Below are 72,089 nucleotides of genomic sequence, written 5' to 3'. Positions count from 1 at the left end.
CAGGATTCCCTCCAACAACTTGCCCACCACCGATATCAGGCTCACCAGTCTATTGTTCCCAGGCTTTTGCTCACCACCTTTCTTAAATAGTGGCACCACGTTAGCCAACCTCCAGTCTTCCAGCACCTCACCTGTGGCTATCAATGATACAAATGTCTCAGCAATCACTTCCCTAGCTTCCCACAGAGTTCGAGGGTACACCTGATCAGGTCATGGGGATTTATCCACCTTTATGCATTTTAAGACATTCAGATCTCCTCCTCTATAATTTGGACATTTTTCAAGATGTTGCTCTTTATTTCCCCACATTCTCTACCTTCAGTATCCTTCTCCACAGTAAAAAGACAGCATTTATTACCCGTATATAATAGCACTTGAGATGGTGATGGTCTTGAACTGCTGCAGTCCATGCATTATACACACACCTACAGTGCTGAGGAGAGGAGATTTTAGGCTTTTTGCCCAGTGATGGTGAAGGAAGTCATGATATGTGTGACTTGGAAAATAAGTCACAGTGGGTGGTTTTTCCATATTTCTGCTGCCCTTATTTTTGTAGGTGCTTGAAGTCAAAGGTTTGGAAGATGCTGTTGAAAGAAATTTTGGTGAATTTTTTGCATTGCTTCTTGTAGATTGTACACACTGCTACCACCATGTGTCAGTGCTTAAGGTTTTCAATATAGGAGATGATTAATGGGCTGCTTTGACCAGTCATTGGAACTGTACACACCCAGACAAATGGGAAATATTCTTTGAATTGTCCCTTTCTTGATGGTGGAAAGGCTTTGAATGGTTAATCATTGAGCTACACATCACAGAATTCCCAGATTCCGAACTACTCTTGTAACAATTATATACTATTGTTGGGCCAGTTACTTTTCTGATCAACATTGATCCTTGAATGTTAACAGTGGGGTGATTCAATGGTGGTTAGACCAAATTAGCCCGACATTCATGTGAATCAGTCTTAAGTGCCTTATTTCTGTAAAAGAGGAACCTGAAGCCCTCTTTAGGCCCTCTTGCACAAATGTTATTCAATCAGACAGAAACATTGCATTCTGGGTTGTTTAGCAGTTGGTTTATATTTTAATTCAATAAACATTTTTTTTCCAAAAGCACTGCTGTAGACTCAGGAGGAGCTGGAGTGTAATCCTACATGTCTAAGCAGTAAAAGTTTATAGTTCCTCCAGGTTTCTCGCCTTGTGTAGCAGGCCTCATCTGCTGGTGGAGCTGTTTAGATTAATGGTATCGGCTGTGGGAGCAAAGATTGTGCTTTGTTGTCTCATCTGATTCAGTTCCCTGTAGAAACTTGGGCAGAGTTAATGGTAAAAAGATAAGGGAGTTTCAGCAATTCAAACTATGGCACAGAATTCTCTGACGGAAGTCCCAAATGTTTATATAGTTTTCTCAAAGTCCTTAAGGTGCCCACAGTGGAACGCAGGACCTTGGAGAAGCTAGCAAGCCATTAAAACGGAGTCACTATCTCTGAGCTGACTTTCTGTAGTTCCAAAGAATAAAAAGGGCTACTGTACTGTCAAGCGAGTCATTCACTTAGCCAAAGGCTGCATTGTTTCTTGGTTGATATTGCAGTCCCAGACCACAGATGGCTATCTGAAAGTAGCAATCATCAAAGTCATTGTGCAGGAAAGTTAAACTGAAATGGTCGAATTGTTTTAGATAGATTAGATTAGATTACAGTGTGGAAACAGGCCCTTCGGCCCAACAAGTCCACACCGACCCGCCGAAGCGCAACCCACCCATACCCCTACATTTACCCTTTACCTAACACTATGGGCAATTTAATATGGCCAATTCACCTGACTGCACATCTTTGGACTGTGGGAGGAAACCGGAGCACCCGGAGGAAACCCACGCAGACACGGGGAGAACGTGCAAACTCCACACAGTGAGGCGGGAATTGAACCCGGGTCTCTGGCGCTGTAAGGCAGCAGTGCTAACCACTGTGCCACCGTGCCGCCCCTTCTAGAGACAGCGTTGCCCAATCTCACACCAACTGTGCGGATAGTGATACGTAACTCTCACGATCACCCCTCAGCGATGGCTCTCAAAAAGAACAAAAAAGCAAGCACCAATTTCATTTCTTATTAAATGTACATGTCGATGGAGTCCCATTCCGCTACATTTCTATCTAGAGATCTCCATATTCCTCTGTAGACGTCTGCAAATGTGGGGCTGTTACGTGCACACTGGATTTTTTTTTAAAAAAACAAGCTACCTGATTTGTAAAGAAATATGTTTGAGGATGGCAACGTTTGAGCCAGACAGAACAAGTTGTAACTGACAGGCAGCTCAAAGATTCTCTACCATCTCAGTTTGAAATTGATCACAGATATTGTCAGCCGAGGACAATTTTGAAGATTCACCCGATTGTTTCCCTTTTGCCTGGCCTGCTGGGTTTGTTTCCAATTCGGTACATCTCAGTTTAAGAGCAACAAGAGCTTTCTTCAAAGAATCTTTGAAGGTTGAGCTCGAAAAGTAATAAATCACTGGATCGAACACACTGTTCAGGTAGGTTATGCACAGAGTGTCGTAAAATATCTGAACGGCTGTTTCATTCAAGTTGCAGTTTGCTGGGCTGATGTTTTTCGTGATTAACACAGCAATAACAGCAATGTTTGTGGGTAAGAAACAAAGCACAAACACTGCAGCCACAGCGATCACCAGCTTCATCGCTCGTTTATATTTGCGCCTTATTTCAGTTTTCATCTGTGTTAATTTACGGATGATGCGAGACGTGGAGAAGAGGATAATCGAAGACGGGATAGCAAACTTAAAAACGATGAAAACAATATCGGTCCAAATGGCGTTAATCGAATGGCGATCGTGGATGTGAACGGGTTCACAGAATGTCCGATTGTTGTGCCTGAACTTGTGGCATTCAGTTAAAAAATGCAACGAAATTGCCACGGCCAGAACCCACAAGCTGCCGGCTACCTTCACTGCACACCTTGTCGGCATCTTGTTCATCCTGTGGTGAGGGTGGACCACTTTAAAATACCGGTCGATCGCCATAACAGTGAGGAGAATGACACTGGCCGTGCGATTTAAAAATATCATGAAGATCTTCAGACGACAAGCTACATCCCCAAAAATCCAGTTCTTCCCCCGGATGAAGTAATCTGCTCGAAACGGTAAACAGCAGATTAATAGAGTGTCTGCAATCGCCAGGTTCAGTGAATAAACTGTGTTTGGTTTCCAGCATCTGACATGAAAACTGAAGATCCACAAAGCAACCACATTCCCAATAAATCCGAGGATAAAGGTTATAATAAGTATTGGTGGATTGTAGGAGGAATTAACATCTTCAACAAAATTGCAAGCCTCGGTCCCGTTGCCCATTGTAGGTCAGCGACACCGTACAGTTACACGGGAATGTGAACTAACTCAACTGTGCAAACACAAGTTCTTTGCATTACGTTGTAGGTGGGGCTTTAATGTAACCAGAATAATAGAGGTCTGTTACATACTGTACCTTGGAAGTGCTATATAATTTAAATAGGCAAAAGTGAGGACTGCAGATGCTGGAAACCAGAGTTTAGATCAGAGCGGTGCCGGAAAAGCACAGCAGGTCAGGCAGCTTCCGGAGCAGGAAAATCGACGTTTCGGGCAAAAGCCCTTCATCAGGAATAGAGGCAGGAAGCCTCCAGGGTGGAGAGATAATGGGGTGGGGTGGGGGGAGGGGCTGGAGAAGGTAGCAAAGAGTATAATAGGTGAATAGGGGTGGGGATGAAGGTGATTGGTCAGAGAGGAGGGTGGAGTGGATAGGTGGGAAGGGAGATTGTCAGGTAGGACAGGTCATGGGGACAGTGCTGAGTTGTAAGGTTGGAACTGGGGTAAGGTGGGGGGAGGGGAAATGAGGAAACTGGTGAAGTCCACATTGATGCCCTGGGGTTGAAGTGTTTCCAGGTAGAAGATGAGGTGCTCTTCCTCCAGGCATCAGGTGGTGAGGGAATGGCGGTGGAGGAGGCCCAGGACCTGCATGTCCTCGGCAGAGTTGGAGGGGGAGTTGAAATGTTGGACCACAGGGCAGTGTGGTTGATTGGTGCAGGTGTCCCAGAGTTGTTCCCTGAAGCGCTCTGCTAGGAGGCGTCCACTCTCCCCAATGTAGAGGAGACTGCATCGGGAGCAACGGATACAATAAATGACATTTGTGGAAGTGTAGGTGAAACTTTGATGGATGTGGAAGGCTCCTTTGGGGCCTTGGATAGTGGTGAGGGAGGAGGTGTGGGCACAGGTTTTGCAATTCCTGCGGTGGCAGGGGAAGGTGCCAGGATGGGAGGGTGGGTTGTTAGGGGGCGTGGACCTGACCAGATAGTCACGGAGGGAACGGTCTTTGCGGAAAGCGGAAATGGGTGAGGAGGGAAATATATCCCTGGTGGTGGGGTCCGTTTGGAGGTGGCAGAAATGTCAGTGGTTAATCCCAAATGTTGGTAGGGTGGAAAGTGAGGACCAGGGGAGTTCTGTCCTTGTTACGGTTGGAGGGGTGGGGTTTGAGGGTAGAGGTGCAGGATGTGGATGAGATGCGTTGGAGGGCATCTTCAACCACGTGGGAAGGGAAATTGCGGTCTTTAAAGAAGGAGATCATCTGGTGTGTTCTGTGGTAGAACTGGTCCTCCTGGGAGCAGATACGGTGGAGGTGGAGGAATTGGGAATACGGGATGGCATTTTTGCAGGAGGTAGGATGGGAAGAGGAGTAATCCAGGTAGCTGTGGGAGTCGTTGAGTTTGTAAAAAATGTCAGTGTCAAATCGGTCGTCATTAACGGCAGAGGCAGAGGAATTGGGACTGACTTGACACCACATTCTGCACCTCCACCTTCAAACCCTACCCCTCCAACCATAACAAGGACAGAACCCTCCTTATCCTCACTTTCCACCCTACCAAACTTCGGATTAATTGCCAACATTTCCGCCACCTCCAAACAGTCCTCACCACTGGAGATTTATTTCCCTCCCCATCCCTTTCTGCTTTCCGCAAAGACCGTTCCCTCCGTGACTACCTGGTCAGGTCCACGTCCCCCAACAACTCACCCTCCCGTCCTGGCATCCTCCCCTGCCACAGCAGGAATTGCAAAACTTGCACCCACACTTCCTCCCTCCCCACCATCCAAGGCCCCAAAGGAGCCTTCCACATCCATCAAAGTTTCATCTGCACTTCCACACGTGTCATTTATTGTATCCATTGCTCCCAATGCGGTCTCCTCTACATTGGGGAGACTGGACGCCTCCTCACAGAGCGCTTCAGGGGACAATTCTGGGACACCCGCACCAATCAACCCCACTGCCTGTGGCCCAACATTTCAACTCCCTCTCCCACTCTGCCGAGGACATGCAGGTCTTGGGCCTCCTCCACCACCGCCACTTTTTCACCACCCGATGCCTGGAGGAAGAACACCTCATCTTCCACCTCGGAACACTTCAACTCCAGTGCATCAATGTGGACTTCACTAGTTTCCTCATTTCCCCTCACCCCCCACCTCACCCCAGTTCCAACCTTCCAGCTCAGCACTGTCCCCATGACCTGTCCTACCTGACAATCTCCCTTCCCACCTATCCGCTCCACCCTCCCCTCTGACCTATCACCTCCATCCGCACCCCCCATTCACCTATTGTACTCTTTGCTACCTTCCCCCACCTTCCCCTCGGACCTATCACCTCCATCCCCATCCCCATTCACCTATTGTACTCTTTGCTACCTTCTCCCCATCTCCCCATTTATCTATCCACCCTGGAGGCTTCCTGCCTCTATTTCTGATTAAGGACTTTTGCCCGAAACATCGATTTTCCTGCTCCTCGGATGCTGCCTGACCTGCTGTGCTTTTCCAGCACCACTCTATAATTTAAACACCCATTCGCCACTAAATCTCTCAACTGTATATAGTGAGGTTGGTAAAGTATATTTGGCTAGACATAGTTTCAGAACAATATAATTCTAGGCATTAGACATTCCTGGGTTAATTCACTTTCTCACTAGTGCATTTTCATTTCCCATGTGAAAAGGAAACATTTGGGTAAAGTTGACGTATATAAACTGCTGATCAAGCTGACTTTTATTTTTGTTTCAGGCAATGCATTTCTTGATCTTTAATTTGCGACCGTTCTGAAACTTTCCAAGAAAACACGTTGGGAACCTTCTGCCGCATACATATTAACCCCTAGCGCGAGAACCTCCATTCATTTCTCCCAGCACTACATTTGTTTAAAGACAACAAAATAACTTCAAGTGGCATAATTCTTCTGAAACAAGTGTAAAATGAAAGATCGCCTTGATTGTACAATGTTTGTGATTGTTGAATGGTGTATGTTTTGCCCACTTCAGCAGTGGTTTTATCATGGGGGCTAATGGAGAGGAACCTTGTAAAGGCACTGAGCCTCTCAGCCATCAGCTGGAGAGCTGGCAAGAGCACTGCATCACCTGTTTTAGGAAAGAACTGCCACATCTTATTCCATTCTGGAACCCAAGGGCAGACGACCCTATTCCCAACCCCTCTGAAAAAAACACCAAGAGCAAATGTGGGATCTTTATTGAACAGCAGCACCACCGCGGAGGTTTCGACAGCTGTCAATACTACACCCGCCCAAGTCCCAGCATTGTCATTGAAACTCAAGTCACAGAGTCATAGAGATGTACAGCATGGAAACAGACCCTTCGGTTCAATTCTCCCATGCCGATCAGATATCCTAATTACACCTATCCCATTTGCCAGAACATGGCCCATTTCCTTCTAAACTCTTCCTATTCATATACCCATCCATGCTGTAATTGTCCCAGCCTCCATCACTTCCTCTGGCAGCTCATTCCATACACGTACCACCCTCTGCATGAAAAAGTTGCCCTTAGGTCTCTTTTACATTTTTCCCCTCTCACCCTAAACCTATGCCCTCTAGTTCTGGACTCCCCTATCCCAGGGAAAAAACATATCTATTTACCCTATCCATGCCCCTCATGATTTCATAAACCTCTGTAACGTCACCCCTCAGGCTCTGCCATTCCACAGAAAACAGCCCCAGCCTATTCGGCCTCTCCCTATAGCTCAAAACCTCCAACCCTGGCAACATCCTTGTAAATCTTTTCTGAACCCTATTAAGTTTCACAACTTGGAGGTGCCAGTGCTGGACTGCAGGTTACAAAGTTAAAAATCACACAACACCAGGTTATAGTCCAGCAGGTTTATTTGGAAGCACTAGCTTTCAGTGTGCTACTCCTTCATCAGGTGGTTCTTCATAATCCTTTTGGGATCTTTCCTGCTTTCCTGCATTTCTGCAGAAACTTGATGTCTGTGTCGATATGTGCGAACATCTTGGAGATCCTCTCGAGCCAGCAATTATGGCGTCAGTGGTAATCAGGATTTCGAGTTGGATTGGGGTGTACAAAGTTAAAAATCAGATGAATAATGACATCCACCTGATGAAGGAACAGCACTCTGAAAGCCAATGCTTCCAAACAAACCCGTTGGACTATAACCTGGTGTTGTGTGATTGTTAAGTTTCACAACATCCTTCCTCCAGCAGGGAGACCAGACTTGCACAGAGTTTTCCAAACGTGGCCTAACCAATGTCCTGTACAGCCGTAACATGACCTCCCAACTCCAATACTCAATGGTCTAACCAATAAAGGAAAGCATACCAAATGACTTCACTATCCTATCTACCTGTGACTTCACTTTCAGGGAACGATGAACATTTTACAGGGTACAATCATGGGATGGAGGATTGTGGGTTTGGCAAGGAGGTAGATCCTGTGTTTGCAATGCCCAGGTCCTCAAGCAGACAATGAATGCTTTTGAATGAAGGACTCACCTGGGAGTTGGCAAGCATCCCCAACAGTATTTGTCATATGTGGCCTGTATGAGTTAGTAGCAGTGATGGCAGGATGAGATCCTAAATTGGGCATCAATTCCCCACTTAAAGGCTTCAGTAAGCCACATAAGCCTACGTAAAATATCCATTGGCCTTCCCACCATGACTTAGTTGGGTAGATAACAGGTTTGCCACCCACTGTCTTTCCACCTGACAAATACAGTACACCCATCATCAAACATACAATGGGAGTGGCACAAAATTCCTCCCTAGAAGTGTGTGCATGCCATGCCTCTTTCAGCAGAAGCATCCTGATTGGAGTTTTACATAGCCTTCTGCTGCCTTGATATAGGTAGCATGTTAATCATCATCTGTGTTTAGCAAATATAGAGAATCTGGTCAAATATCTGATCTGTAGTGTGACAGATACGAGATTTGGTGAAATGAGGTTTGGAATAGTGGTGAGGTCATGAACATGAAATTTTAAGAAATGAGAGCAAGAGTAGGTGATTCAACATCTCATACCTGTTCAGCCGACCAATAAGATCATAGCTGATCTGATGATGACCGTAACTCCACTTTCTACCTGTACCTTGTAAACCATGAAAGATCATCAATCAAAAATCTGTCCAACTCAGCTTCAATAACCCAACCTTTAACTGCTTGCTGGGGGAAAGAATTCCAAACACTAACAACCCTCTGAGAGAAGACTTTCTTCTCCTTTCCATTTTAAATATGATTTAATGTAAAACTGTGGATCTTATTCTAGTTTCCCCATTTGGGAAAACATGCCACAACATCCACATTTTCAAGCCACTTCAGAATTTTATATTTTTCAATATGATTGACTCTCGTTCTTCTTAATCCAATGTGCATATATGGAAGGAGAGGCTGGATAGGTTGGGACATTTTCTCCTGGAGCATTGAAGACTAAGGGGTGACCTTATTAAGGTTTATAATTATGAGGGTCGTAGATACTGTGAATAGCAAAGGTCTTTACCCCAGGGTAGGGGAGTCCAAAATTAGAGGGCAAAGATTTAATGTGAGAGAGGAAAGATTTAAAAGAAACCTAAGGGGCAACGTTTTCATGCAGGGAGAGGTGCTTGATGGAATGAGCTGCCAGAGGTAGTGGTAGATACTGGTACAATTGCAACACTTGAAAGTTGCCACTCAGGTGGATAGAGCTTGTAAGAAGGCCTATGGTGTATTAGCGTTCATTAGCAGAGGGATTGAATTCAAGAGTCGTGAAGTGATGTTGCAGCTGTACAGGACTTTGGTTAGGCCACATTTGGAGTACTGTGTGCAGTTCTGGTCACCTCACTTTAGGAAAGATGTGGAAGCTTTGGAGAGGGTGCAGAGAAGATTTACCAGGATGTTGCCTGGAATGGAGAATAGGTTGTACGAGGATAGGTTGAGAGTGCTAGGCCTTTTCTCGTTGGAACGGCGAAGGATGAGGGGTGACTTGATAGAGGTTTATAAGATGATCAGAGGAATAGATAGAGTAGACAGTCAGAAACTTTTTCCCCGGTACAACAGAGTGTTACAAGGGGACATAAATTTAAGGTGAAGGGTGGAAGGTATAGGGGAGATGTCAGGGGTGGGTTCTTTACCCAGAGAGTGGTGGGGGCATGGAATGCACTGCCTGTGGGAGTGGCAGAGTCAGAATCATTGGTGACCTTTAAGCGGCAATTGGATAGGTACATGGATGGGTGCTTAAGCTAGGACAAATCTTCGGCACAACATTGTGGGCCAAAGGGCCTGTTCTGTGCTGTATTGTTCTATGTTCTATTACTTAGTTAGATCACTTACAGTGTGGAAACAGGCCCTTCGGGTTGTTATATGGCTTAATGTTGACCATATGGTCATAGAGTCATAGAGCATGGAAAAAGACCCTCTGGCCTAACTCATCCATGACAAGCAGATATCCAAAACTGAATTGGTCCCATTTGCCTGAATTTAGAGGATATCCCTCTAAACCTTTCCTATCCATGTGCCTGTCCAAATGTCTTTCAACAAATTTTCTTGTGCATGAATCACAAAATGTCAATGAGAGAGAATAGCAAATAATTATAAAGGAATGTTGAATGTTGGTCTTTATTGGAGTGGAATATAAAAGTAGGGAAGACTTGCTACGCCTGTATTGTTGCAGGTAAGCATAGATTACTGTATCCATTTTTGGTCACTTTATGGAGGGGCATGCTTGCATTGGAAGCTGTTCAAAGAGGTTATGTCGGGTTAGATTTAGTTAGATTATTAATAAGAAATTAGATAGCCCATTTGCCAGCATTTGGCCTGTATACCTTTAAACCCTTTCTATTCATATACCCATCTAGATGCCTTTTATATGTTATAATTGTACCAGCCTCCACCACTTCCTCTGGCAGCTCATTCCATATACGCATCACCCTCTGCATGAAAATATTGCCCATTAGGTCCTTTTTAAATCTGTCACCTTATACCTATGCCCTCTAGGTTTGGGCTTCACCAGCCCACAGAAAACACTTGGCTATTCACACTATCCAAGCCCCTCATGATTTTATAAACCTCCATAAGGCCATTCCTCAGTCTCCGACGCTCCAGAGAAAATAGCCCCAGCCTATTCAGCCTCTCTCTATAGCTCAAACCCTCCAACTCTGGCAACATCCTTGTAAATCATTTCTGAACCCTGTCAAGTTTCACAAAAACCTTCCTACAGTAGGGAGACAAAAATTGCACATGGTTTTCCAAAAGTGGCCTAACCAATGTCCTGTACAGCTGCAACATGACTTCTCAATTCCTATTCTTAATGCTCTGGCCCAAGGCAAACATACAAAACAACTTCTTCACTATCCTATCTACCTTCAACTCCACTTTCAAGAAACTATGAACTTACACTCCAAGGTCTCTGTTCTATGATACTACCCAGGACCTTACCATTAAGTGTATAAGTGTTGCCCTGATTTGGCTTTCCAAAATGCAGCACCTCTCATTTATTGAGATTAAACTCCATCCACCATTCCTCCGTCCACTGGCCCATTTGATCAAGATCCTGTTATATTCTGAGGAAAATGTCTGTGCTTTCCACGACAGCTCCAATTTTAATGTCACCTGCTAACTATTCCTCTATGTTCACATCCAAACCATTTATACAAATGACAAAATGCAGTAGATCCAGCACTGAAACTAATGGCACACTGCTTGTCACAAGCCTTCAGTCTGAAAAGCATTCCTTCACCACCACCCTCTGTCTTATGCCTTTGAGCCAGTTCTGTAACCAAATGGCTAGTTTATCCTGTATTACATGTGATCTAATCTTGCTAACCAGTCTATCAGGAGGAACTTCATCAAACGCATTACTGAAGTCCATATAGATCATGTCCACTGCTCTACCCTTATCAATCCTCTTCATTGCTTCTTCAAAAAACTCAATCAAGTCTGTGAGACACCATTTCCCACGCACAAAGCCATGTTGATTATCCCTAATCAGTCATTGACTTTCCAAATATAAATAAATCCTGTCACTCAGGATTACCTCCAACAACCTACCCACTACAATGTCAGTCTATTGTTCCCTGGCTTTTCCTTACCACCTTTCTTGAAGAATGACACCACATCAGCCAACCTTCAGTCTTCCAGCACCTTACCTGTAGCTATCGATGAAAAGTATATCTCAGCAAGGGACCAAGCAATCACTTCCTTAGCTTCCCATAGAGTTCCACGATATACCAGATCAGGTCCTGGGGATTTATTCACCTTTATGTGTTTTAAGACATCCAGCACCTCCTCCTCAATAATAAGGACATTTCCCCATGTTCTCTATCTTCTATATCCTTCTCCATAGTAAACACCGTTACAAAATGTTCATTTAGTATCTCCCCCATCTCCTGGAGTTCCATACATAGGCGACCTGCTGATCTTTAAGGGCCCTATTCCTTCCCTAGTTACCTTTTTGTCCTTAATGTATTTGTAGAATCCGTTTGGAGTCTCCTTAATCCTATTTGCCAAGGCTTTCTCATGTAGCCCTTTAGCCCTCCAGATTTCCCTACTGCCTTCATACTCTTCTAGGAATTCACTTGATCTCTGCTATCTACATCTGATATATACTTCCTTCTTTTTCTTGACCTAAACCTAAATTTCTCCAGTCATCCAGCATTCCCTATACCTACCAGCCTTCACCTAGGCCTCCTCCATCACCAAACCATTACCACTCGACGCCTGGAGGAAGAAAGCCTCATATTCCGCCTTGGGACCCTGCAACCACACAGGAGAAATGTGATTTTCAACCGTTTCTTCATTTCCCTTCGCCCAACATTATCCCAGTTCCAAGCCTCCAACTCAGACCACCCTCCTCTGACCTATCACCTTCTCCCTCACCTTCAACCACCTATCACTTTCTCAACTACCTTTCCCCCAACCCCACTCCCTCTCATTTATCTCTCAGTCCCGGTCCACAAGCCTTGTTCCTAATGAAGGGCATATGCCTGAAACGTCGATTCTCCTGCTCCTCGGTTGCTGCCAGACCTGCCGTGCTTTCACAGCAACACAGTCTCGCCACCTTCACCCTAACAGTCTCTGGACTCTCATTATCTCATTTTTGAAGGCTTCCCATTTTCCAGCCCTCCCTTTACCTGCGAACATCCACTCCCAATCAACTTTCGAAAGTTCTTGCTTAATATCATCAAAATTGGCCTTCCTCCAAGTTAGAATTTTAATTTTTAGATCCGGTCTATCCTTTTCCATCACTATTTTGGTCACTTGCACCAAATTACTCCCCATTAACACTTCATTCACCTGCACTGTTTACAGACTTGATCTTCTTATATGAATAAGATATAATTGTGTCAGAAGTAGTTCAGAGAAGGTATACTTTACTCATTCCTGGGATGAAGGGCATTTCTAATAAAAAAATTAAATGGGTTAGGCCTATATCTGTTGGAATTTAGAAAGATTTAGAAACAAATACGATCTAGCAGGAACTGGTGGATAAACAGAGGGTGTTTTCTCTTGTGGGGGAGACTAAAACAAAGTGATCCAGCTTAAGAATGAGAGATCCACATTTTAAAATAAAGGTGAGAAGTTTCTTTCCTCACAGAAAGGCATTAGAGTTTGGAATTCTCATTCCCAGAAGGCAATTGAGGTTGGATTATTGAATGTTTCAAGACTGAGTTAACTTTTTATAGACAAGGGAGTCAAGAGTTGTAGGGTGCAGTTAGAAAAGTGGAGATGAGATCACAAGCAGATCAGCTGTAATTTTATTGGTGGAGTTGTTTTGAAGGGCCAAATGGTCTACTCTATATTACAGAAGAGGAAGTGCTGGATGCCTTAAAACACATAAAAGTGGATAAATCTCCAGGACCTGATCAGGTGTACCCTAGAACTCTGTGGGAAGCTGGGGAAGTGATTGCTGGGCCTCTGAGATATTTAGACCATAAGACCATAAAACATAGGAGTGGAAGTAAGGCCATTCAGCCCATCGAGTCCACTCCGCCATTTAATCATGGCTGATGGGCATTTCAACTCCACTTACCCGCAATCTCCCCGTAGCCCTTAATTCCTTGTGACATCAAGAATTTATCAATCTCTGCCTTGAAGACATTTAATCTCAGCCTCCACTGCACTCTGCGGCAATGAATTCCACAGGCCCACCACTCTGTGGCTGAAGAAATGTCTCCGCATTTCTGTTATGTATCATCAATAGTCACAGGTGAGGTGCCAGAAGACTGGATGTTGGCTAACGTGGTGCCACTGTTTAAGAAAGGTGGTAAGGACAAGCCAGGGAACTACAGACCAATGAGCCTGATGTTGGTGGTGGGCAAATGTTGGAGGGAATCCTGAGGGTCAGGATGTACATGTATTTGGAAAGGCAAGGACTGATTAGGGATAGTCAACATGACTTTGTGAGTGGGAAATCATGTCTCACAAACTTGATTGAATTTTTTGAAGAAGTAACAAAGAGGATTGATGAGGGCAGAGCGGTGGTGGTGGAGGGTTGTTTTTCAGACTGGAGGCCTGTGATCAGTGGAGTGCCACAAGGATCGGTGCTGGGTCCACTACTTTTCATCATTTATATAAATGATTTGGATGTAAGCATAAGAGGTATAGTTAGCAAGTTTGCCGATGACACCATATATTGGAGGTGTAGTGGACAGCGAAGAAGCTTACCTCAGATTACATCGGGATCTTGATCAGATGGGCCAATGGGCTGAGAAGTGGCAGATGGAGTTTAATTTAGATAAATACGAGGTGCTGGAATTTTGGGAAAGTAAATCTTAGCAGGACTTATACACTTAATGGTAAGGTCCTATGGAGTGTTACTGAACAAAGAGTGCAGGCTCATAGTTCCTTGAAAGTGGACTCACAGGTAGATAGGTTAGTGAAGAAGGCGTTTGGTATGTTTTCCTTTTTTGGTCAGAGTATTGAGTACAGGAGTTGGGAGGTCACGTTGCGGCTGTACAGGTCATTGGTTAGGCCACTGTTGGAATATTGTGAGCAATTCTGGTCTCCTTCCTATCGGAAAGATGTTGTGAAACTTGAAAGGGTTCAGAAAAGATTTACAACGATGTTGCCAGGGTTAGAGGATTTGAGCAATAGGGAGAGGTTGAATAAGCTAGGGCTGTTTTCCCTGGAGCATTGGAGGCTGAGGGGTGACTTTACAGCGGTTTATAAAATCATGAGGGGCATGGATAGGATAAATAGACAAAGTCTTTTCCCTGGGGCGGGGGATCCAGAATTAGAGGGCATAGGTTTAGGGTGAGTGGGAAAAGATATAAATGAGACCTAAGAGGCAACTTTTTCACTCAGAGGGTGGTACATGTATGAAATGAGCTGCCAGAGGAAGTGGTGGAAGCTAGTACAATTGCAATATTTAAGAGGCATCTGGATGGGTATATGAATAGGAAGGATTTGGAGGGATATGAGCCGAGGTGGGATTAGATTGGTTTGGGATATCTGGTCAGCATGGACGAGTTGGACCAAAGGGTTTGTTTCCATGCTGTATATCTCTATGACTCTATGACTCCTACTACTAAATTCTATGTTCTAATGTTCCAAAGTGAACAGTCTCATATTTGTTCCCATTATACTGCATTTGCCAATTTCTTTACCCTAACCAAACCTATTTACATCCCTTTCCATGCTCTTTGAATCCCCCCAATAACTGGCTTTCTGATCCATCTTCATATCAAAGTCAAATTTGATTGCAATTATAATGAGTCCCTTCATCCAAGTCAGAAATAAGGTTCATAAGTCATTGAAGTCTCAGCACTAATCCCTGTGGCACATCAGCAATTACAATTTTCCAACCTGAAAATGTCCAATTTCTCCTGACTTGGTGTTTCCTCCAAGTTAGCTAGTCCTCTATCCATGCTAATATTTTATCCTCAACACCATATTCTTTTACTTTGTGTAGTAAACTTTAAGTATTGAATGCCTCCTGTAAATCCAAGTACACTTTATCTACTGGCTTCCCTTTATCCACCTGTTTCTTATATCCTAAAAAATTCTAGGACTCCAGAGCCACAACAATGTGGTTGACTTTCAACTGTCCCCCGAAATGCCCTAGCAAGCCACTCAGTTGTATCAATCACTACAAAGTTTCAACAAAGAAATTATACTAGACAGACCACCTGGGATCAACCTAGGCATCGAATAACCCTGATATCCTGCAAAGTCACCCTTACTAACTTCTGGGGGCTAGTGTCAAAATTGGGAGAGCTGTCTCCCACACTAAGTCAAACAACAGCCTGCCATCGTCATATTCACAGAATCATACCCTACAGACAATGCCCCAAGCACCACCTTGACCATCCCTGCAAATGTCCTGTCCCACTGGCAAGAAAGACCCTGCAGCATTAGCTGAAGAGCGGTATACATTCAGGAAGAAGTTGCCCTGGGAGTCGTCAACATTGACTCTGGATCCCATGAAATTTCATGTCTTATGTTAAACATGAGCAAGGAAACTTTCTGATTACCATGTGCCATCCTCCCTTACCTGATGAATCAGCACTCCTCCATGTTGAACAACACTTGGAGGAAGCACTGAGAGTGCCAAAGGTGCAGAATGTACTCTGGGTGAGGGATTTCAATGTCCACCAACAAGAGGGCTCAGCAGCAGCACTACTGATCAAGCTGATCAGGTCCTAAAGGACATACTTACGAGACCGCGGGAACAAGAGAGAAGAAAACATAAACATCACCAGTCTGCTAGCTGCAACTGCCCATGACAGTATCATAAGAGTGACCACTGCATAGTTCTTGTGGAGACAAAGTCCCACTTTCATATTAAGAATGACCTCCGTTGTGTTGTATGACATTATCACTGTGCTAAATGGGACAGACTTTGAATAGATCCAGCTAATCACGCTTGGACATCCACAAGGCACTGTAGAACCATCAACAGCAGCAAAATTGCACTCTAGTACGATCAGCAACGTCATGGCACAGCATATCCCCCACTCAGTCATTACCATAAAGCCAGGGGATCAATCTTGGCTCAATGGAGAATGCAGGATGACATGCCAGGAGCAGCATTAGGCTTACCTAAAAGTAAGGTGTCAACCTGGTGAAACTACCAAAAAGGACAACTTGCATACCAAGCAACATTCACAATAAGTGATGGACAGAGCTAAGTGAATCACACAGCCAATGGATCAGGTCCAAGCTCTGTAGTCCTGCCAAATCCAGTCATGAGGTTCCAGAAATATCCCATCCTGAATGATGGAAGAGACCAATGCATCAATGCAAAAGATAAGGCTGAAGCATTCGCAGCAATCTTCAGCCAGAGGTGCTGAGTGGATGATCCATCTTGGCCTCCTCCACAGAATTGCAGATGCCAGTCTTCAGGCAATTCGATTCACTCCATGTGATAGAGAGAAACACTTGAGGCACTCTGCAAAATCTATGGGCCCTGACAACATTCTAGCAAAAGTCCTGAAGAATTGTTCTCCAGAACTGCTGGCTTCCCAAACTGAGCTGTTTCAGTACAGTTACAACATTGACATCTATCTGACAATGTGAAAAGTTGCCCAGGTATGTCCTGTACACAAAAAGCAGGACAAATCGAACCTGGCCAATGCCATCAGTATACTTTTGATGATTAATAAAGTGATGGAAGATGTCATCAATCATGCTATCAAACAGCACCTGCTCAACAATAACTTGCTCAGTGACACCTAGTTTGGGTTCGGTCAGGGCCACTTAGATCCTGACCCCAATGCAGCCTTGCTTCAAACATGGACAAAAGAGTTGAATTCCAAAGTTGAGGTGAGAGTGATGCTCCTGAATCAAGGCTGCATTGAACATTTTATGGCATTGAGGAGTTTTAGCAAAACTGGAATCAATGGCTATCAGGGGCAAACTCTATGCTGGCTGGAATCATACCTGGCACATAGGAAGACAGTTGTGATTGTTGGAGGCCCAATGTCTTAGCTCCAGGAGATCTCTGCAGGAGCTACTCAGAGGAGTGCCCACAGGCCAGCCATCTTCAGCTGCTTCATCAATGACCTTACCTTCACCGTAGGGTCAGATGTGAGATGTTTGTCACTGACTTCACAATGTTCAGTACCATTTGAGACTCCTCAGATAGTGAAGCAGTCCATCTCCTACACGACAAGAACTGGACTATATCAAGGCTTGGGCTGATAAGTGGCAAGTAACATTCACAGCACACAAATGCCAGGCAATGACCATAAAAAACAATTTAAACGCCACCTCTTAACACTCAATGGTGTTACCATCACTGAATCTCTCCCACTATCAATGTCCTGGGGTTGCCATTGATCAGAAACTTAACTGTACTCACCACATAAATACAGTGGCTATAAGAGCAGATCAGAGGCGAGGCACACTGCAGAGAGTAACACAACTCCTGGTTTCCCAAAAGCTGTTCACACCTTACAAGACTAATTTGGAGTGTGATGGAATACTCCCCATTTGCCTGCAGTCGCAACAACAATCAAGAAACTTGACACATCCAGGACAAAGCAGCCCACTTGATTGACACCACATCCACAAGTATCTATTCCCTCCACCACTGATGCTCTGTGTGTACTACAGGAAGTTCTCCTACAAAGCACATTTATACAATGGTTGTCACACGATTTGTGAATTGTGGATTTTTTTTATAAAGCAAATTCCTATTCGCTGTTATACGATTCCATCCCCGGCAAAACCCAGTCTCAGGATCCTTTGTCTGAAAATGCAAATTCAGTGTGTTCAGCTAAAACAGGAATGCAATCAACTCTGCGAGCCTTGAAACGTAGCTTGAAACTGCGAACTATAGTCTACATTTAGAAGGAACGTTATTTCAAACCCGGGGGAGAATCTTGAGGAGGACTGGACTTCTGCCTCAGCATCACATGGTCAGTCAGCTCACATGCTTTCTGCTGAAGAGCTTCGTATAGTCAGTAATTTTATTGTTAATATGTTAAATTTACTGTATTATTTCATTAAAATATACGATTTAAAGATTTACTTAGACTGTGCTATAGTTTGTGTTAGGCTAGCTACAACTTTTGTTTTGATTTTCATTAATATTTTTGGTGGTTCACCCCAATTCTGTTTTTTTCATCGAACCCATTGTTTATATTGCACGATTTTCTATAACACAGAGTTGCATGGGAATGGAACTTCCACGTTATAGGAGAACTACCTGTATCTACAAGATTCACTGCAGAAATTCACCGAAGAAAGAAATTCAGCAAAAAGAATCTGGATGCATCATAACTTGGTATGACAACTGCTCTGCTACAGAGACTTGTGAACATAGCCCAATCAGCACCTCAGATGAAGAGTCATCTAGACTTGAAATGTTAGCTTGCTCTCTCTCCATGAATGCAGTCAGATGCACTGTGATCTCCAGCATTTGTTGTTTTCAATACAGATTCCAGCATCTGCAGTAATTTACTCCTACACTATGCAGCACCTCACATTTATCTAAATTAAACTCTATTTGCCACTCCTTGGCCCATTGGCCCATCTGATCAAAGCCCAATCATACTTTAAGGTAACCATTTTTTGCTGTCTACTGCACCTCCAATTTTGGTTTCATCAGCAAACTGCTAACCATACCTCTGATGTTCACATCCAAATCATTTACAGAAATGACAAAAAGCAGTAGAACCAGCACAGATCCTTGCGACACACCACCGGTTATAGGCCTCCAGTCTGAAAAGGAACCCTCCACCATCATCCTTTGTCTTATATAGCTGGTACAGTTTCTGGTCAATGAGAACTCCTAGAATGTAGACAATGGGAGAGTAAGTGATGACACTACTATTGAACATTAAGTAATGGTGGTTAGATTCTCTCTTGTTAGATATGGTCATTGTCTGGTACTTGTGTGGTGCAAATGCTACTTATCATTTATCAGTCTAAGCATCGATGTTGCCCAGATCTTGCTGCATTTGGACACAGATGACTTCAGCATCTGAAGGGCTGTGAATGGTGCTAAACGTTGTGCAATCTTCAGCGAATAATCCCCCTTTTAATACAAACGATGGATAGAATGCCATTATTAAGTCTAGGACACCACCATGAGGAGCCCCTGCTCTTGTACTGAACTGATTGACCTCCAAAAACTACAACCATCTTCCTTTGTGCAAGGTATGATCCCAACCATCAGAGAGTTTTCCCCCTAATTCCCATTGCCTCTCCAAATGCATATAAATGCTACCTTTTAGAATCACTTCCGAAAGCTTATCCACCACCAAAGTCAGATGCGCAGGTCTAGAGTTCCCAGGCTTCTCCTTATTTCCCTGCTTAAACAAAGGCATAACATTAACCACTCTCTAGTCATTTAGCACCTCATCCATAGTTATGGATGATACAAATATTTCTGCAAGGGGCCCTGCAATTTCCTCCCTAACTTCCCACAAAGATGTGGGATAAACTAGATCAGATCTCGGAGATTTATTCACCTTTATATTTTTTAAGACCTCCAACACTTCCTCTTCTGTAATGTGAAGTGTTTTCTAAACATCAATATTTATTTCCCTAGTTCTCTAGTCCCGTGACTTTTCTGGCTGTTGGTTGTTCTTAAAGCTGCGGAAGCTTTTTTGAGATATTTTGAGGAATTTTTCTTTTAATTCTTCTCTTCTCCAGATGAATTCAGTTTTGCCATGACTTTCAGGCACTAAACCCCATCGCTGTCAGCATCTTTTACCTTATGGCTCTGCCACTCTGTTAGTTTGAGTGTTTTACAGACCAGTCAAAGAGAAGGCAAAGTCAACGTAACTTTATTTACTGCACAGTAATATCAAATGCTATTACACTTGATAATCATAGACATCTCAGGTCAGACTTACAGTTACACTAGGTAAATACTAATCTATTTTCTTAATCTGTTCAGCCTCATGTGCTGTCATGACTCGCTCTCGTGCTACAGTGTTGCATTTTTCTTCCAGAGTGTTGTAATGCCACCTATCTGTGATATTTATATTCAGTAGTGCTCCGTTGTGACATGATCACGGGGATGTTCCAGAGCCTGAATGCCTTGGACAATAAGTTTTCCAAGGCTTAATCTGCAAAGCATTTCCAAATCAGTCATGTATCACTGTGCTCACTGCTCCATCTATGGGTGTGAGATAACATTATCAGCAAAACTGTGAATGTGCAAAGTGTGGGGATCCAAGAAAGACATCAGACTATTTTCTTAATGTGACAGGCTAAAAACTGTGCAAGTGCAAAGGAATTTAAGTGTCTATACACACAACTCATTAAACTCTGGTGAAAAGATGATGAAAAAGGCAAATACAAAATTGATAAAATACTACAGTCAAAAAAATACTGGAATACAATGTACACTTTAGTTGTAGGGAGCATTGCTCAAACCCAATCTTGATTATTGCGGTCAGCTCTGAACAGCAAACGTCTGAAGGTTGTATGTGAAGACCTGATCTCTATTGTTTTCCATGAAGCAACTTGTGACACCCTGCCCCCACTCCCAACTCTCCACTCAAGACCAAATCTAACAAACCATGTCATGCTAGAGTGGAATCACTGTGCACTGATAACACAAAACAGAAAAAAGTCCTACATTTTGCACATGTCCAGTTCCTATACAGAGCAGAATAACTATTCTAGAGGCTTCATGGTAGACTCCCAATTTTCCTTCAACCCATAATCTCATTTCCTTTTCGCATCCTCATTCAACATTAATGGTGATTCCAGATAGAGCAGCTATTTCTAAAATAATTAACATTTACACCAATCACAGACGAATTTCTATAACACTAAGCAAGCAATATCTCTTGATCAAGAGTTCATTTACTCTTTGGCCAGTTTTAGGAGTGCATCTGAAATTGAGGCAGAACTTATGCAGCTCTGCATTGGTCGGTCAATTATAAGTTCATATGAAGTATTGTAAACCTTAAATAATAATTACTACTTATTAATAACCATTCATATAATAATATTTAGAGGCCAAGAAAAAACATTTTTTTATCCAATGGAAAAGTGACAAGGTAATTATTAAAATAAATGGATAAAACGTGTTTCCAAAACAGGAAAAGTACTTACATTTATACTTTCCTTTTCTTGTTCTTGACAATTAAAAACAATCGTTAGTAATGTACTTGATCTGTTCTTTACATTTGCAACTTTGCAACAGAGAGACTTTATCCTTCTTTGTGAAATAAGCTGGCAAACGGAGAATGGAATGGGTGAATCTTAGATGAGAAGGTTCTGGATATTTTTCTCTCTTTCTCTGATTTTTACATAAATTAAGAATCCAGCTTTTCATGAAAAAGTGGGTTTTGTCCACAGAAATCAGCATTTCATTGAAAGATTTTGTACGTTTTCTGATAAAACTTATGTTTTGTCTACAGGTTCTTACCACATATATCTGCAGGATTTATGTCAAATTCTTACTGATATTTTTCTCAACAGGGTACAGAAATAAATGTTATATCTGACTTCCTCTTTATTCAGTTTTGTTTTGTTTTAGCTACTTTCATTGTTACCACTTCCCTGTAATTTTGAAGTCTTTGCTGATATTACAAAATCACAGAACAGACAGAGATCATTCAGCACATAGTGTCTATATCAGCTGTCTGAATGATCCTTTCACTTGTGCTGTTCTCCTACCTGTAAACCCTGTATGTTGTTCCTTTTAAAATAACAGCTAAACTCCATTTTGAACATATTCTCAACTGAATGAATTCTCAACTCTCAGTTAAACCTACATTCACTACACTCTCAGGCAAAGCATTCCAAACCCTAATATTCCCAGCTTTTAAAAGATTTTTATCTATGCGGATACAGTCAGGTAAATGGTTGACCACCAACAATGTAGGAGAGGTAGCCACATAGTAGAGGAGTCTCCTGTGGCTGTCCCTATTTCACACAGGTATACCGCTTTGGATACTATAGGGGGTGGATACCCTCTCACGGAAGTATTGCACTGGCAGCCAGGTTTCTGGTGCCATGATTGGCTGTACTGTAATGAGAGGTATGTCTTGTTCCAAGCGATTGATTGAATAGAGAACTCTCTACTCTGGGGCACACACAGATATTTCAGCAGCTGTCAACAAGATGTCAGGATGGTATGTTGCCTCTTTGATGCCAGGATCAATGATGTCCCGGAGAGAGTGCAGAATATTCTGAAAGGGGAGAATGGTCAGCAGGAGGTAGTTGTGCACTTTGGTACCAACAACATAAGTAGAGAAATGGATGAGGTCCTTCAGAAGGTTAAAAAGTAGGTCCTTGAGGGTAATAATATCTGAACTACTACTGGTGCCAGTTGTTAGTGAGAATAGGTTTTGGAGGTTAGAGCAGATGAATGCATGGCTGAGGAAATGGTGCAGAGGGGCAAGGATTCATATTTCTAGACCACTGGGAACTCTTTGGTGGTAAAAATGACCTGTTTAAGAGGCAGGAGTTCCACATGAATTGGAAGGGGACCAATATCTTTGCAGGGAGATTTACTAATACTACTCAGGAGTCTTTAAAGTAGTAAGGGCAGGAGGAGGGGGGAGGGAGAATGGGAGCCAAAGTGACAGTGAGAAAAGATAAAAGCCTGAGGCTAATACAGTACATAAAGGGAGCAAGTCAAATATTCAAGGCAGACTAGAGCTTGGTAGAAATGAGGTAAGACTGAAAAATTAATCTGCATTTACTGGTAAGGCAAATTGGAAACATGGGACTGGGTTATCTTAGCTATTACAGAAACATGGCTCAGGGATGGACAGCACTGGCAGTTTAATCTTCCGGGGTATAGGTGCTTTAAGATGATAGAAAAGGAAGCAAGAGAGGAGAAAGAATGGTGTTTTTGGTTAGGGGTAGGTAACAATAATGCTGTATTTAAGGAGGATATTCCTGGGAGATCACCCAGTAAAGATATATGGGTGAAACTGAGAAATAAGAAAGGGTGATCACCTTGTTGGGATTATATTATAGGCTCCCAAACTATCAGTGGAAAATTGAGAAGCAAATATATAAGGAGATCACAGATGTCTGTAAGAATGATAGGGTTGTAATGGGAAGGGATTTTAACTTTCTAAACATAGACTGGGACTGTCATAATGTGTTAAGGGCTTGGTTGGGGAGGAATCCGTTAAGTGCATACAAGAAAGTTTTCTTATTCAATATGTGAATATTCCTACTCGAAATGGAGCAATACTTGACCTTTTATTGGAAAATAAGGCAGGGCAAGTGGTTGAGGCATCAGTGAGGAAATACTTTGGGGCAAGTGATCATAATTCTATTAGTCTTAAACCAGTTATAGAAAAGGATCAAACTGATCAAAAAGTTAACGTTCTAAATTGAACTAAGGGCCGTTTAGATGGTATTAGACAGGAACTTTCCATTGGGGGAGACTGTATGCAGGTATGGGGGGAGGTCTTTAAAAATGAGATAACTAGAGTTCGGAAACAGAATGTTTCTGTTAGTGCAAAGGACAAGGCTAGTAGATATAAGGAATGCTGGATGACTCGAGAAATTAAGGCCCTGGCCAAGAAAAAGAAGGGAGTATATACTCTGTATCAGGTATAAAGAACTGGGATCAAGTGAATTCCTATAGGAGTATAAGGGCAGAAAGAGTATACTTAAAAGGGAAATCAGGAAGTGCAGGACAGCAATAAGGGAACATGATATAGCTCTGGCAATTAGAGTTAAGGAAAATTCAAAGAGATCCTGTAAGTATATTAAGGCGAAAAGAGTAACTAGGAAAAAAATAGGGCCCCTTCAATATCAACATGGCCATATACTTGTGGAATTACAGGAGACGGGGTGAGTTACTAAATAAATATTTCACATCATATTTACTGTGGAGAATGACATGGAATCTAGTCTATTTGGGGAAATAAAGGTGATGTTTTGAAAGAGTTCATATTACAAATGAGGAGGTGCTGGAAGTCTTAAAACATATAAAGGGACCTGATCAGGTGTTTTCTAGAACTGTGTGGGAAGCTAGCGAAGAGATTGATGGGCTCCTTGCTGAAATACTTATATTATTGACAGCCACAGGTGAAGTGTTGGAAGACTACAGGTTGTCCAATGTGGTGCCATTATTTAAGAAAGGATGGAAGGAAAAGCCAGGGAATTATGGAGTGATCAGCCTTAAGTCAGTAGTGGGTACGTTGTTGGAGGGGATTCTGAGGGATAAGATTTACATGCATTTGGAAAGCCAAGGATTGATTAGGGATAGTCAACATAGCTTTGTGCGTGGGAAATCATGTCTCACTAACTTGACTGAATTTTATGAAGAGGTGACACAGAAGATTGATGAAGAGAGCGCAGTTATGTGGTCTACATAGACTTGAGCAAAGCATTCAACAATGTTCTGCACAGTAGATTGGTTAGTAAGGATAGATAACGTGGGATCCAGGGGGAGCTAGCCAAAATTGGCTTGAAGGTAGGAGACAGTGGGTTGCTCTTTGGACAGAAGGCTTATGACCAATGTCACAAGCATCAGGACTGGGATCACTGCTTTTTAATCATTCATATTAATGATTTGGACATTAATATAGAAAGTATAGTTTGTAAGTTTGCAGATGACATCAAAATAGATGGTGTAGTAGACAATGAAGAAGATTATCTCAGAATACAACAGAACCTTGATGGGCCAATGGTGCCCAATGGGCAGATAGAATTTATTTTAGCTAAATGTGAAGTGTTGCATTTTGATAAGGCAAATCAGAGCAGGATTTATACAGTTAATGGTAGGGCCATGGGGAGTCTTGCCAAAGATATCTACGTGTGCAGGTACATAGTTCCTTGAAAGTGGAGTTGCTGGTAGACAGTGTGGTGAAAAAAAAGCATTTAGCACGCTTGTCTTCATTCGTCAGAACATTGAGTATAAGAGTTAGGATGTCATGTTGTAGCTGTACAGGACATTAATGAGGCCACTTTTAGAATATTGCTTTCAATTCTGGTCGCCATTCTATAGGAAGGATGTTGTTAAACTTGAGAGGATTTAGAAAAGGTTTGTAAGGATGTGTTTGGAATTGGAGGGTTTGAACTATAGGGAGAGGCTGAATAGCTGAGGCTGTTTTCCTTGAAGCATCAGAGGCTGAGGGCTGACCTTAATGGAAGTTTATAAAATCATGAGATGCACGGATAGGATGAGTAGCCAAGGTCTTTTTCCGAAGCAGGGTTGGGAAAGTCCAAAACTAGAGGATTTAGGTTTAAGGTGAGAGGGAAAAGGTTTTAAAAGGTCCTGAAGGGTGACTTTCCCACAGAGGGTGGTGCATGAATGGAATGAACTGCTAGAGGAAATGGTGGAGGCTCGTACAATTACAACATTTTAAAGCCAACTGGTTGGGTATATGAATAGAAAGGGTTTAGAGGGCTATTGGCCAAATACTGGCAAATGGGACGAGGTCAGATTAGACTGTCTGGTCAGAGCTGATGAGTTGGACCAAAGGGTCTGTTTCTGTGCTGTATAACTCTATGACCGTAATCAATCCTTGGCTATCCAAACGCATGTAAATCTTATCCATCAGAATCCCCTCAGAATCCCTCTTTTGCTCACTACTTTAAATCTGTATCGTCTTGTTTTTGATCCTTTCATGAGAGGGAATTATTCCTCCATTTCTACTCTGTCCAGATCCATCAGGACTTTGAATAGCTTTGTTACATCTCCTTTCAGCCTTCTCTTCTCCCCGGAAAACAGTCCTAACTTCTTGAATCTATCATCATAACTGAAATTTCTCATACCTGAAACCATTTTCATAAATCTTTTCTGCACTATCTCTAATCCCTACATGTCCTTCCTAAAGTGTGGCATCCAGAACTGATCACAGTACACCACGAAACTTAGTGCCTTACACAAAGTCAACATAACCTTATTGCTCCTGTCCTCTTGCCACGATCAGTAAAACTTAGGATAAAGTATATTTGCTAACAGCTTTTAAAACTTGTCCTGCATCTTCAATGGTTTATGTACATCTGTGCCCAGATCCCTCTGCTTCCACCCCCTCCAGAATTGCATCATCTTTTTATATTGTCTCTCCATGTTCTTCCTACCATAATGAATATTTCACATTTCTCCACATTGAACTTCATCTGCTGCCAGTCCACCTACCTTACAAATTTGTCAATATCCTTTTGAAGTTCCACATTATCCTCTCTATAGTTTAAAATATTTCCAAATTCTCTATCATCAACAAATGTTGAAATCGTCCTCTGCCTGTCAATGTCTTGGACTTTAATATATGTTGGTAAAATTAAACAAGTTCCTGCAATGGGGGTCTGCACTATAAGCATTAGCGAGTTTTGAAAAGATTTGTAGCTCAAGTTGAGGTTCTGGATGTAAGTTTGCTCGCTGAGCTGGAAGGTTCATTTTCAGATGTTTTGTCACCATACTAGATAACATATTCAGTGTGCCTCCAAATGAAGATGTTGCCTAGTATGGTGATGAAACGTCTGAAAACGAATCTTCCAACTCAGTGAGCAAACTTACATCCAGAACTATAAACCTCCATTTAAGATCCAAAGAACACCCATTAATGATTATTCTACTTTCAGTTACTCAGTAAATCCATGATTCTACTCTGCCTTTTATTCTTTAAACTGTATTTTTTTCTCAGAAGTCATTATATCAAATGTGTCTTGGGAGTCCACTACATTACTTTAATAGCATTTTCCTCATCAACACTGTCCATTACCTTTTCAAATAAATTTCCAGAAAATTAGTTAAACTGATTTTCACGTATGAAGTCCATGCTGTTTTTTAAAATTAACCCACCTTTGTCTAGAGGCTATTAAGTTTGGCTAAAATTGTTCCTAGTACTTCCCCCCCCCCAATCAAATTATATTAACTGCCTTTTCACATACATGCACAACACCTGATTTAAACTTCATGAATACTCTTTTTCCTCAACCTTACCCAGTAACTTGCCATTCTAATGGCAATAAAACTCATGTAAAAATAACGGATAATACTTATCAGCTACTCACTTGTTGATTTCTCCTGTTACTTAACATTTTTGTAGGTCTTAACCTGCCAGTTGTTTAGACTGGGCCTCCTCCTACCCAGCATCAAATGTCCCCACTCACAAAGCTCCTAATTGTACTCTGCATCCACTTGAACTCAACAATACGCTACTGTCTTCATGCTTCAAACTCCAACATAATATCGAATTTCCCATTGAAATGGCTAAGTACTTCTATAAATTTAATATTTTTAAAATGCTTTAATTTTATTTACTAATGGTATATGTGCTTCATTGATAAAACCAGTAATTCCCCTTTAGCTGTTCTGAAGCAGATGTAACTGCATCAGATGAGGTGTAAGTGACAGCCCTTGATATCAAGGCTGCATTCAACTGAGTGAGGCAGCACTCAGCTCTAACAAAAGTTGCATCCACAGGTACTGGGGGCAAACACTATGCTGGCTGGAGTCATACTTGGCACATAGGAACATGATCATGATCGTTGCATGTCTTATACACTTAATGGTAAGGTCCTAGGGAGTGTTGCTGAACATAGAAACCTTGGAGTGCAGGCTCATAGCTCCTTGAAAGTAGAGTCGCAGGTAGATAGGATAGTGAAGAAGGTGTTTGATATGCTTTCCTTTATTGGTCAGTGTATTGAGTACAGGAGTTGGGAGGTCAAGTTGCGGCTATACAGGACATTGGTTAGGCTACCTTTGGAGTATTGCGTACAATTCTGGTCTCCTTCCTATCAGAGGTTGAATAGACTGGGGCTGTTTTCTCTGCAGCTTCGGAAGCTGAGGGGGTGATCTTATAGAGGTTTATAAAATCATGAGGGGCATGGATAGGATAAATAAACAAAGTTTTTTCCCTGGGTTGAGGGAGTCGAGAACTAGAGGGCATAGGTTTAGGGTGAGAGGGGAAAGATATAAAGGAGACCTACTGAGCAACTTTTTCACGCAGAGGGTGGTATGTGTATGGAATGAGCTCCCAGAAGTGGTGGAGGCTGGTATAAATTGAAACATTTAAAAGGCATCTGGATGGGTATATGAATAGAAAGGGTTTGGAGGGATATGGGGTGGGTGTTGGCAGGTGGGACTAGATTGGGTTGGGATATCTGGTTGGCATGGACGGGTTGGATCGAAGGGTCTGTTTCCATGCTGTACAGCTCTATGACTCTATGACAAGGGCAGCAAGTTCTCCTCCAAATCACTCACCATCCTGACGGTCTTCTGAGGCAGAGTTCCAAAGTCAGACAATGTTCTGCATTAAAAAAATCTCCTCAGCTTTGTCTTGGAAGGGTGATTGCTAATATTAAAGTTATTCCTCCCCTAGTTCTGGACTGACCCACAAGTGAAAACCTCATGTTCACATCCATCTTGCAAAGATCATTCAGATTCTCATACATATCAATCAGTCCTCCCTCACATTTCAAAACTCCATATGAAACAATCCCAGTCCGTCTAATCTTTCCTTATAAGACAACACACATTCCAGGTTTCAATCTAGTAAACCATCTCTGACCTGCCTACAATGCACTTACTTCTGACATGGGGGAAAGAAAATCACGATTGAAATAACTGAAGATGATTGAGTCAAAGTCGGTATCCTCAGAAACTTTTGTAGCAAGATCCAGGAACTGAGATACAGGCGTGCAATAATGACAACCTTGTGCAGTTGCTTCGCATTTAGATGATATCAGCAAATGAAAGGTTTTTTTAAAAAATTTCAATTTTGATGGAGCTCCTTGATGACACATTTTGTCAAATGCTGTCTTCACAGAATCATAGTATTGATCTGGTGCAGAAGGACGTTTTAATGTCATCTGCTGTTATTCTCACCTCAGCTCGAGAATTCAGTTCTGAGGTCCACGTTTGAACAAAGCAGGCTTTAGATCTGGAACTCAGTGGTCTGGTGAAATTGAAATTTAGCATCAGTAAGTTGGTTATCAATGAGTAAGTAAGGTAGAATTATCAATAGTAGCCTCTATCCATTTGCTGATGATCGAGAGTAGGATAATGGGGTGACGAAAAGCACAGCCAGTCAGGCAGCATCCGAGGAGTAGGAGAATCAACATTTCAATTGAAAGGATTGGGTCTGTGCTGCTTCTTATAAATAGGCAAGTCTGAACAATTTTTGACTTTGTCTTGCCGTTCAGAGGTTAGGAAAGTTGCAATGACTTACCCATCTTCTGCTTCCTCAAAGCCTGTCCACCATCTGCTAGGCACATGTCAGGAATATAATGGAATACTCTCTACTTGCCTGGATGGATGCAGCTCCAACAGCACTCAAGAAGCTCAACATTATCCAGGGCAAAACAACCCACTTGGTTAACATCCCATAACCATCTTCAGCATTCACGCCCTTCACTCCTAATGAATAGTGACAGGAATATGTACCATCTACAGGAACTCACCCAGGGTCCTTCAACAATGGCTTCCAAACTCACAACCTCTATCACTTTGCATGAAAAAGTCAGCAAATGCGTGAGAACACCAGTTCCATGCCTTACACCACCCTGACTTTGAAATATATCGAGATCCTTTTAATATTACTGAGTCAAAACTCTGGTAGACCCTCCTTAAAATCATGGTGGGGTGCTTCTGAAGCCGAAAGACTTCTGTGGTTCAAGAAAGCAGCTGACCACCATCTTCACCAAGGCAGTTAGAGGTGGACAATAAATGCTGACCTGGCCAATGATGGTCACCTTACATCCCATGAACCAAAAAAAGCCAAAATTGCTTCTATACTGGAACAGTTTAGCTAAGGGTTAAGCTAGAGTCTTAAGAGTCATAGTCATAGAGTCTTATAGCACAGAAATAGACCTTTTGTTCCAACCCAGTCCATGCCAAACATAATCCCAAACTAATCTAGTCCCACCCCCTGCTCCTACCCCATATCAGTCCAAACCTTTCCTATTCATGTACTTATCTAAGTGTCTTTTAAACATTGTAACTGTGCCCATATTCTCCACTTCCTCAGAAAGTTTATTCCACGCATGAACCATCCTCTGTGTAAAAAAATTGTCCCTCATGTCTTTTATAAATCCCTCCACTCCCACCTTGAAAATATGCCTCCTAATCTTGAAATCCCCCATTTTAGGGAAAAGACACCTATGTTGGCCTTGGCTAGAAAGAAATAGAGTTGGCAAGGGGATGTTTCACATTTCCATAAAACATCATAACGTCTGAATCTCATAAAATTTGTTCTTTTACTTTAATACACATAAAAAAGATTTAATGGTGATATAATTTAACACTGCGTGTTGCTAATCATTTCAACACATATTCAATGGTAATATTTGATTACAAAATGTTATAAATCTGCACAATTCCAAAATTGTGCAATTATTCATGACTGTTTTCTAATTTTGCAATCTGAATCATACAGACTCACATTGGGATTGGTCCTAGTCAGCTAATCTTTATATTGCAGATAGCTGACATATGACCAATTCTTTTTTCCTTCCATTTTTATCTAATTAACAGAATTTAAATTCCCCGGTCATAGTGTTGGGAGCTCCTAGCTCCAGATCATTAGTCTGGGCTCATCCAGAAAGATCATTAAAATGGTGTTGCATTCAAAACATAGGTAAATCATCGAACTTAATTAGTTCTGTTACAACTACACACAGGGTAAGGGATAAAGAAGGGCAAGGAATCTATTTAAATCAAATTTATGTAACATCTCTTATTGCAAGCCCCAACTTTTAATCATGTACAAGCTGAAAATAGGGAATGTGTGTATGAGGGAGGGGGTAAGTGGAGTTGCAGTCGCAGGAGCATAAAACTTGCTAACATTGTGCCCTGTGTTATTTTGATGGGTACATTTTGAACATCAAATTAAAGCGTAATCCCAAACAAAGTATCTGTGCTTTTAATTGGCTCATGGCTTCTAAGAATTAAAGACATCTGCACTCTTCAAAGGGACATTGGTGACTGTCGGATTTGTTGCTAACTGAAATATGTCTGCACCTACTTTTATTCCTCCAATTGCAGTCACATGGGCTATTAAATTAAATAAACTTTGATATTTAATAGGTTTCTGTAATATTGACATAAAACACACTGCAGAAAAACACACAGATGTGCCAGCCAATAAATGCAGCAAAGAAGAGTGAGAAAGGAATGTCAAAAGCTGAATTGACACAACAGCAATGACTTCCTTTTGCAATAGAGATTGTATAAATGATAACATCTTGAGTAAACCAAAAGCAGAAATTTCCTAATTTTCTAACTGCCTGGAAGGTATTTCAACAGTAATATGTAGTGAAAGACCAGTCTTTGAAATAACGACAATGTTAGGCAATACAAAATCTTCTTGTTAAGGGGATGAGGCCCCACAATTTGGGTATTCATCTGTTCAATAACAAAAGGGTCATAAAGATTCCCAACAAAGTTAAACTCAATGGCCGAAAGGAGACAAGCTGTAAGATTGAAGACATGAATTGTACATCAGAAATATACCAAATACAGGCAATAAAATTATTATAAAATGCCCGTGCTATTTGTCATTTTCAGAAAAATGTCAGCATCCATGCACAGCAGTGTCATGTGCAAGTGTGACTACAGTCAGCTGTTTGACTGCTTAATCAAAAATGCCTAATAGATTCTTGTTACCAGTATTGACACTAGTGCTGGAGTGAAAAGGAGCTTTTCTGGTCAGACAGCCTTGCCTTGGCCCAATTACCTGATGAATTGAATAACTTGGGCTGTAAACTGGGCTTTAAACAAAGTAAAGTGGAGGAGGCTTAGCGAGAGGGAATATGTAGGTTTATAAAGTAAAATGATACAACAACATTCTGGGACAACTATTTTGAAAATGATACCCAGAATGGCACAAAAGGGGTTGGAGCTGGTGGTGGTGGGGTGGGTGAGTGATGTAAGAATGAGGTTTCAGCCAGGAACAAGTAGCAGATTGGTCTGCAGATTACAAATAGATATTGATGCCAAAGGCCTCTGTTCACCCTAAACCTGAAGAAATCTGATATGGGTTTCCTTCAGCAGTTGCTGTCAGCTGCGGCTTTTAAATTGTAAGTCAGAGAGTTAAAAAATGTGCACCTCCTACAAGCAAATGAAAGTAGCTGGAGGAGAAGAACAAAAAGCAGAGGGCAAACACACCATTTCAGTGACCTATGTGAACAGGGATGATTAACAGCCTTCCCAGTCCTTTCCTCTACACTTAAAACTATATTTTTCTCTATCTATGTAGGTAAGAATTATAAGGGGATTGGAACTTTAACTATCAGGTATATGTTGATATTCATTATTATTTATTTGTAGTTAGAAGTTATTTATTTGTAATTAATAGTAATGCTTGTTAAGTATAACAAAATAATTCAAAAAAGGGGAGACAATAAAAAGGTAATTGTAGGTCAGTCACCTTAACAACTGTCATTCAGAAAATGTTCGACCCCATTATAGAAACATACAAGATAGGAGCAGGAGCAGACCATTCGGCCCTTTGAGCCTGCTCTGCCATCCATCACTATTATGGCTGATTGCCCAACTCAATAGCCTAATCAGGCTTTCTCCCCATAACCTTTGATCCCATTCGCCCCCATCTGCTCTATCTAGCCACCTCTTGAATATATTCAATGCTTTGGCATCAACTATTTCCTGTGGTAATGAATTCCACAGGTTCACCACTCCTTGGGTGAAGAAATACCTCATCATCTCTGTCCTGAATGGTTCACCCCAAATCCTCAGACTGTGACCCCGATTGTGGGAACATCCTCCTTGCATCCACCCTGTCTAGTCCTGTTAGAATTTTATATGACTATGAGATACCCCCCTCACTTGTCTGAACTTCAATCAGATTGACTAACTTAGTCAATCTCTCCTCATACATCAGTCTAGCCATCCCCAGAATCACTTGAGAGTGAGAGCATCCTTCCTCAGAACAGGAGACCAAAACTGCGTACAATATTCTAGGTGTAGCCTCACAGAGGCCCTGTATAACTGCAGAAACACATCATTGTTCCTGTTCTCAAAACCTCTCAATGAAGGCCAACATACCATTTGCCTTTGACTGCCTGCTCTACTTGCATGCTTACCTTCAGCAACTGGTGGAGAAAGTGAGGACTGCAGATGCTAGATATCAGAGCTGAAAATGTGTTGCTGGAAAAGCGCAGCAGATTAGGCAGCTTCCAAGGAGCAGGAGAATCAACGTTTCGGGCATGAGCCCTTCTTCAGGAACTGGTGCACAAGGACACCCAAGTCCTGCTGCACACTCACCTCTCCCAATTTACAGCCATTCAGATCTGTATAATCTGCCTTCTTGTTTTTGCTTCCAAAGTGAATAACCTCACATTTATTCAAATTATACTGCATCTGACATTGATTTGCCCACTCACCCAACCTGACCAGATCATGCTGAAGGACCTCTACATCCTCATCACAGTTCATCCTCCCCAACCCAACTTGGTATCATCTGCAAACTTTGAGAAAACATTTTGTTCCCTCATCCAGATCATAAATATATATTGTGAACAGTTGGGGTTCCAGTACCGATCCCTCTGGCACCCCACTAATTACTACTTGCCAAATTAAAAAGGACCCATTAATTCCTACTCTTTGTTTCCTCTCAGCCAATCAGTTTTCTATCCATCTCAATACACTTGCCCCAGTTCCATGCACTTTAATATTGCACAATAATCTCTTATGCGGGACTACATCAAATGCTTTTTGAAAGTCCAAATATACCACATCGACTGGCTCTCCCTTGTCAACTCTGCTAGTTACATCTCCCATAATTTCCCCCTCAAAAATCCATGGTAACTCTGTCTGATTCTGATATTGCTTTGTAAATGCTATGCCATAAAGTCCTTGATTCAAGAATTTTCCCCACGACCAATGTTAGGCTTACTGGTTTATAATTCCCTAGTTTCTCGCTATCTCTCTTTTTGAATATTTGAGTAACATTAGCTACCCTCCAATCTTCCAGAGTCTCTGGAATCTTGGAAGATGACCACAATGCATCCACTATGTCTAGCAAAAATGTGAGGTTATGCAGTTTGAGAGGATGAATAGAGGCACTGCATATTATTTAAATATAGACAGATTGCAGATTATGAAAGATGTTAAAAGCACAGCATTCAGAAATACATAACATAACCAAGCAGAATCAGCACAGCTTCATAAAGGAAGTTCTAAAACTAGAGGGCATAGGTTTAAAAAGGATCTGAGGAGCAACTTTTTCTCACAAAGCGTGATGCATGTATGGAATGACCTGCCAGAGGAAATGGTGGAGGCAGGTACAATTACAACATTTCTAAGGCATCTGGATGGGAATATCAATAGGAAGGGTTTAATGGGGTATGAGCCAAATGCTGGCAAATGAGACTAGGTCAGATTGAGATGTTTGGTCAATGCAGACAAATTGGACTGAAAGGTCTGTTTCTGTGCTGTATGAATCTATGACTGCATGAGTGCCACAGGGATCACTCCTGATGCCAAATTATTTAGAATGTATATTAATGACTTGGATGATGAAAATGAATGTACTGTAGCCAGCTTTGTAGATGACACAAAATGATGGAAAAGGCAAGTATTGATGATGACATGAAGAGTATACAGAGGGATATAGACAGATGGAATAAAATGTGAAAATGTGAGGTTATGCACTTTGATAGGATGAATAAAGGCACTGTATATTATTTAGTACAGACAGATTACAGAAAGTTGCATCATGGGTGGATTTGGGAACCTTCATGTATAAAGCAAAAAAAAGCTAGCTTTCAAAATCAGCCAGTAATAGTGATGGGAAATGGGATGTTGGCCTTTACTTCAACGGAAATGAAGTATAAAATAGGGAAGTGCTGCTGTAATCATACAAGGTACTAGTCAGATCACACCTTGAATATTGTAAACAATTTTGATCCATTTACCTAAGGAAAGATATACTGGCATTGGAGGCAGTCCAGAAAAGATTCATTAGGTTAATCCCAGGAATGGAAGGATATTCTAAAGTGAGCAAATCTTATTGAAGCATCTAAGAATCTTACGGGTTTGACACGATAGATGCAAAAAGGTTATTTCCCCTTGTACAAATGACAGAGGTGAGGATTATTTTCTCTCAGAGGTCATGAACCTGTCAACTTATTTATCATCAAGGCTGTCACTAAGTATATTGGAGGCTGAGTTGGATTTCTAATCAGTAAGGGAATCAAGGGTTGTGGGAACAATGTGGGAAAGTGCGGTTGAGGATTATCAGATCAGCCATGATTTAACTGAATAGCAGAACAGACATGATGGGCTGAATAGCCTTCTTTTGCTCGGATAACATTTTGTCTTAGCTTCTAACATATAGTTATTTTTCCATAAATGTCATTAGTAAAGGATGATCCCTCTCTTTCCTTCGATCCACTCCTCTATTTCCCTTTTGTCCTTATCTTGAATGTTCATAAAATCAAAAATGCTACCATTGAAAATCATCAGTCAATGTTGATTAGTAAGAGATGGTAAGAGTTCTGGTAAAGCAATGGGGTGTTCTGTCTGCAGTTACTTACCCAATACATGAACAAATTGGAATAGGAACAAAAGTAAACTGTTCCCTCTCCTAAGCCTATTTCCAAATTTCCATCTACCCTGACGACCTTTGCAATCCACCAGCGCCTTAAAAATAATCAATGACCTCCATCTCCATCATCTTCTGAGGCACAGATATCCAACATCACACAAACCTTTGCGAGAAAAACATTTCTCTTCATTTTTGTCCTAAAAAGGACAAACCCTATTTTTTCAAAAATAGCAATAGGAGTAACATTGCCTTATTCCTGCTGCTCATCACAATAAAAACACAGAATACAATATATATATTCCTTCCTTTTACTCTCTTTCTCACAACTCATTTTCTCTCATTTGATTATTCTCATTGTCTACACTTAATTTTATTTTTGGATGACTTTGTTGATTATTTTTTACATAACATCGACCCATATCAGATGTCCTTTTTGAACAGTTAACAGGTGCCAATTATGGCAATGTGGTGATGGGTAAAGTGGGAGGCAGCTGAAAAACGCACATTGGCATTATTCTAGATCCAGGTAAGACTACATTAACAATCCTGCAGACCTTTTCTCCATATTTCCAGCTGTTCCTCCTCTGTGTCTTTTTCCTGCCATTTGGGAAAATTGGCAATCCCCCACCCCAGCTCATGAACCAAGACCCCAGAAGAGTTGGGACATTTACATGAGTCAAGCCTCCCTTATTCGCTATTGATTCCTGAATTGAATTGAATTGAATTGAATTTATTGTCACGTGTACCGAGGCACAGTGAAAAGCTTTGTCTTGCGAGCAATACAGGCAGATCACAGAGTTAAGTAGCAAAGATAAGTAAATAATAGGTAAACAGCAGCAAAAACAAAAACACAGGTACAGGCGAATGTTAAGAGTTTGTGAGTCCATTCAGTATTCTAACAACAGTAGGGTAGAAACTGTTTTGAAACCGGCTGGTGAGTGTGTTCAGGCTTCTGTACCTTCTCCCCAATGGTAGAGATTGTAGATAAACATTGCCAGGGTTGGATGTATCTTTGAGAATACTGGCGCCTTTCCTTGACAATGGGCCTGGTAGATGGGTTCTATAGATGGGAGATTGGCCTTTGTGATTGTCCGGGCTGAGTTCACCACTCTCTGTATCCGTCCCCCATCTTAAATGGTACAGTTGCCATGTCAGATAGTGAAACTGCAAATAGTAACTGTAAATCCTGTAAATAGTATTCCAAAATCTAATAATCATTCCATTATTTTGTAGAATTAAAGCAAATATTACACGTGGATAATGACTTCAAAATTCGCAGTTTATTTTAGCACGATTTTGCCAGAAATAGAGGAAATGGTTTTAAAAATCACAAAATCTACTTAATTTCAGCATTTTCCAACAATGTGTAACTTCCAGATGATGCAGGACGTGGAGAAGAGGATAATCGGAGCCGGGATAGCAAACTTGAAAAGAATATGTAGACCATACTTTAATGACACATCGGATCATTAAAAGTTAGATGATGCAGACAATGTAGACATAGACTGGGATTGTTCATACTTATTACAGACTGCTGTCCTTTTTAAATGATGACCCACATCTATTTGATCGGTGGTTTCTGTCGGATGCATCTCACTATCAGTTTCTGATTTGGAACAACTTCGCTTAACAGAAGCAATTGCTTTCATTAAAGCACTTTTGAATTTCGAACTTGAAAAGTAGTAAATAACTGGATCCAGGACACTGTTCAGATATGTCATAAATAGTGTATTATAAAAGACATGAACAGCTGTCTCATATGATTTACAGCCTTTAGCGCCTCTTAGTTTCGTGATTAACACAGCAATAACAGCAATGTTTGTGGGTAAGAAACAAAGCACAAACACTGCAGCCACAGCGATCACAAGCTTCATCGCTCGTTTATATTTACTCCTTGATTTAGTTTTTATCTGGTTTAACTTCCAGATGATGCAGGACGTGGAGAAGAGGATAATCGGAGCCGGGATAGCAAACTTGAAAAGAATAAAAACAATATCGGTCCAAATTGTTATGGGACGTAGAGGCTTCGACATGTCAAAGGGTTCACAGTATGTCAGGTCGTCGTGCTCGAAGGAGTGAGGTTCTGTTAAAAGATGTGAGCAGATTGCCACGGCCAGAATCCACAAGCTGCCGGCTACCTTCACTGCACACCTTGTAGACGTCGTATTCACCCTGTGGTGAGGGTGGACCACTTTAAAATACCGATTGATCGCCATCGCTGTGAGGAACATGATGCTTCCCGCTCGATTTAAGGAAATAAAAAATATCTTTAGACGACAAGGAACATCTCCATAAATCCAGTTCTTCCCCCGGATATAGTAATCTCCTCGAAATGGTAAACAGCAGATTAACATAGTGTCTGCAATTGCCAGGTTCAGTGAATAAACTGTGTTTGGTTTCCAAGATTTCACATGAAAACTGAAGATCCATAAAGCAACGACGTTTCCAATAAATCCCAGGATAAAGGTTACAAGTATTATTGGTGCATTGTAGGATGCATTGACTTCTTTGACTAAAGCACACGACGAAGTCAAGTTGCCCATTGTTGGTAGGATTGTGATAAACTCAGCCACGCAGTCACAGACATGAGTCAATGAACTGAAAGCCACCCTTTATATACAGAACTTCCCCATGTTATATTACAGATTGGGGCGGCGCTCTACTAAAGTTGCGGTCATAGAAGCATAGACTTGTGCAGCACGAACTTGACCAAGCAGACCAGATGTCCTAAATTAATCCGTTCCCATTTGCCAGTATTTGGTCCATATCCTCCTAAACCTTCTTATTCATGTTCCCATCCTGATTCTTTCTAAATGTTCTTGTAGTACCAGCTTTCATCAAGTCCTTTAGCAGATCATTTCATACATGCACCATAGTCTGCTTGAAAGAGTTGTCCCTTAGGTCCCTTTTGAATATTTCCCCTCTCACCTGAAACCTATGTTATCTAGTTCTGGACTCCCTATTCTGGGAAAAGACCTTGCCTCTTCACTCTATCCATGCCTCTCATGATTTTATAAACCTGTGTAAGGTCACCCCTCAGTCTCCAATGTTTCAGGGAAAATAAACTCAGCCTATTCAGCTTCTCCCTACAGCACAAACGCTTCAACTCCAGCAACATCTTTGTAAATCTTTTTGGCACGATTTCACTTTTCACAACATCTTTCAAACAACATCATGGGAGACAAGAATTGAACACAGTATTCCGAAAATGGCCTAACCAATGTCTTATACAGCCACAACATGACATCTGAACTTCTATATTCAACGCACTGATCAATAAAGAGCAAGCACACCAAACATCTTCCTCATCACCCTGTCTATTTTCATTTTCAAGGAACTGTGAACTTCCACCCCAAGGTGTCTTTGCTCAGCAACATTCCCCAAGGCCCTAACATTAAGTGCATAAGACCTGCACTGATTTGCCTTTCCAAAAGTCAACACCACATACTTATCTAAATTAAACTCCTCAGACCACCTGCCAAACTGATCAACATCCTGTTGTATTCTGGTGTCATCTGCAAACTTTACAACCATATCTCCTATATTCACATCAAGTCATGTACATAATTGACAAAAAGCAGTGAACTTAGCACCAATCCTTGTGCCACACCACTAGTCACATGCCTCCATTCCAAAAAACAACCCTCCACCACCACTAAAAATGCAAAGTACCTTTTCATAAATGAACTGATGAAGATGTATGGATATTTTTAGTGCATTACAGTAAGGAAGTTGAAAGATGGGGAAATCCATCACACTTTCAAAGGAAAAGGTGCCAGAACTGAAGTTTCCAAGAAATTACTATCAATTGTCATAATTCAACTTTGAGTGAACTTGAAAGTCCATCACACCCTACATTTTCCAATACAGCAGAGTTCTCTGAGATAGGGATAGCCACTCCTTGAAAACCTTAAGCATACATTTATGACTAAGTAGTCCAGACTGATTAAAGTACATTTAGTTTTTACAAATGGCTATTAAAATACTGAGTGGTCAGAAATTTGAATATTGTATTGAAAGGGAATGTAAGTGATTTATATTGGTCTGTGTTGAAATGTTTTGATAGAGAATCGATAATGGATGTTTGCTGTTCGTGATTTCTTTATCATTGAAGCTGACAGAATACTTATGGTTCTTCATGGAAACTGGTCTCAATTTGGTCTGCACTTAGAGTGAAGCTAATAATTTGGAAATTATTTTCTGAACTATTGGGAAATAAATTGTGCTGAAAGGGCAAACTGACAACTCACTGGAAGTTTGTGCATAACCTCAAGCATTGAGCAAACCAACTCTTCTGTCTTTAAATGATTCTGGTACTGTGTACATTCACCATTTTTGTGTAGGGAGGTTCTACACTTAATTTAATCTGCATTGGAGGAAGATTGCTCACAGTTCATGTTCGGTATCAAGATTCATTTCTTGAATATTGGAAGATTAAAGCTTGTTCACAGTAGTTGAGAATGAGTTTGAACATAAAACTGCATCTGAGACAAAAATAAAATCCGTTGGATGTTAAGTGCTTTGAGACACCCAGAGATCATGTAAGGTGCTGTATAATTGCAAGTTTATTGTGGGTTGAATCTGACCTGGGAAAGAAGGAAGAATGTCAGGAGTACATTCCCCCTACACACTGCAGTGGGTGAAGAAAGCAGCTCAGTAATGGAGTCTGTCCTGTCTAGACTTTAAGCGGCTGCATCCATGGCTGGTGCATTGGTAGAGATGTGATCGGCTGTGTATTTCTCTCTGGGTTCCCTCACTGCCTGCTGCACACCCGGTCTACAATCTTACTTATTCAACCCCTTTATATCATTAAAGGAGAAGTCACCCCATAGCAAGGTGGAGCGATGTAAGACAGATGGTGGGCTGCCTGATTTCGGTGTCCTCACCCCTCTGATGAAAAGATACCTGCCTTAGCAGGAGGAAAGCCAGCATCCACCCCTGCAGGGATGCGGAGATATCCATGTCCTGACAGCTGAATAATTATATCTTGTCATCTCCCTGAAATCGTCACAATAACCAAGTATCAAATATCATCATCAATCAGTGACTGCAACACTTCCAGTATCTCAGGTTTTACATGTACACTTCCCCTCCAGAGGACTAGCCTGACTCCTGCAAAGCAGAATTCCTTTACCTCCCCAGACAATTGCATAGGCACATTGGAGGGACCATTATCAGTTACTGCCTCCTGGATCATGGAGCTCTATAAGATCGCAATGTGAGTTCCAGATTCTGACAATTCCACACCTGGGTGAGGGACAAATATCACTGGCCCTGGCAATTAGAGGACTAACAAAAAACAGGTACCCGCTGAGTTCCCAGCAGGAGTGCAGATGCACAGAGAAAAGCAGCCGTGGCAGGCAGCCATACAGGAAGCAGTGGCTCTCAGCTGGAAAGCTGGAGTGATTCAGCAATGCACTCTATATTATTGTTTAGAAACTGGAGATGCAATACAGGCAGTCCATTGATGATATTGACCCTGTTCTTCACTTACTTGATTTTTTTTGTAACTTAATGCAGGTCAGTTGCAAGCAGCTGAATGATGGTTGTGTGGTTTTCAAGACTCAAGTGAGTGTAGGTTATGAATGCTATTTGAGCTTTCTTACTTTGTGCTGCTCCCACATGGGTCCACTGTAGGCTAAGTCACAGATAATTACATGCCTCCTATCTATTTTACGTTCCCACTCCACACTGCTTCTATACAGTGCTGTCTCTGAGTCCCAGGTAAGTGTAGGTCTTGAGCCTTCACAACCAAAACCAGCTAAAAACTATGTAATTAGTTCTGAGATAACTGAAAAGCTTAGAACTGAGAAAGGTTATAGGCAGAGAGGGAGAAGTGTTCACTTCTTCTCTGACTGAGAAGCTCTACAGTCAAACCTCACTGTAAACCTGAAGAAAACCAGTTTAACTTCCCTGCAACTGTTATTGTAAGCTGTGACTTACAACTGATAATTCAGAGACTTTTTATAAGTGAACCAGCCACCTTGTGTCTCTTACCAACCAGTGAAGCTCCTGAAGAAAGATGGCAATAAAGCATTGAGCAGGCCAGCAGAAAAGTCAGTAAAAGCATCTCACCAATAGAACCTGGAAACAAAGACGACTGAACTTGCACTCCAGTTTTTACCACCTACCCCATAACCTATCTTCCTCATCTATTTGTCTGTCTGTCTGTCTGTGTGTGTGGGGGTTGGGGGGGTGGGGTGGTGTGGGGGGTGAGGTATTTAGAAGAGTATTAAAGTTTTAATTAGTAATGTTATATGCCAAAAGTTTATAATTGTTTACCTGTTACTAGAGTCTAATTGCCGGTAAAAAAATAATGGTTCTGCTTCAGTGTAGGAGCCTGGTTCATGCTTTCTATCAATTTGAGTCAGGTACTTTGTGACTTCATAAAATGTTGAAGTTTTGTGACAACTCTGGGTATAGTGGGACATGGTTTCCAGTGCAGTACCCCTGAAAGTTGTAATACCAACTATTGCCCTGTGTTATTCTAACCATTCCACTATCATAAATGTTAGTGGGTTAAAAATTATTCCTTTACATTTCTACATCCGTGTGAACTCTTAGTGTCTCTGACTTATATTCATTCAGCATTTCTCTATCTTTGTCAATTTCACTCAAAGCTGAATTAAGACAATGGCTCATAATTTCTTGGAAATTTCGCTTCTGGCACTTTGTCCTTTCAAGGTGTAATGGACTTCCCCATCTTCCAACTTCCTTTATATTAATACACACTAGAAATTTCCATACATCTTCATCAGTTCATTTATGAAAAGGTGCTTCACATTTTTAGTTTATAATAAATAGAATTGTACACAGCTGATGTACACTAAGAATGCAGTGAATAACCATTTCACAGTTGTTAACTGTTTCGCTCTGTTGCTCATTAAGTTATAGGTTAAGCTACTATGGCAGAAGGGTGGGGGTCGTGACTAAATAGTAGCTTCTTTGAGAACTGGTAAAGACTCACTTCATTGGATGAGCTGCTGCTCTTTTTGAAGGCAAAAGTGTAGGAAAATAAATACCTGCTTGGTCTGGTGTGGTAGAGGAAATCAATTTCCTACTCTAATTAGAAGAGTGTCCTGCAGTTAACAAAATATGGAAACATACGAATATACAAAAACAGAAATTGCTGGAGAAACTCAGCAAGTCTGGCAACATCTGTGAAGTTAAAAATCAGACATCAGGTAGCTGTGAATCAGGTCCTCCACAGTTACCTGATGAAGGAGCAGAGCTCTGAAAGCTAATGCTTCCAAATTTACCTGTTAGACTATAATTTGGTGTTGTGTGATTTTTAACTTTGTCCACCTCAGTCCAACACCGGCTCCTCCACAACATGACTAACATCTGTGAAGAGAAAGCAGAGTCAATGTTTCAGGCCCAGTGACCCTTCTTCAGAACTGGTTACTTATTGCATGTTAGTAAGTGGTTCCAGGTTACATTGATATGTTAAACATTTTTACAGAGACTTTGTGGAGGAGCAGTTGTTAAGTCTAACTCCATTAAAATCCTAAATTTCTTTACTTACAGGTCTATATGATATCATCATGGTAGTGTTATGAAGTTGAAGGTGTATACTGCACCTTTAAGAGAGATTGAATGCTGTTTTGCACTGAGAACTTACAAGAGCAGTCTTAGAGTATACTGGAAAATTGAAAAAAATGTAACATTTGGCTCTGAAATAGATACCTGAGTTGGTTGCTGTTTTGACAACAATTTGAATTTAACCAATCAGTTTAAATTATGCCCCAGGATACTAAACACGATCGAGTTTGAATTTATTGTTTTGCCAACATCAACCGATGAGACAATCTGATGTAGGTGGTATAAAAAAAAAACAGGCATTTTAAAGGTCAGACCGAGCAACTGCCATTGAAACACTCTCTATCAAAGATACTTTGTCATATAAAACATATTCACAGTAAAATAAAGAAGACAACCCAGGGAGATCTTCGGCCAGAAGAAGAAAGACAATGATGATGACAGCTGCTGCATGGTTTTGAAATTATGTTGATGTAATTTTAAAAAGTGTTTTATTGGAACAGCATATTGTTATAGAGTTGGAGGCAGATAATAAACCGTTAAAAGAAAGGGGGTGCTGAGAGTTGTGAATAGTTGTTGTTTAATGTTCACTTTTAGAGTTAAGGAATAAATTGACATTATTTTCTTTAAATAGTGGAATTTGGGAGTTCTGTCTCTCATATTTATACGGACGTGCATAAAGAATTAGATGGACCTACACCATTATCTCCTACAACACAGAATGTGTTGTAGATATCAAGATCACTTTGTTACCTGAGTAGCCACAACTGGGAGCCTCAACCACACGACTGAATCACCTGGTTTTGAATAGATTTATGCTAGTACAGCTTTGATTTCTTTTCACAGACTGCATTTTAAGTAAGGAAAGAATACACATCTTAACACAACCTTTCTCAAAATCTGATTTTTAGAAAGATTTCTAAGTTTCACCAGAGAAATGAACAAATTCCTTGTCTGCAAGCACTATATTGTTAGATCTTGAACTGCATCAACCTCCTTTGGAAACATCTTCTGGAAAAGCATTGAACTGCAAATTCCTTATCGGACATTGACTTAATGAACCTAATTCATGCAAATTAATGCCACTCCTCTGATTGTTAAGTAATTTGTAATTGTAATTTCTTTCCTTTTCTTTTTTATTTGTGTATGGTGTATTATTGAAAACCAACTCTGCTGTTACATGATGAAAAAAGAAAAGTCAAGCAGCATTATATTTGCAGTAGTTGGGTCCACTGGAACCACCTGCGATGTCTTGGATAGATTCATTGCCACTAATTCTTCTTATTTTTATTCATCTAAATACAAATATGAAGAATTGGCGCACAAATGAGATTTTGTGTTTCATATGTATTTAATTGTGGATCTTTGAGGATCTGATAAAAGTAGTTGGCCCTTGAAGTGTCTTACAATTCCCAAAGTGGAGAGCCCCCTGTCGTAGTCAAAAAAAAACTTGCTCCATCCATTCTGCTGCTATTTGTAATATTTATGACACAATTGTGAATCAGATGAAAATGGAAGGCTTATCAGATTGCACTGAAAGGCGTGAGTTTCAGGCTCTGCCTGTTATTCCAGGTGACCACCTCCGAAATCTTCATTACCCTTTCTGCATTGCAGTCTCCATCAAAACCATCAGGTTTGACCCTCTCCACATTTCCGTCCGACTCACTTATTGTATTTATCAGCTCCTGACTTTACAACTGAGAGAAAAATAAATTCCCTCACCTCTATCTTAAAAGGCAACCCTTATTTTCAATACAGTGTCCATTAATTCTGCACTCACACACAAGAGTAAAAATCTTTTCCACGTCTAACTTTCAAGACCAGTCAGGATCCTATAAACTCCAGTGAAAACAAGCTCAGCCTGTCCAATCTTTCCTCATAAGACAACCCATTCATTTCAAGTGTCAGTCCAGTAAAACCTCTTTAAACACCTACCTACCCGAAGAATAACATAATTACTTTGATGTTCCATTCCTTCTGTAATAAAGGAGAGCATTCCATTAGTCACCTTAATCATTTGCTGTACCTGCATTGATATGACATGGGGTAAACCGCCCTGCTAATTTAAACATGCCACACAAAGAAGCTCATCTCATGCCCTAATCTGTTAAATTTCGAGAGGCAAAGAATTATCCCAGATTTCACTAATTAAAGTAAAAATTAACAATTTTATTATTTAAGTCCAACAGAGAACATTAAAACCACAATTTACAACTCGTTTCTCTTAACCCTGTCTTTTACCACCCACTCTACAATACAGGTCTGATTAAGATTTACAAAAAACAAAATCACGTTTCAAAACCAGTCAGCTTTGTCAATTTTCCTCTGCAGATTTTCCTCTGTAGATTTTCCTCTGGGTTTTTCTGGGTCATCTCTTCTTCAGTCTTCTGCTGCACAACCTATCTTCTAGACAGGTACCTTTCAAAGAGAAAGCAGTCTATATTTGTTGGTGCTTGGTAGTTCTCCCCCAATTGTTCAAAATGTTCAGTTTTATACTACAAAACATTGGATCATTTAATTGATTTGATGTCATCGAAGCACTAAACTCAAATTCAATTGGATTTTGGTATCTGGGACATAATTTAAACTGATTGGCCAAATTTGAATTTGTTTTTGTTCCATGGCAACACAACTCCAGCTATTGTTTCAACCAAGTGTTACATTTTAACCTTGTTCAGCACTCTCTGTGTTTTCGATCCATCCTTGCTAGCTTCCTCCCCCTCTTAAAGGTATAGTACACATCTATCTTCATAACATCTTCCCCTTAAGTAAAGAATGAACCATCATAATGAAAAGATGGCTTCATTTTTCTTCTATTCCTCAACCACAGTATCATGACATACATATAGCTTTAATCTAAGTTCATATTAACTTCTTCCCATGTACATATAACATTGAATAGATACCAATCTCATCTATACTTTACCAGTTAAATCCACAATAATGCATCTGTGATTACACTCTTATGACCTGCAACATGTACAATGTGTAAATTAAAAGTCTATAACAGAAGACTCCAATGGAATAGTTTTATATTCTTACTTTTAAAGCATTCCAAGAATGTAAGAGGATTGTGATCCATGTACACAACTATCTCTGACACATTATTCGTGACATACACATTAAAATGTTGTAAGGCCAGTACTAAACTCAACAGTTCTGCTTCGGTCGTGGAGTATTTCCTCTGGTGGATGTTGAGTTTCTTTGAAAAGTAACCAACTGGGATTTCAATCCCATATCATCTTCCTTTAGCAGTGCAGCTCCAACTCCTATGTCACTAGCATCGATGGCAACTTTGAGAGATTTCAAAAGTTTGGTGTAGCTAAAACTAATGTGGTGGTTATTATTGATTTCAAGTGGTCGAACGCCTCCTGACATGGTTCTGTCCACCAAAACTTTGTGTTCTTCCTCAGCAAATCTGTTAATGGTGCCACGACATTACTGAAGTTTGGAACAAACTTCCCATAGAACCCACTGAGTCCCAAGAATTAAAACATCTCTTTCTTCGAGGTTGGTCATGGAAATTCCTCATTGGCTTTCGTCTTTGTATTCCATGGCGTCATGACCATCCATAAATAATGTTATGTCCCAGGAACATCACCTCTGCTTTCGTGAATCCAGTTTTATTTCAGGTTATTACCAGTTTTGCTTCTCGTAGTTGTCCAAAGAGTCTGCCAACTGTACCATGTCATCTTTCCAGGACTTACTAAAGATCACTACATCATCCAAATAGACTGCACAGTTTGTTAACCCAGCATAACTCTGTTCATAAATCTTTGGAATGTGGCGGGTGTGTTTTTTTGCAAAGGGCATTACTTTGAATTGATACAGCCCATTTGGGGTTACAAACGCAGAAATTTCTTTCGCCATCTCTGATAAAGGTACCTGCCAGTAACCATGCAGTAAGTCCAACTTCGTGATGTAACTGGCATGTCCAACTTTCTCGATACAGTCATCCAATTTCGCTATTGGATATGAGTCTGATTTTGTAATGGTGTTGACCTTCCAATAATCCACGCAAAATCATTTGTATTGGGAACTAAGACGAGAGATTGAGTGAATCCTTAGAAGAGTATAAAGGCAATAGGAGTACACTTGAGAGGGAAATCAGGAGAGCATAAAGGGGACAGCTTTGGCAAATAGGATTAATGAGAATCCAAAGGGTATTTACAAATACATTAATGACAAAAGGGTAACTAGGGAGTGAAGAGGGCCCCTCAAAGATCAGCAAGGCAGCCATTGTGTGGAGCCGCAGGAGATGGGGGAGATACTAAATGAGTATTTTGCATCAGTGTTTACTTGGAGGAGGACATGGAAGATATATAATGTGGGGAAATAGATGGCGATATCTTGAAAAATGTCCATGTTACAGAGGAGGAAGTGCTGGATGTCTTGAAACGCATAAAAGTGGATAAATTCCCAGGACCTGATTAGGTGTACCCTAGAATTCTGTGAGAAGCTAGGGAAGTGATTGCTGGCCCCTTGCTGAGATATTTGTATCATCGATAGTCACAGGTGAGGTGCCAGAAGACTGGAGGTTGGTACCATTGTTTAAAAAGGTGGCAAGGACATAGACTGGTGAGCCTGACATTGGTGTTGGGCAAGTTGTTGGAGGGAATCCTGAGGGACAGGTTTTACACGTATTTGGAAAGGCAAGGACTGAATAGGGATAGTCAACATGGCTTTGTGCGTGGGAAATCTTGTCTCATGATCTTGACTGCGTGTGTGGGAAATCTGGTCTCATGATCTTGACTGCATTTTTTGATGAAGTAACAAAGAGGATTGATGAAGGCAGAGCGGTAAACGTGATCTATTTGGACTTCAGTAAGACATTCGACAAGATTGCCCATGGGAGACTGGTTAGTAAGGTTAGATCTCATGGGATACAGGGAGAACTCGGTATTTGGATACAAAACTGGCTCAAAGGTAGAAGACAGAGGGTGGTGGTGGAGGGATTTTTTTCAGACTTGAGGCCTGTGGCCAGTGGAGTGCCACAAGGATTGGAGCTGGGTCCACTAATTTTCATCATTTATATAAACAATTTGGATGTGAACATAGGAGGTTAGTAAGTTTGCAGGTGACACCAAAATTGGAGGTGTAGTGAACAGCAAAGAAGGGTATCTTAGATTACAACAGGATCTTGATCAGATGGGACAATGGGTCGAAAAGTGCAGATGGAGTTTAATTTAGATAAATGTGAGGTGCAGCATTTTGGGAAAGCAAATCTTAGCAGGACTAATATACTTAATAGTAAAGTCCTTGGGGGTGTTGCTGAACAAATAGAACTTGGAGTGCAGGTTAATAGCTCCTTGAAAATAGAGTTGCAGGTAGATAGGATAATGAAGAAGGCGTTTGGTATGTTTTCCTTTATTGCTCAGAGCATTGAGTATAGGAGTTGGGAGGTCATGTTGCGGCTGTACAGGATATTGGTTAGGCCATTGTTGCATGCAATTCTGGACTCCTTCCTATTGGAAGGATGTTGTGAAATTTGAAAGGATTCAGAAAATATCTACAAGGATGTTGCCACGGTTGGAGGATTTGAGCTATAGGGAGAGGTTGAATAGGCTGGGGCTGTTTTTCCTGGAGCATCTGAGGCTGAGGGGTGACCTTATAGAGGTTTGTAAAATCATGAGGGGCATGGATCGGGTAAGTAGGCAAAGTCTCTTTTCTGGGGTGGGAGAGTCCAGAACTAGAGGGCATAGGTTTGGGGTGAGAGGAGCAAGATATAAAATGGACCTAAGGGGCAACGTTTTCACGCAGAGGGTGGTGCAGAGGACATGGTGGAGGCTGGTACAATTGCAACATTTAAAAGGCATCTGGACGAGTGTATGAATAGGAAGAGGTTAGAGGGATATAGACCAAGTGCTGGCAAATGGGACAGGATTAGGTTAGGTTATCTGGTCGGCATGGACGAGTTTGATTGAAGGGTCTGTTTCTGTACTATACATCTCTATGTCTGTAGGACTCTATGATTGGTGAACTCTATTTGCTTTGGCTCAGTTCAATGATCTCCTCATAGTGTATGGCCTCCACCTCCTTCTGGACCTGTCTGCTTTGAAAGGATTATGCTGATAGCAGTGTTGTTTTATCGGAACAGTACTCCCTATGTCTACTTCATGTACAACAACATTAGTCCTCCCCATCTGATTCCTACATATGTCCCCATACTGCAGTAACAAACCTTTCAACTGTGTTCTTTGCTCCTGAGACAGATAGTTTACTAACCATGGGAGATTTATTATAACCAAAGCAGCCACCTTGTCACATATTAAAACCCTGGAAACCATTATAAATCTCATATTAGTGTCTGCTTGTTAAGCTCGTACGTTTCCTCGGCTCAATGAGGTGGTTGACCTTGTAGCTGTACTAACACATTATAGTGAAACTCCTTCCCAGCATGGGAATGTTCTTCTTTTACAAGAATCCATTGTAATGCTAACACTTGCTTATCAGCTACCAACTAGCACTGTCCAGACACTACGTGACTGGGCAAAGTTCCTACTTACTCATTATACTGCAATTAACTGTTTGCTAACTTGTTTAATGATTGCAACCTATATAATCACACAACTCTCTGTATCTCGCTGGAGTGACCTGCAACCATTAGGTCGACTTGTCTCTCCCTGTGAGCTTACAAATAAACAGTCACTAACTCAAGGTTTGTGTGGCGCGATTTATAGTTCTCCTAAATTGGACCGCTGTGACTGAGTACCCGCTGTATAATTCATTTCATCCCCAACAGTTGGCGTCGTCTGCAGGACCTCTATTCATGAGGTTTCCAGGCTTTTCCTTTTTTTTTGTTGTCTCGATTTTCTCACTACTTTGATGAACCTCCCTGAGTCGGTGGGTTTTATTTTTGCAACAAGACGGGGAGAAAACACTTCCTCCTTGAGTCGCCTGGTTGGTATTTTTGCAACAAAATGGGAGAGTTGCTTTCACTGCTGGCAGTGTTTCCCTCAGCCACGAGCCAGAGTGGGTAGGTTTGGGCTGTAGTTTTAGTTTTGATCCTTCAGGATCTGATCGGGACACCGTTAGCAACGTGTTGCTGCAAGCAAGGTTACATTTGGGGACTTTACAATGTTCCCCCGGCAGTTTGTGACCTTTCCTCCTCTGAGCCAACAAGTGAGTAGTGAGCTGGGTTCCCTTGTGGCTACGTGCTAGTGTGAGAAGCTGGGGCAAGGTGGGGTTGAAGGAGACGGCGCCGGACTTTGTGATTAATTCGGCGGTGTTCGCCGGGATCCCGAGTTCTGTGGTCTGTCTCTGCTTCTGTTGTATGTGTTTGGCTGGACCTATCTTGCTTTGTTGCTTTGTCTTGTTTGTCTACTCGGTTTTGTTCTGTTTGATTTGGTATTTTGTTCTTTGCTTGTTTTTGCTTCCAGGGTAATGGGATCACTGAACTCTAAATGCAAGAGAAGGGCTGCAGTAATTATAGCTGTTTGCTTCAGGATGTCCAGACTTTTAATGAATTTAGCATAGGGACACCTCTGACAACTATTAAAGACTCTGTTGTATTTCCCCTGAGTTGTGGACTAATGTAGAGGCTCGAACAACTTGCCTTGAAAATAGTCAGAATTGCAAATAGAATGACTGAGGCGCATTTAGATGTTGTACACTTCGTTAAGCAGCCATGTGTCACAACCAGAGTTTAGGAGGCTAAACTCCCTAACTTTGACTGTTCTGTAATGTGACTGTCTCAGTACCCTTACAAGCCAGGAATAAACAAAAGCTAAAAATTGAGATAAGAAGAAATCTGGAAAATGTTCGTGTGTGCAAGAGAGGGAGACTGACTCGGCGCTGATTCCCTGTAGCTAGCAGAAAGTTTAACCCTTTGTAATCTGTTTTGAATGCACACTTGATTGTTGATGTTCCCTGGAGCTCGAGATCCAGGACTTTTTAAATTTGATTTGCATTTTGAAAATTTGAGATTTCTTTTCAGGTTAAGGAACATCAGTGATTATGAAATATCACTCTTCTTCTTTACAGGCCATGACTGCCCTACTGTCCACTTCTAACTAATCACTTTTATGCTCACATGAAAGCCAATCTTATTTAACTTCAAATCAGTTTAATATGGAGGATCTTTATTATCTCTTAATTACAATCTTTTTAAAAGTCTTCTCCTTTAGATTCTGCACCATTTGATATCAAAATAAACTTGCTCTCAAACTCCCCATAACTTCATGCTACTGCCAAAGATCACTTTCACCCCTCTCACCCTTGCATGTTGGACTAATGAAAGAATTGACTAAAAGTAGTAAAGCAGTAGCATTAAATCTGGGCCTCGGGTGCAGAACCATTCTGTTCCAGGATGAGAGCAGGTCTCTGCTCAAGTTTTAATTATAATCTAAACCTAACATTGAGTAAAATCACCTCTGACTTTAACATTTGCTCATTGAGTGGAGGACTTGCATGAACTTTTTAATTTAGTTAAATATTGTAAAACTGGAAGCATAAAGGGATCCAAAATATCTCAAACCAACAGTATTCATTTCAGAAAATGATACTAGCAGATTTAATTTTTTTGTTTCAGACTTGTTTCTTTCCATTTAACTTTAAGACTGTGGAAGATGAGGTGCTCTTCCTCCAGGCATCGTGTTGCTATGGTCTGGCGATGGAGGAGTCCAAGTACCTGCATGTCCCTGGTGAAGTGGGAGGGGGAGTTGAAGTGTTGAGCCACGGGTTGGTCCGGGTGTCCCAGAGGTGTTCTCTGAAACGTTCCGCAAGTAGGTGGCCTGTCTCCCCAATATAGAGGAGACAGGCCGCCTACTTGCGGAACGTTTCAGAGAACACCTCTGGGACACCCGGACCAAACAACCGGCTCAACACTTCAACTCCCCCTCCCACTCCACCAAGGACATGCAGGTCCTTGGACTCCTCCTTCGCCAGACCATAGCAACACGATGATTGGAGGAAGAGCGCCTCATCTACCTAGCAACCACAAGGGATGAACTCGGATTTCTCCAGTTTCCTCACTTCCCCTCCTCCCACCTTGTCTCAGTCAAATCCCTCGAACTCAGGACCGTCTTCCTGACCTCTCTGCCCCCACCCCACTCTGGCCTATCACCCTCACCTTGACCTCCTTCCATCTATTGCATTTCCAATGCCCCTCCCCCAAGTCCCTCCTCACTACCTTTTATCTTAGCCTGCTGGACACCCTTTCCTTCTTCCTGAAGAAGGGCTTATGCCCGAAACCTCGATTCTCCTGTTCCTTGGATGCTGCCTGACCTGCGCTTTTCCAGCAACACATTTTCAGCTTTTGCAATGTTTTTCCTTCTGGTGTCACTGTTATGATTCAATCAAACAATATGAACTAGTCCAGGAATTTCCATGGCAAATGAGGTGAGCAGTGGTTTTCTGTTGGGATGGCCAGAACCAGACTGAATCATGATGCAAGTTGCAGGTAAAACCAACTATATCCAGCACCCTCGTGATCCCAAATGCTGTGTGCCAGCCCTGACTGGGTTGATTTGGACCAGGATACCCACTGGGGTCAGAACCTACCTCAGATGCCCACCAGGTGACCACTGCTGAACAATCCTTTCCAGAGGGGACCCTGGAAATGGGGGCAGGCAGCCCTAGTATTATGCCTTTGGGACTGGGAACAAGACAGCAAAATCCCCCAGTGACAAATGGCTGTCACTTGCTTTAACTGTGGAAATGTGCCACTGGGGAGTGATGTGTCCTTAATGTAACCTTGGAGCTAATGTGGAGAATTGACATGCTGGCATCCTAGCAAAAGGAAAATCTGCTAATATAACACTGTTCGTTGTGCTCTTGGTGTGCTCCATGATTTTGGAGCCTTGTGGCAACAGAGGATTTTTAACCACCCCAAGGTAGCTTAATAGTAATGCTATTGTGGGCGGCACGGTGGCACAGTGGTTAGCACTGCTGCCTCACAGCGCCAAAGACCCGGGTTCAATTCCCGCCTCAGGCGACTGACTATGTGGAGTTTGCACGTTCTCCCCGTGTCTGCGTGGGTTTCCTCCGGGTGCTCCGGTTTCCTCCCACAGTCCAAAGATGTGCAGGTCAGGTGAATTGGCCATGCTAAATTTCCCGTAGTGTTAGGTAAGGGGTACATGTAGGGGTATGGGTGGGTTGCGCTTCGGCGGGGCGGTGTGGATTTGTTGGGCCGAAGGGCCTGTTTCCACACTGTAAGTAATCTAATCTCTTTTGTCCAATCAACCTGCCGACAGTTATCAAGATGTTCAGCTCATGCTGAGGCATTTCCAAAGGAATGAGCAAATAGATAGTGCTGCCAAGCAAGCACCCTTACACCCCAAATTTCTGGTCACACTGGGTCCCCAACAAAACCTGGATAGAGACAATATGGGGACAGGTTTGCCAGACCTGGGTAAAGTACAGAAATGACAGGGGAAGCCCCATCCTGAAAAGCACAGACTACAGCCTCAAATAGGATACTCCCTTCATACTCAAACCAAAATGTGGGATCTCCTATTACTGGCAACAGTCCTAACACATCATCCCCTCTGGAAAACGTCTGAGTCTCAGATTTATCTACCACTTGCTTTATTCTATGCTGTTTAGCTAACTCACCTACCCAATTTAATCTTCCCCCCCCGCCCCCCATTTCCGATACATAAACTAAGAGCGAGATCTCCAACTTTGATCCTGTCAATTTCCCTTTAATTAATTTCAAAGGGCTTCTCACTTCTTGCCCTATTATTTACCCAAAGGGAGTAAACTAAGTAGATTCATTTGGGACATCCCTAATGGCAAACAATATGAATGCGATACCTTTATCCCAATCATTCAGGTAATCCTGACAGTATGCTCTCAACATAGTCTTCAAGTTCTAAGCTACCTTTCTAAAGCTCCCTGGGATTTAGGATGATACGCACTGATTTAAAGTGCTGTACATCTAAGCTGTCCATAACCTCCTCAAACAGCCTAGGAGTAAAATTTGATCCTTAGTCCGACTGAATCTCTCTGGGTAGCCCATCCTGTGTGAAGAAAGCTACTAACTCTTCTACCACACCTTTTGCCTTGATACTCTATAATGGAATTGCCTCTGGAAATCTGGTAGATACATCCATTATGGTTAACAATTACTGATTCCCACTTTTAGTTCTCAGGGATGGGGGGAGACATACACAATCAATTATAACCTGCGTGAAAGATTCTTCAAATGCAAGAATTGGCAACAAAGGTGCTGGTTTTATTACCACCTGTGGTGCACCTACCATTTGCGTGTATGACATGTACAGCAAAAGTTAACCATGTCCTTATGCATTCCAGGCCAATAAAAATGTTTTTGTACCTTAGCCTGAGTCTTTTGTACCCATAGTTGACCCTCCACGTAGTTCATGTGCTATCCATAACTACTCTTGTCTGTATGTTACTGGCAACATAATCTTGTGCACTTCGGCCCATTTCTCCTCTGCACTAACCTGCCATAGTCTCCATTTCCGTCTTAGTATTCTATCTTTAACATAATAACCCTCTGGAATAATCTCTGCCTCCTTTCCAGAGTACGCATCCACATATATATCTTTTATCGTCTTGTCTTTCTGTTGCAAGTCCCTGAGCCTTTCAGGACTAAACACTTCTGTCTGACCCTCTGTAGGTTTTTCCTACACCAATACGTCAAGCAGGGTGGTCCACTAACTGAACCTCAACTCTTTCGTCTTTCTCTTTAGTTTTTCCTTCGTGCTGTCACCTATGATAGTAGAATCTTGTTACGACACAGTCTGGGAAAATACCAGGATATTTTTCTTTTAGCTCCTTGGTTTCTTGGGTCTTTCTTGGGCTTCTCCACAACAAGGGGTGTCACTCCCACCTCACACCCTGTTGAATCATTCTCAAGATCAAACTGTATTCCTGGAACTGACACTCTGTCAATCACTCCCACTGTTACTACTTTAGTTTTGAATTGGCATTTCAACCTGATATTACAGAGGGGAATGCCAAATTTCTGTCCAACTATCCCACAAGTTACCACACTCTCAGGTAACAGATCAGAAAGACTGCAACTTCTCTCATCTCCTACTATTAGAAACTGGTTAGATCCCATGTCTCTCAAAATTATAGCTGCTTGTCCTTGTCCCCCTATTCTTTGAGTAAACTTTACCCATAGAGGCAAATTCTTTATAGAGATCAGGCACTAACTCCATACCCAGCCCCTGCCTAGGCTGTGCACTCTCCTGCAGCTCCTTGGCTCTTATTGGGATTTCCTTTACTACTTTTACCAATGCCATTGGCTTAGCTTCTTTTAGAACATCTTTTCCCATAGTGCCTTTCTTTAATGACCAGCACTGTGACTTTGCATGTCCCACCTCCTGGCAGTGAAAACATCTGAGGCCTTTCACCGCCTTGCCACCCTCTTTGGCTTCTTTAGCCTGTGGTAAACAACTATTTGTGTTCTCTACTTTGTTTCACAGTGTAGGACATCCCCTTCTCCCAATTTCTATAGCTCACAGGACGAAATTCTGGCTGGAAGCTTGCCTTAAGTACTCACATGTATTCATCTGCTAATTCTGCTGCCCTTACTTCCTGAACTTTCTGTTCCTCCACACAAATTCTTTTCATCTCTGGAAGTGAGGTTTTAAACTCCCTTAGAGTGTCATAGGTCTTATCTATCTTTAAGGCCTGCACCCATCTATCAAAATGACTGTTTAATTCTTTTAAACTCAACATAAGTCTGACCAGCTTCCTTCTTTATGTTTCTGAACCACTGTCTACACGCTTCTGGTACCAATTCATAAGCACTTAAAACAGCCTGTTTAATCTCTTCATAATCTCTTCACCCCTCATTTGACAGTATGGCAAATACCTCATTAGCTCTGTCTACCAATTTAGTCTGAACTAACATTACCCTCAGACCACCATATATGCCTAGCCAATTTTTCAAATGAAATAAAGAAGGCTTTGACATTTTTCTCATCAAAATGTGGCAGAGTTTTGACATATTTATACATATCACTACCTTCTCTTTTAATCTCCATCTGTTAACTTGACTTTCCTGACTAAGTCGCAACTTCTCAAGTTCAAATTCTTTCCCTTTTTGCTCAGCGAAGAACCGTCTACCTTTTTCTCTTTTCTTTTCTTTTTGTTCAGCTATGAACCTTCTCTCTCCATCTTTTTCCTCTCTCTCTCTTTCTCTCTCCCTTTGTTTATCTTCTAACTCCATTTTCTTCAATTGTAATTTACGGTTTTTTACCTCTACTGCACTTGTCTGTTTCTCTGACAAACTTAAGTGTTTGATTAATTCCCTTACAATTTCATCTTTACTTTTGTCCTTGGTTAAACCCAATCTTAACTCTTTGCTATTTCTAAGAGTATGGTCTTTTCTTTTCTTTCTAAACTTTCTTGGCAAATTTGGGAATCATCTTCAAACCCCAGAACCTCTTTAGCAATTTTAAGAGCCATCTCTCTCACTTGTAATTTAGCCGACTACAAGTAACTGAAATTAAACATATTGTCTCACCTATATTTTATTTAACGATCTAGGTGACTAACAGGCAAGTGTTTAAATTTAACATGCTTTTTCTTCGTATCCCAAATCTATCCAAGTCTGTCCAAATCTCAGACTGGATCTCTCTAAACCCATTCAAATCGCAGATGAAAGCCCCCAAACTGCTATGATATGGGGTAAATGCCTCTGCTAATTTCAACTGACACACGGAAAAGCTCACCTCGCCCCGTAATCTGTTAAACTTTGAGAGGCGAGGAACTATCCCAGATTTCAATATTTATAGTAAAAATTAACAATTTTATTCTTTAAGGCCAACAGTGAACATTAAAATGATATTTACAACTCCTTTCTCTTAAACCTGTCTTTTACCTCCCACTCTACAGTACTGGTCCAATTTTAAAAAAAAAAAAATCCCCGATTAAGATTTACAAAAAAAAACACGCTTCAAAACCAATCAGCTTTGTCGATTTTCCTCTGTAGTTTTTCTTCACTGTTTTCCTTGTCATCTCTTCTTCAGTCTTCAGCTGCACAACCTTTCTTATGGACAGGTATCTTTCAGAGTTTTATTTGGCTAGCAGTCTATACTTGTTGGTGCTTGGCAGTTCACCCCCGTTTATGTTTTTTTTAACCTCAAAACATGGTATCATTTCATTAGTTTGATGTCATCAAAACACTAAATTCAAATTTGATTGGAATTTGGTATTTGGGGCATAGTTTAAGCTGATTGGCCAAATTTGAATTTGTTTTTGTTCCATGGGAACGCAACTCCAGATATTTGTTTCAACCAAGTATTACATAGAGTCAGAGATGTACAGCATGGAAGCAGACCCTTCGGTCCAACCCGTCCATGCCGACCAGATATCCCAACCCAATCTAGTCCCACCTGCCAGCACCCGACCCATATCCCTCCAAACCCTTCCTATTCATATACCCATCCAAATGCTTCTTAAATGTTGCAATTGTACCAGCCTCCACCACTTACTCTGGCAGCTCATTCCATACATGTCCCACCCTCTGTGTGAAAAAGTTGCCCCTTAGGTCTCTTTTATATCTTTCACCTCTCACCCTAAACCTATGCCCTCTAGTTCTGGACTCCCCGACCCCAGGAAAAGACTTTGTCTATTTATCCTACCTATGATCCTCATAATTTTGTAAACCTCTATAAGGTCACCCCTCAGCCTCCGACGCTCCAGGGAAAACATCCCCAGCCTGTTCAGCCTCTCCATGTAGCTCAAATCCTCCAACCTTGACAACATCCTTGTAAATCTTTTCTGAACCATTTCAAGTTTCACAACACCTTTCCGATAGGAAGGAGACCAGAATTGCATGCAATATTCTAACAGTGGCCGAACCAATGTCCTGTAGAGCCGCAACATGACCTCCCAACTCCTGTACTCAATACTCTGACCAATAAAGGAAAGTATACCAAACGCCTTCTTCACTATCCTAGCTACCTGCGACTCCACTTTCAAGGAGCTGTGAACCTGCACTCCAAGGTCTCTCTGTTCAGCAACACTCCCTAGGACCTTACCATTAAGTGTCTAAGTCCTGCTAAGATTTATTTTCCCAAAATGCAGCACCTCGCATTTATCTGAATTAAACTCCATCTGCCACTTCTCAGCCCATTGGCCCATCTGGTCCAGATCCTGTTGTAATCTGAGGTAACCCTCTTCGCTGTCCACTACACCTCCAATTTTGGTGTCATCTGCAAACTTACTAACTGTACCTCTTATGCTCGCATCCAAATCATTTATGTAAATGACAAAGTAGAGGACCTAGCACCGATCCTTGTGGCACTCCACTGGTCACAGGCTTCCAGTCTGAAAAACAACCCTCCAATACCAGCCTCTGTCTTCTACCTTTGAGCCAGTTCTGTATCCAAATGGCTAGTTCTCCCTGTATTCCATGAGATCTAACCTTTCTAATCAGTCTCCCATGGAGAACCTTGTCGAACACCTTACTGAAGTCCATACTGATCACATCTACTGCTCTGCCCTCATCAATCTTCTTTGTTACTTCTTCAAAATACTCAATCAAATTTGTGAAACATGATTTACCACACACACAGCCATGTTGACTATCCCGAATCAGTCCTTGCCTTTCCAAATACATGTACATCCTGTCCCTCAGGATTCTCTCCAACAACTTGCCCACCACTGAGTTCAGGTTCACCTGTCTATAGTTCCCTGGCATGTCTTTACCACCCTTAAATAGTGGCACCACGTTAGCCAACCTCCAGTCTTCCGGCACCTCACTTGTGACTATCGATGATACAAATATCTCAGCAAGAGGCCCAGCAATCACTTCTCTAGCTTCCCACAGAGTTCTTGGGTACACCTGATCAGGTCCTGGGGATTTATCCACCTTTAACCGTTTCAAGACATCCAGCACTTGCTCCTCTGTAATCTGGACATTTTGCAAGATGTCACCATCTATTTCCCTACAGTCTATATCTTCCATATCCTTTTCCACAGTAAATACTGATGTAAAATATTCATTTAGTATCTCCCCCATTTTCTGTGGCTCCACACAAAGGCCGCCTTACTGATCATTGAGGGGCTCTATTCTCTCCCTGGTTACCCTTTTGTCCTTAATATATTTGTAAAATCCCTTTGGATTCTCCTTAATTCTATTTGCCAAAGCTATTTCATGTCCCCATTTTGCCCTCCTGATTTCCCTCTTAAGTATACTTCTACTTCCTTTATACTTTTCTAAGGATTCACTCGATTTATCCTGTCTATACCTGACATATGCTTCCTTCTTTTTCTTAACCATACCCTCAATTCCTTTAGTCATCCAGCATTCCCTATACCTACCAGCCTTCCCTTTCACCCTGACAGGAATATACTTTCTCTGGATTCTTGTTATCTCATTTCTGAAGGCTTCCCATTTTCCAGGTGTCCCTTTACCTGCGAACATCTGCCTCAAATCAGCTTTCGAAAGTTTAGATTAGATTTTTAGATTACATTACAGTGTGGAAACAGGCTCTTCAGCCCAACAAGTCCACACTGACCCGCCGAAGCGCAACCCACCCATACCCCTACATTTACCCCTGCACCTAAGACTACGGACAATTTAGCATGGCCAATTCACCTGACCTGCACATCTTTGGACTGTGGGAGGAAACCGGAGCACCCGGAGGAAACCCATGCAAACATGGGGAGAATGGGCAAACTCCAAACAGTCAGTCGCCTGAGGCGGGAATTGAACCCGGGTCTCTGGCGCTGTGAGGCAGCAGTGCTAACTGCTGTGCCACCGTGCCGCCCCACTTTCTCTTTGAGAGAAAGTGAGGGCTGCAGATGCTGGAGATCAGAACTGAAAATGTGTTGCTGGAAAAGCGCAGCAGGTCAGGCAGCATCCAAGGAGCAGGAGAATCAACGTTTCGGGCATATGCCCTTCTTCAGGAATGAGGAAAGTGTGTCCAGCAGGCTAAGATAAAAGGTAGGGAGGAGAGACTTGGGGGAGGGGCTTTGGAAATGCGATAGGTGGAGGGAGGTCAAGGTGAGGGTGATAGGCTGGAGTGGGGTGGGGGCGGAGAGGTCAGGAAGATGATTGCAGGTTAGGAAGGCGGTGCTGAGTTTGAGGGATTTGACTGAGACAAGGTGGGGGGAGGGGAAATGAGGAAACTGGAGAAATCTGAGTTCATCCCTTGTGGTTGGAGGGTTCCCAGGCAGAAGATGAGGCGCTCTTCCTCCAACCGTCGTGTTGCCATGGTCTGGCGATGGAGGAGTCCAAGGACCTGCATGTCCTTGGTGGAGTGGGAGGGGGAGTTAAAGTGTTGGGCTACGGGTGGGTCGGGTTGGTTGGTCCGGGTGTCGCAGAGGTGTTCTCTGAAACGTTCCGCAAGTAGGCGGCCTGTCTCCCCAATGTAGAGGAGGCCACATCGGGTGCAGCGGATGCAATAGATGATGTGTGTGGAGGTGCAGGTGAATTTGTGGCGGATATGGAAGTGTCCCTTGGGGCCTTGGAGGGAAGTAAGGGGGAAGGTGTGGGCGCAAGTTTTACATTTCTTGCGGTTGCAGGGGAAGGTGCCGGGTGTGGAGGTTGGGTTGGTAGGGGGTGTGGACCTGTCGAGGGAGTCACTGAGGGAGTGGTCTTTTCGAACGCTGATAGGGGAGGGAAATATATCACTGGTGGTGAGGTCCGTTTGGAGGTGGCGGAAATGACGGCGGATGATATGTTGTACATGGAGGTTGGTGGGGTGGTAGATGAGGACCAGTGGGGTTCTGTTCTGGTGGCGGTTGGAGGGGCGGGGCTCAAGGGCGGAGGAGCGGGAAGTGGAAGAGATGCGGTGGAGGGCATCGTCGACTACGTCTGGGGGGAAATTACGGTCTTTGAAGAAGGAGGCCATCTGGGTTGTACGGTTTTGGAACTGGTCCTCCTGGGAGCAGATGCGGCAGAGACGAAGGAATTGGGAATATGGGATGGCGTTTTTACAGGAGGCAGGGTGGGAGGAGGTGTAGTCGAGGTAGCTGTGGGAGTCGGTCGGTTTATAGTAGATGTCCGTGTCGATTCGGTCACCTGAGATGGAAATGGAAAGGTCTAGGAAGGGGGGGAGGAGTCTGAGACTGTCCAGGAGAATTTGAGGTCGGGGTGGAAGGTGTTGGTAAAGTGGATGAACTGTTCAACCTCCTCGTGGGAGCACGAGGCAGCACCGATACAGTCATCGATGTAGCAGAGGAAAAGGTGGGGGGTGGTGCCAGTGTAGCTGCGGAAGATGGACTGTTCCACATATCCTACGAAGAGGCAGGCATAGCTGGGGCCCATGCGGGTGCCCATGGCTACTCCTTTGGTTTGGAAGAAGTGGGAGGATTGGAAAGAGAAGTTGTTCAGGGTGAGGACCAGTTCAGACAGTCGAAGGAGGGTGTCAGTAGAAGGGTACTGGTTGGTACGGCGGGAAAGGAAGAAGCGGAGGGCTTTGAGTCCTTCGTGATGGGGAATGGAGGTGTACAGGGATTGGATGTCCATGGTGAAGATAAGGCGTTGGGGACCGGGGAAGCGAAAATCATGTAGGAGGTGGAGGGCGTGGGTGGTGTCCCGAACGTAGGTGGGGAGTTCTTGGACTAAGGGGGACAGGACCGTGTCGAGGTATGCAGAGATGAGTTCGGTGGGGCAGGAGCAGGCTGAGACAATGGGTTGGCCGGGGCAGTCAGGTTTGTGGATTTTGGGCAGGAGGTAGAAACGGGCGGTACTGGGTAGTGGGACTATGAGGTTGGAGGCGGTGGATGGGAGATCCGCTGAGGTGATGAGGTTCTAGATGGTCTGGGAGATGATGGTTTGGTGGTGGGAGGTGGGGTCATGGTCAAGGGGGCAGTAGGAGGAGGTGTCCGCGAGCTGGCGTTTAGCCTCAGCGGTGTAAAGGTCGGTGCGCCAAACTACTACCGCGCCTCCCTTGTCTGCTGGTTTGATAGTGAGGTTGGGGTTGGAACGGAGGGAGTGGAGGGCTGCACGTTCCGAGGGTGAGAGGTTGGAGTGGGTGAGAGGGGTGGAGAAGTTGAGGCGGTTAATGTTGCGGCAGCAGTTGGCTAGGAAGAGATTGAGGGTGGGTAAGAGGCCAGCACGGGGTGTCCAGGTGGATGGGGTGTGTTGGAGGCAGGAGAAGGGGTCGTCAGAGGGTGGGCGAGAATCTTGGTTGAAGTAGGCACGGAGGCGAAGGCGGCAGAAGAATTGTTCGATGTCACGCCACATGTTGAACTCGTTGATCCGAGAGCATAGGGGAATGAAGGTGAGGCCTCTGCTGAGAACTGATCTTTCATCCTCAGAGAGGGGTAGTTCTGGAGGGATAGTGAAAACACGGCAGGGCTGGGAGCTAGGACCTGGTGTGGGGCTGGAGCTGGGAGTGGGGGCGGGGTTGGGTGTGGGGCGGGGACAGAGATCGGCGTGGGGGCGGAGTTGGGCATGGTGACGGAGATCGGCGTGGGGGCGGAGTTAGACGTGACGGAGATCGACGTGGGGCGGGGTTAGACGTGACGGAGATCGGCGTGGGGGTGGAGTTAAGCATGGTGACAGAGATCGGCGTGGGGACGGAGACAGTTTCGAAAGTTCTTGCCTAATACCGTCAAAATTGGCCTTTCTCCAATTTAGAACTTCAACTTTTAGATCTGGTCTATCCTTTTCCATTACTATTTTATATCTAATAGAATTATGGTCGCTGGCCCCAAAGTGCTCCCCCACTGACACCTCAGTCACCTGCCCTGCCTTATTTCCCAAGTGAGGTCAAGTTTTGCAGCTTCTCTAGTAGGTACATCCACATACTCAATCAGAAAATTGTCTTGTACACACTTAACAAATTCCTCTCCTTCTAAACCTTTAACACTATGGCAGTCCCAGTTGATGTTTGGAAAATTAAAATCCCCTACCATAACTACCCTATTATTCTTACAGATAGCTGAGATCTCCTTACAAGTTTGTTTCTCAATTTCTCTCTGTCTATTGGGGGGTCTATAATACAATCCCAATAAGGTGATCATCCCTTTCTTATTTCTCAGTTCCACCCAAATAACTTCCCTGGATGTATTTCCAGGAATATCCTTCCTCAGCACAGATGTAATGCTATCCCTTATCAAAAATGCTCCCCCTCCTCTCTTGCCTCTCTTTCTATCTTTCCTGTAGCATTTGTATCCTGGAACATTAAGCTGCCAGTCCTGCCCGTCCCTGAGCCATGTTTACGTAATTGCTATGATACCCCAGTCCCATGTTCCTAACCATGCCCTGAGTTCATCTGCCTTCCCTGTTAGGCCCCTTGCTTTGAAATAACTGCAGTTTAATTTATTAGTCCTACCTTGTCCCTGCCTGCCCTGACTGTTTGACTCACTTCTGTTCTCAGCTGTACCCATCTCAGATCGATCTCTTTCGTTAATATCTATCTCCCTGGGTCCCACCCCCCCTCCCCCTCCCACCTTACTAGTTTAAATCCTCCCGAGCAGTTCTCGCAAATTTCCCTGCCAGTATATTAGTCCCCTTCCAATTTAGGTGCAATCCGTCCTCTTTGTACAGGTCACTTCTACCCCAAATAAAATTCCAATGATCCAAAAATGTGAATTCTTCTCCCATACACCAGCTCCTCAGCCATGCATTCATCTGCTCTATCCTCCTATTCCTGCCCTCACTAGCTCGTAGCACTGGGAGTAATCCAGATATTACTACTCTTGAGGACCTCCTTTTTAAATTTCTGTCTAACTCTCTGTAATCTCCCTTCAGAATCTCAACCTTTTCCCTTCCTATGTCATTGGTTCCAATGTGGACAATGACCTCCTGCTGGCCCCTCTCCCCCGTGAGAACATTCTGCACCCTCTCTGAGACATCCTTGATCCTGGCACCAGGGAAACAACACACTATTCTGCTTTTTCTCTGCTGGCCACAGAAAAGTCTGTCTGTACCTCGGACTACAGAATTCCCTAACACAATTGATCTCTTGGAAGCTGACGTACCCCTCGTTGCATTAGAGCCAGTCTCAATACCAGAAACTCGGCTGTTCGTGCTACGTTCCCCTGAGAATCCATCACCCCCTACATTTTCCAAAACAGCTTTTTACCTTGTTCAGCACTCTGTGCTTTTGGTCAGTCCTTGCTATCTTCCTCTCTCTCTTAAATTTATAGAACACACCTACCCTCATAACAGTGTGCTGACAATTTGTGGCTCATGCACTCAGTCACTTACATCCCTTTACACCTTGGAATTCCATATGTTCTTCTCCGTTTAAATAATACTCTGCTTTTTATTCCTTCTATCAAACTGAGTAACATCACACTTTCTGACATTATACTCCACCTGCCAGTCACTTAATCTATCCATATCAGTCTACATCCTTCCTATGTCATACTTACAATGTACTTTCAGTTGTCAATCTGAAAAGGACATAATTACTCATACTCTGTTTTCTGTCGGCCAGCCAACCATCACTCCATGCTATCATGTTACCCTTACACTATGACCTCTTACTTTGTGCAGTAACCATATACATGGAACCTTGTCAAATGCCTTCTGAAAATCCAAGCACTGTACATCAAAGGGCTCCTGTTTGTTCACAGCATATGTTACTCTTTCAAAGAATTCTAACACACTTATTAAACACAATTTCCATTTTACAAATCCATGCTAAGTCTTCCTGATTTACCAAATGTAATTCACATGGGTGCCTTTAAAGCGTTAAAACATACCTTGGTATTTCATGAGAGGATAATGAAACAAGGGAGGATTTTGAATAAAAAGCCAAGGTCTTTTTATTAGGGCAGGGAAATCCAAACCTAGAGGAAGTCAATTTAAGGTGAGGCTGGAAAGATTTAAAAGGGACCTGAAGGGCAATGTTTTCAGAGAGGGTGGTGCTTCTATCGAACGAGCTGCCAGAACAGTACAGACAGGTACAACTATAACATTTGGACAGATACATGGATAGGAAAAGATTAGAGGGATATGGGCAAAATGTAGGCAAATGGGATTAGTTCAGTTTAGGAATCTTGTTGGTATGGACAAGTGGGCTGAAGCGTCTGTTTCCGTGCTGGATGACTCTAAGATTCTAAAGTCAGAGAACTCTATCTTCCCCAGAATAAGGGGAGTGCAGTAAATGCTGGCTTTGCAAGAAATGCTCACATCCTAACTTAAATAAAAGATATGTGACATTCTATTCTCTTTGGTTTTTGAAAAAAGCCTATTCAGTCATGAAAATAGAATCAGAGAAATGTTTTACCTTTAAAAACAAGGAACCATACAAGTAGCACTGTGTGCCAATTTACAGAAGAGGCAGCAGCTATGTCTATGTACCATTAAGAGGTGAATTTTAAACTGTTGTCATTCACTATGATGTTGACAGGATGTGCTGTGTTATTTCATGACTTGTTACTTAGCCCACACATAGTGGGTGCTGGTGTTACATGTACTATCTATGGTCTTCCAGCTAACTCGACTGGTCTTATCTTCAGCTAAAGATCCCACATTGTTGTTCCATCAATCCTTGAGTTTAGCGCATTTCCGTTAAAGAGAAGTTGTAACATGATGACACCATGGCTTTGAAGATTCCACTGAGCAAAACTGAAACCATAACTAACTCCTTGCTATCCCACAGAACAACAACCTGCCAGAAGGTGAAGTTATTGCAAAGGACTCACCATGTGGATTCTGCTGCTCTGGTCAAATTCGACAGGCGACACCCTTGTCCACGGATCACACCACATTCCATACAGCAAAAATAAGATCCTGGCAATATGGTTCAAACTTGGAAGAGCACAGTTTATTTATATCTACCCACTGGGAAGCTTAAACAGACACCGAAATTAATACCTGCTCCTGGAAAGTCCAACTTCAAGCAGAATTCCAGACAGGACAGTTCTTATTACCAAAAGCAAATCAAAACAGGGAAATGTCAGAAAGAACTGAAAGCATCTTTACAAACCACTACAGGCCAAAATAATCCATGAGCAATTAAGGCAGTGATGACTAAATATACTATAACTCAGAGTGAAATTAACTTTCGAAAAGCTGTGAAAACAACCTAAATCGTTGCTATCATTTCTGGATAGCACTAAAGCAAATTTGCAAAAAGTTAAAAGATGACAGCATTTGCCTTTCTTTGCTTTCCCTAACATACATTAATGACCTAGCCTTTCTTGTACAGGAGGTAATTACAATGCTTGCAAATGAAGCAAAACTTGGAAGCATTCTGAATTGTGTGGAAGACAGTGTAGATTTTCTAAAGATTAGACTAGTTGACAGAATAGACAAAGAAGTCACAGATAAAGTTCAATGTGGAGAAATGACAACTGCTTAATTGATAGGAAGGATATGAAGAGATCACATAAAATACCTTTGTATGCCAGAAGTTTAAAAAAAAAACTCTAAACGAAATGATATTTATTACACACCTTACATCACAATGGACATTTGGCAGTTTCAGCATGGGATGTCACAAATGGTTCTGGATATTATACAATCATCAGCTAATGTCTTCACTTCTGGCCTCATCGTAGAAAGAAGGTCTTTGAAGCAGCTGGAGATGGTCTGTGGAGAATACTATTCTCCAAACTTCTTACAAAGATGTTGGAGCTAAAATGATTGGTCTCCAACAGCCACAATGTCATCTCTGAAGCTCAGTTATTTTGTTCAGGGTTGCAACAAAAGTGTAACACTGCCAGAAATTGTGTGACCTTGGTGGAATCCAAACTGAACATCGATTAAACAGGTTATTACTAAGTAAGTGCCATTTGATAGCATTGTTTATTGTTTTGCCACTGACTGAAAAATAGACTGTTAAGGCTGTAATTGGCCAGATTGGATTTGTTCTTTTTGGGGGGAGGATCAGACAACCTGGACAGTTTATTGGGTAGATGCCAGTGTTGTAGCTGTACTCAAGCAGCTTAGTTAGAGCTGTGTTTCATTCTGGAATATACATCTCCATTCTGTCAGCTGACATGTTAAGGAAAATACCTCTTTCTATATCCATGCTTTCAGCAATTCCTTAATGCCATAAAATAAATCAAACTGACTATGATGCTGGAGATCCTAGCAACAGGCCATCCATTTGGCACCTTTGGCTGAAGATGGATGCAAATCCTTGAGCTTTGGCTTTTGCACTGAGTCGTTTGGCTCCCCCATTGTTAAGGATGGAGATGGTTGTGATTCCTCCATCTCCAATTACTCCAAGTTACAATCTGGTCAGTGGGAAGCTTGGAATAATGCATGGTCTGCCCAGCTGTTTTCCTTCCCAGTATGTGAGTGTGTGGGCCATGCCCACATTGGACAGAGGTGCTGCCATCCAACCAGGAGGCAGTGCAACATTTTTGTTAATCTTCTTTGATCAAGATTCTTATCACATCTCCCACGAGTTGCAAAACCTTTCCATTGCTGTTTATCTAGATTGAGTTAACAAAGAATCATCTATATCCTGTTATTTGACACTTTTATGTTTTATTTAACTTCCTTCTTTTCATTGCTAGCTGCATCTTTTGTGACCTTTGCATTCTGAAATATTTGGTCCAGAAAATCCAATATAGCTGTGTTTGCACACAGGGCATGCTGCAGATTCCCTAGCACAAGCCAAAGGGATATTGAAGATTCTGCTGGGCTATTCGTGTACACATGGAATCCTCCAAAAGTCTCCATTTAAATCAGTGATTTCACAGGATTCTAATGAAATTAAATGAAATTGTTAGGAAAAGGTAGACTACTAAATACACAATCTAACTCCCAAGTAACTAATAAGCTGACCCAAAAATGTCCATCACATTCGTCCAACAATACCTGCCTCAGACCATACATAGGAGAAAGTGAGGTCTGCAGATGCTGGAGATCAGAGCTGGAAATGTGTTGCTGGAAAAGCGCAGCAGGTCAGGCAGCATCCAGGGAACAGGAGAATCGACGTTTCGGGCATAAGCCTTCCTGAAGAAGGGCTTATGCCCGAAACGTCGATTCTCCTGTTCCCTGGATGCTGCCTGACCTGCTGCGCTTTTCCAGCAACACATTTCCAGCTCAGACCATACATACCCATCCCTGCTAGACCAGACCTGAACACACCCTTCCCCCAGTGCACACCCTTGCAGCTGGAGGGGGGGGTTGCAACTTGGCAACCTTGCTGCCTTCCTGGATCCAGATTGGCACATAACCATTCTCTACTGATCTGTTGGACACCGCTCATCCTGACCGTCCCTCACCTGCCAGACCCAATTTCTACCACCACCTTCAACCTACACTAAGTACTGCTTCATTTACCTTGCACCTTGGCACCCCACCTCCTTGTCATGATGTCTGATCCAGCTGACACCTACCCACGTGGCACCCTATGCATCTGGAACTCTACTTACTTGATGTCCTACCTGACAAAGCATGCAGCTGGCCTACATTCTCCTGAGTTAGCACCTTACCCAGCTGACACCCTGGATGTCTCGCACCCTGCTAAGTTGGCAACATACTAATCTGGCATCCTATCCTGCACTCATCTGGCATCCTACCCATGAGATCATACTCCCTCCCCAGCTGATGTACAATCTCATTGGAATCTTACTGACCTAGCACTCTATCACCCAGTATCCAACTTACATGGCCAACTGTTTTTCTTTCTATGTCTGGCATCCTACTTTCATAGCACCTGAGCATCCCACTTACCTTATGTACTTACACTTTGACAGCAGCAGTCAAAGTGACTGTCAAGGTCATTTAATGTCAGAATGTGGCAGCAGATTGCTGTGAAAAGAGTACGTGGTTTGTCTTCCTTTGACAGCCCTGAGCTATGAGAGAATGGTAAGAATGGAATTATGGCTCTGCACTTCTGAGGGAACCTTGAGCAGAATCTCTTCCCATAATTATGGAGTTCTCTTTTTTGTAAAAATAGAAGGGCTAGAGTGGCCACTGCATGAGATTGCCACTCCTCAGAAAATGCAACCCCACATTTTGTTCTGGTGAAAGGTGCTCAATTTGAAACATGATTGGGAGGAGCCGATGTTGGACTGAAGTGAAAGTGAGCACTGCAGATAAAGTCATAGAGTCATTGAGATGTATAGCATAGAAACAGACCCTTCAGTCCAAGTCGTCCATGCTGACCAGATATTCCAACCCAATCTAGTCCCAATTGCCAGCACTTGACCCATATCCCTCCAAACTCTGCAATTGTACCAGCTTCCACCACTTCCTCTGGCAGCTCATTCCATACATGCACCACCTTCTGCATGAAAAATTTGCCCCTTAGGTCAATTTTCCTCCATCACCCTAAACCTGTGCCCTCTAGTTATGGACTCCACCACCCCAGAGAAAAGATTTTGTCTATTTATCCAATCCATGCCCCTCATGATCTTATAAACCTCTTAGGTCACCCCTTAGCCTTCAACATCCAGGGAAAACAGCCTCAGCCCCAGCCTATTCAGCCTCTCCCTACAGCTCAAAGCCTCCAACCCAGGCAACATCTTGTAAATCTTTTCTGAACCCTTTCAAGTATGAATAGGAAGGGCTTGGAGGGCTATGGGCCGGGTGCTGGCAGATGGGACTAGATTGGGTTGGGATATCTGGTCGACATGGACGGGTTTGTGAGAAACGAAGCTCACTCATTTCAATAATTTCAGTCCAAGACAAGATCTGAATCACTAGTATCATTTATTTGGCTCTTTCAAGAGGGGTGTGATGTCTACTGTGTACAAAGGCAGTCACCCACACACTGAATTCAACTACACGACATTTATATAATTCATTCCTATTCCATCCTCCCATTGCTCCTCCCCTGTTTACATCTCCCACTTCTCTAAGACCGGCGCCCATTACTCTTGTTCATCTCTTGCCTTATCCGGCCTTGTCTGTGACAATATGCTTATTGCTGGCCTCACAAGGCTGTTTGACCACATCCCGCCATGGTCCATTGTTAGGTGTATCCTCCTTCACTGCCATCTGCTTCCCTCACTTGTTATGATCTTATGACTTCATGACTTTTTGCTTGTGGTTTGTTCTTGTTTTTGCAGAAGCGGGAAATAGATACTTATTACTACTGTTTGTACAGGCATATCTAGCTTAACCCCCTCCCCTCACAGCACCTTATCTATTTGTCTGTAACATCTACCATTGTTTGCAGGCATATTTCATTCTTGTATGCACATTTTAGCTAATACAAAAACAATTATGTATTTCCTTCACATAGTTTTCATTCTTGTTGACTCAGCTCTTGGCTGAAACAATTATACACTGGTGTGAGTTCATTTACCTTGCATAAGTAATTATGATTGCAGAAGTAACACTACTTTACCTATATCCCACAGGTTGGACCGAAGACTCTGTTTCCATGCTGTACATCTCTATGACTCTAAGTTTCGCAACATCCTTTCGATAGGAAGGAGACTAGAATTGCTTGCCATATTACAAAAGTGGCCTAACCAACATTTTACACTTCTTACATTTACAGTCACATTCTCAAGATAATTTAAGGTTTTATAACAAAAGGTGACATCTCAGCTCTGACAATGCATTAAAGGTGTGAGTCAGACCAATCTTGAGTCAGACTGGTTCTATTTCCCAAGTGGAATTTACAAATATTACATAAATTCACTGCCTGCATTGACTGCTTGCTGATTCTACATTTTTTGAGCAAAATAGAATGTATCTGCAAACATAATTCTGCAAATTCAAATTTACCCCATAAACTTGTATGTGTGCGCGCGTGCAGGAGAGACAGAGTGAATGTGTGCATGTGAGTGTGAGTGTACGTGAGAGTATGTGTTTGCATTTGTGCAAGCGTGATAAAGTGTGTATGTGAGAGTGTAATGGGGTACTCGATGAGAGGGTGCATGCTTAGGTGTGAGTGTGGGTGATGTATGTGCGTATGAGAGAGAGCTTGTGTATGAGAGAGGGTCTGCAAGTGTGAGTATGTAAGAATGTGTGTGCGTGTGTGAGAGAGTGTACAGTGCAGTAGGGTTACCTGTAGTGTGACATGAACCCAAGGTCCCAATCTAAAACATTAATTTTATTTTGTTGTCCACAGATTCTGTGCGATCTGCTGAGTAGTTCTAGTAAACCGACAACTCCTGAGCTAATTAGAATCCAGAACATAAAACACTGTATATCATAGTTTGTGTTTTATTACACCTTGATTTAATTTTGCAAAAAACAATATTCTCATTGTTTCCTATTGTCAAGGATGTGTGGCCAAATGCTATTCTAGCTATGTTTATGGGGGTAGGATTACATAACAATGTCTGACAGAAACACACCAACTCCACCTCCCAAAGACTGCAACAGAGATTCTAACTGAGAATGGACACAGGAGGCATAAGGTAAAGGTTGTATCCCCATTATTCTGGCCTTTGCCAAATCACAGAATTTTCAGGAACACAGATGGTCATGTGGCAGGATCAGCCTGGGAGTTTTTAATCCCATTTACAAAGCATTGTTTAACATGCAGTTCACAACCCTTCTGCATTTTGTTATTAGGCCATCTTGCATTGGGCAAAATAGAATGTATCTGCAAACATAATTCTGCAAATTCAAATTTACCCCATAAACTTGTATGTGTGCGCGTGTGCAGGAGAGACAGAGTGAATGTGTGCATGTGAGTGTGAGTCCCTGCCTCTGAGCCAAAAGCTCTGGACATGTGTTCCACGACAGGATTCTTTGGACAAGTAAGGTGGCCAGACAGATAGATTGATTATCAATATGTAATCTTTCCAATTGCACTTTGGCAGACAGTAGGATCAGGAGAATTTCCTGGTCAATTAACTGGATAAAAGTGGCATTCCCCAAACTATAGCCATAGGCCAAAGGCTGGCTCTCTATTCCAGGAGAGATTAGATCTGGAAAGAGGCATAAACTTGTGCTTTGCCTTGTACTCCACTAGCTGTGAAAAAAACAAGCTTCAGAGACAAATTTCCCATTAACCTTTTCGATTATATTTTGCATTTGATTACTCAATTTTAGTAGTACATGCACATAGATCCTAAAATCCTCCTAGCTTTACTGCTCTTAACTTTCT

General features: G+C 42.3%; 2 protein-coding genes across 2 annotated transcripts; both read right to left on the bottom strand.

Moving 5' to 3' along the window:
• Positions 1–1,816: 1,816 nt before the first annotated feature.
• LOC122562415 (hydroxycarboxylic acid receptor 2-like) lies at positions 1,817–3,361 on the bottom strand. The gene has a single exon (XM_043715272.2). It carries the CDS (start codon positions 3,355–3,357, stop codon positions 2,308–2,310), a length of 1,050 nt encoding a protein of 349 aa, XP_043571207.2. The 5' UTR covers positions 3,358–3,361; the 3' UTR covers positions 1,817–2,307.
• A 32,651-nt stretch (positions 3,362–36,012) lies between these two features.
• Positions 36,013–38,248, bottom strand: LOC122562471 (hydroxycarboxylic acid receptor 1-like). The gene has a single exon (XM_043715311.2). It carries the CDS (start codon positions 38,226–38,228, stop codon positions 37,155–37,157), a length of 1,074 nt encoding a protein of 357 aa, XP_043571246.1. The 5' UTR covers positions 38,229–38,248; the 3' UTR covers positions 36,013–37,154.
• Between the last annotated feature and the right edge of the window lie 33,841 nt (positions 38,249–72,089).

This window comes from Chiloscyllium plagiosum, unplaced genomic scaffold (assembly GCF_037043375.1).
Source record: "Chiloscyllium plagiosum isolate Xiang-an unplaced genomic scaffold, Cpla_swu_hap1 HiC_scaffold_24, whole genome shotgun sequence".
NCBI lineage: Eukaryota > Metazoa > Chordata > Chondrichthyes > Orectolobiformes > Hemiscylliidae > Chiloscyllium > Chiloscyllium plagiosum.
This window is presented reverse-complemented; position numbering and strand designations above follow the sequence as displayed.

What these genes read in the sequence shown, in the direction of transcription:
- LOC122562471 (XM_043715311.2), bottom strand. Translation starts at nt 38,228, where the DNA reads ATGGGCAACTTGACTTCGTCGTGTGCTTTAGTCAAAGAAGTCAATGCA.
- LOC122562415 (XM_043715272.2), bottom strand. Translation starts at nt 3,357, where the DNA reads ATGGGCAACGGGACCGAGGCTTGCAATTTTGTTGAAGATGTTAATTCC.